The following is a 72,089-nucleotide window of genomic DNA, read 5'->3' as shown; positions in this document are numbered from 1 at the left end:
TTCCGGCTATATCAATCACTTGTTCTCAGTGTGATCGACTACGGACTTAGGCTAACAACACCGTTTCAAAGCAGCGTCTCAAAAATTAGAAAAGAGTTCAAAAATAACTTGCTATGATCGAGGCTGATCCTTGGAACAACAAAAGACACGTTTACGGAAACCATGCGATACCAGCTTGACCTTCCGTCAGTGCAGGCCAGAAACAAGTTAGAACAGGTTAAGGCCTACTTCAGAGAAGTAGAAAACCCTCAAAACCCACTGCATGATGCAGTCAAGGAACCAAAAGGCAGCCGTCTAGGACGAGGAAGATCATGGATAGGGCAAGCAGAAGACACAATCCAGCAAGTATGCTGACTACAAGACCTGTAAGAAACAAAAAAGAATGGGACGGAGGAAAACCCCGAAAACCTCAATCATCTATTCAACACAGCCATTTCACCCACTCTAGGAAGACATTGTCGGGAATGGCCAGAGGGCAAAACTGATGCAGAAGTGAAGCTACTCATAGAAGAAAACAGTAAAGAAGAGGACATCACCACATACACAGATGGCTCAGTTACCAAAGACCAAACCGGTTGGGGATTTACTGCGAAACAAAATGGACAAAAAACAATTAGCGAAGAGAATGCTGCTTACAAAAATGGAAGTTGAAGCTGTGACACATGCTCTCTAGTGGTTATCATCTATCCATATGCCTGGAAACTAACATGCCATGATTCTAACCGACTCAATGAACCTCATACAGAAAATTGAAAGTGGAATGGGAAGCCCAGAGTGGAATGAGGCAATGCGCAATTTTCAGATTCCAAAACTTACATGGTCATACTGCCCGGAACATGCAGGTGTTAAGGGAAATAAGCGAACTGACAGACTTACTGGTAACGCAAAAACAAGTGGCCTACATCTAGGAAAATCGGAAATCCTCAGAAAAGTCAAAGAATACCAAAAAGAACAGATACAAGACCATCACACTGATCGCCTCAAAGAAATAAAGGAAGAGAGAGGGAGCCGCCGTAAGTCTAGCATGAAAGGTAGAGCACGAGGTTTTGCAAATCAAACGATTATTGGCAACATTTCCAAACCAACATTGCACAAATTTCTTCAAAACGGAACAGTATCTGTGGGCTTTTCCAAATACAACAGACTGAGCAACACGCTAGGCGCCATGTTCCTGGCATCATATATCTTTTCCCACCTCTCTTGTGGCCAATCAGTGGCAGCCTCTGTGTGTGTGTGTGTGTGTGTGTGTGTGTGTGTGTGTGTGTGTGTGTGTGTGTGAGAGAGAGAGAGAGAGAGAGAGAGAGAGAGACGTTGCTGCTATTTGTATGTAGGCATGAGCATCTTTCTTCTGAGAGAGAGACGCTTCAGACGCTTTTTATCGACATTGGCCTAACTACAGCCCTTACGTCAAGGGGGTCAATTCTATGTTGCAGCGTCATATGTATTGGATGAAAGAAAACAAACAACAATAATAAAGGCAAATAACGTCAATAAATCAATTAAAAAACCCCCACCAAATTACTTAATGGTACACTTGTGTATGTGCCAATACACTTACGCACACCATAGTAGAAAAGCAACATACAACAGACTAGAAACGTACAATGTGACCATTAAGTGTATACAACTCTGTGTGTGTGTGTGTGTGTGTGTGTGTGTGTGTCGGGGGTCGTGTACGTTTATATGTATTTGTTTGTGCTTTCATATCTGTGGAACTGCATGTTAGTTGCATATCTGTTATGCATGTGTGTGTGTGTGTGTGTGTGTGTGTGTGTGTGTGTGTGTGTTTAACATTTATTTGCTTATTTCTCATCATTATTGTCTTTTTATTTAATTTTTTAAAATTTATTTATTCATTTATTAATTTCTTTCTTTCTTTCTTCTTCTTCGTTCGTGAGCTGCAACTCCCACGTTCATTCGTATGTACACGAGTGGGCTTTTACGTGTATGACCGTTTTTACCCCGCCATGTTGGCAGCCGTACTCCGTTTTTGGGGGTGTGCATGCTGAGTATGTTCTTGTTTCCATATTCCACCGAACGCTCACATGGATTACAGGATCTCTAACGTGCGTATTTGATCTTCTGCTTGCGGATACACACGAAGAGGGTTCAGGCACTAGCAGGTCTGCACATATGTTGACCTGGGAAATCGGATAAAATCTCCACCCTTTACCCACCAGGCGCCGTTACCGTGATTCGAACCCGGGACCCTCAGATTGAAAGTCCAATGCTTTAACCACTCGGCTATTGCGCCCGTCTATTATTATTATTATTATTATCCTTTTTCCACAATGCCTGACTAAGCACGTTGGGTTATGCTGCTGGTCAGGCATCTTCAGATGTGGTGTAGCGTATATGGATTTGCCCGAACGCAGTGACGCCTCCTTGAGCTACTGATACTGACACTGACAGCAGGCACGCATGCTCCAGTCATCCGCTGCGAGGTGAAGGTCGTCGGTCAGCTCCTTGGTATGACAATATTAAAATGAATTCAAAGAAGCAGCAACGCTGTTCAAAGAGATTTTTATCACTGCTAAGAAACATGTCTCTCGCATTGTCCGGCAAGCGAAATCAGCTTGCTATATCATTCAGAACAGTGGTCGTACGTCAGCCAGAAATTGTTATATATTTGTGCCGCGGGAAAGTTGACTGGTGAAGTAAAATCCTCTCCTCTTCCCACTCTGTACCCAATGTATCAGCAACCTCAAGTCTTTCAGACTATCTTTCAATGAAAGTTGTTGACATTAGACAAGACCTTGATCGTATGAGAACTCAGTGCCGCATCATCTGTCATCAGTTGGAATCAAACCACTACTTCACCACTGACTGTTTTTGACCGGCTGCTTCCATCCTGTGACAGAAGATGAACTTAGAAAAATCATTTTAAGGTCAAAACTGACTATATTCCAACTAAATCCCATTCCTACCTCGTTGTCAATCCGTCGAAAACACTGACACTCTCTTGCCTGATTTGACACAAATAGGCCTAGTAAATGAAAGTCTTCAGTCGGGTTCTTTCCCCGATAGTTATAAAGCCGCAGTTGTAAAACCACCACAAAAGATGATAACGTCCTACAAAATTATCCTACCAGTCTCAGACTTATCATGTATGCCTAAGATCATTGAAAAAGTTGTTCTGAGTCAGTTAATCGAATGTCCAAGCTCACATTCTCTGCTGTCATCAGTCCAACCAATCAGCATTCAGACCCTCAATGAAACAGTACTGAGACTGTATTTCTTAAGGTCACTAACGATATTCTCCAGGCAATAGATTAAGGTCACGTTTATGTTCTCTGTTCGATCAGCGTTTTGAGTCCATAGACCATACCGGCGGCACTGCCATTGCACATCCTTCATCACTACTACTGCCCGAGGCTTTCCCTCCCCGCCCAGCAGCCCCAGAAGGGATCTGTGGGCCGGGTTTGGCACAAACGACGTCTCCGCACGGGGCTACAAACCGCCGCGGCACTGACTGGCAATAGGGGTATCCTTGGGTTTCTGTTTGCCAAACACAAACTGGTCGGTCTGGCAAGCTACACTGATCGTTTTCACCTTTCTTTTCAATGTGTCTAGGTACGGTAAGTGCCTGTGGGCAGAGGCTCGTTCCTGACAACAAATTGATTCCTTAGAGAATGGGATCTTTTTCTCTGTCTTTAGTCTTTGTATCTCCTTTTCAGTGACAGAGGTTGGGCAGGTCTTAGAAAAGTATGGGTCGTCACCTCCACACTTCACACAGAGAGCGGGATACACACACATCTTCGTGCACCGTTGTACCACAGACCCGGCTCCTCTTCCCTGGAACGGTCACGCACATGCCCAAATCTATGGCACTTGAAACACCTGAGCGGTTATAAGACTTACAACGACACTCCGCAGACAGCCTTCTCTGATGGCAGCGATGTCAGACACAGCGTCACTGAGAAAGGTGTCCAAGGCCACATGGTCTTGGTCCTTGTGCACAAACACACGGTGCGCCACGGTCACCCCCAGAGAGGCCATCTCTTCTTGACCTAGTTTGATGACACAGTTATAAGTATTGACCATTTCCTGAAAGTGTGCAACTTGCATCTTTCTGCAGTATAAGCACTCTCATATGCAATATCAGTAATATTTGTCATCAGTTTTGACCACTGACTAACCACTACTTGTCACTGTTGACCACTTAATCGTATGATGAAATATAGACCTTGGGGAACATAGACCTGGTGGATTATAGACCTGGGAAACACAGACCTTCCAGAAGTTTTATGGTGGGAGCGTAGACCCGGGGGAAACAAAGACATGCTCCAACTTGATCTCTTCAATAGAATCATGAGCAAGCAATTTACTCCCACGTGGTTTTACTGTCCCTCCTGCCTGAATCAGACCATTGCATGACTGGCTTGTTGAACTCTGGTATTGAAAATCGCCCGGAATAATGCTGAAAAGAACTCACTTAGCCCACCCCAACTTCCACTGACTCACACTAGTGGACACTGTATCGTTTTGTGGGATTACATTCTACTAGGCTGCGCTCTGAGGGTTCACTCAGTGGTGTTCTCACTGTAGGACCTGACCCCACTGAAGTCTGTGGAACTAGAACTAAAAACTCAAACATGAAATGAATGCACACAATACCAAACGAGGTTGCAACTGGAAAATGAATACAAGGGAAGTAGTCTATTGAGTCTTACAGCTGGAGTCAACCAAAGGGTTATTTCCCTTGAACTGATAACGCAAGCGACGGCTTCTTGATTAATTTATCACGAATGATTTTCCAGGTGGTAAGAATTTCTCCCGTCTTTCGTAATATCTTTTTGTTTATTTCAGTGTACCTTATCGGAATTATTCACTTCTCATTTTCACCCGTGTGCGAAATTCTGGCATATCCATTGGTATTCCCCGCCCTCATTCCAGAAGTCCTTTGTATTTTGTATCAGCATGTAAGACAACTCACAGCTCGGTTCACATGAAAACATCATTGCAAGTTTGATTTTTGGCAGATGCCAGACATCCCCATATGCCGACTATTGATAGGCCTTCTCTTCCCTTTTCACTCCGAGCCCTCAACGTTCAGGGCAGTGGGGTTTCTGTTATGTCCCACAACCCCTCCCCCCCCCACCCCCCCAATCAATCCCCACAACCCAACCACCCGCTTGGGTAACTCTGGTAGTTCCAGAAACGTGCTGGGGCACATTTTTTTGTCATAAAGGAGTGGGGAGTGGGGGGTGGGGGGTGGGGGGTGTGTGTGTGTGGGGGGTGGGGGGGGGGGGGGGGGGGGGGGGGGGTCGGCGGGGAGGAGAAGGGGTGGAGGCGAGGGAGTGGAGAATGCTCATTCCAGACATATCAAAATGACACACACACGCGCGCGCGCGCGCGCATACACACACACACACACCCGCACACACACACACACACACACACACACACACACACACACACCGAGGCTACAGAATACCTGTCAAAAGAATGGAATAGACAATTCATAAAAGAACTTTTCAAAAATGATAACTTAAGTATACATATAATTTCATAACTATTTGTTAGTCTTGTTTCACGTATTTCAACATATATAATTAAAGTATGGTTCCATACTTGTGAAAAAGGAAACATTTTTATTTTCACAAACCTTGCAACCATTGCTTCACAAACAAAATGATTTCGACAAATATGTTCATTAGACTCAGAAAAATAACAACAAGAACAAAACAACAAACACAACAACAACAAACAAATACAGGGAGTTCACAAAATGTCACACATTTTGCAGTACAAACTGAAACGCACAAATATCCTTTAAGTTCGAAAGTGATCAGAGAAATAAACTGTTTTTTCGATAGGTAAAAACAAATAAAACTCCACGCAGGGAAAAAAAAAAGAAGAAAAAAAAAAGGGTGGCGCTGTAGTGTAGCGACGCGCTCTCCCTGGGGAGGGCAGCCCAAATTTCACACAAAGAAATCTGTTGTGATAAAAAGAAATACAAATGCAAATACAAATGTTGGTTTAACATAATACAGTCACTAGAAAACACATATGCTATGCTTGTGCATGATGAAATGCTTACAAAGGACAAAGACCAACCAGCGCAGGTAAACATTAAAAAAAGACACTGAAAAGTATTAAACACCTTCACTATGTTCGTCCGTCAGGTTAGCGCTTCACATCTATCTGACCCAGAAAACAAAACTCACTGCAAATCAGCAACAAACAACATGAAAACAAATGTAGGTATAAAGTTCATTATGTACTAGTCCTTGTGATGGGAAAAAGGACATGTTTGTTACATGGGAAGCCGTTTTCCCCTTAAATTCAGTATACTCCATCTTCAAAAATTGTACACGTTTCAATTTTGTAATTGCTGCTCAGGTTCTTTAGGAAAGCGTTTGTCTACATAAGTTAAGTTTTGTTAACCCGGCAATACAATGAAAGGTACCAGTAAAATAATCTAGTATTTTGTCACGGTCTATTTGTGAGTGTTCTTTCTGTCTTCCCCCCAAAGTATTAATTCGATAATGAGTTTGAGCATATGAAACATGACATTTCATCTCAAAATATATGTTCATCCCCCCTTTCCACCCCCACCTCCACAAGGAGTGTGTAAAGTAGCAATGCCATAACTGGTGATCAGTGCTGTCTCTTTAAGTCTTCTCTTCACACGACAAAAATGGTCACTGTTTGTCATTTTCCTTCTTTTTACCTTGTTATTTGTTGAAAGCATTCTGTCACAGATTTTAAGTTGAGACTGTTTCAATTTTATTCCTTTGATAATTGTCATCACTTTCAGTATTCAGGGTTCCAATTAAAAAAAAGCTTTTATATCAAGTATTTCTGTATTTCACACTGCGTATGAGCCTGTGACCCCTGCAGACTTAACGAGCATAATCAAAACCGAAACAAGAACAGGAACAGATAATCTTCGCCCTCTCTTAATCAGTTGAACAGCATCATGATGAAGACACAAATTAGGCGATGAAAATAAGACATTGTCATACCTTAGTTATTCATCTCTCTCTCTCTCTCTCTCTCTCTCTCTCTCGATATATAGGTATAGATATATACTTAGCTATTGATATATATATGTATGTGGTTCATTACGTTAATGCATCTTGATTTTCTTGAATATTCCTCACACTCAAAAGCTAGAAGAAGAAAGACAGATTAAATTGAATATTTGCATATTGTTAACATTGTATTTAGTATAACCTGTACTTTTGGCTCACGTGTCCGTTTACAAAGAACGTGAGTCTGTAATAACACGGTGTGTGTGTGTGTGTGTGTGTGTGTGTGTGTGTGTGTGTGTGTGTGTGTGTGTTGCAAACTTTAACATTTATTTTCTCCGGAGAAACCTAGTTTGTTGACACTAAATTTGACTGAAATCATGAAATAAATAACCTCTCTTCCGTGTATCATAATTAAGACAACGCTCTTCTGTGAAGGACGCAAAATATAAAGAAGTCAAAAACGTTTCCAAGTCAGGTTTAGTGAATAATACTGCATGTTTATTTCTTATTTACACAATTTTTGTTTGATATATGTGATACACTGATGAATGGAAGTCATTCTATCATTTTTAGTTCAAAAGGGAAATACTTCTACTTTGTATGGAAATTACATTATAGCATACATCTGCTATGAGGAGCAGAATTCTACCCAGAGGTGGGAGATCAATCAGAATATAGGGAATATATTTGTCCAAAAACTGACACATCTCAGGATTCAAGATATGACTCAAGACGCTGAAAGACTTGCGTTCTAAACACAGTGTGAAGATCTTACAAAATCTTTCTCCTTAGTGTTCGCTTGTCGATAAAAGTTGTGTTGCAGTGTCTTCCATGCAAATTCACAGACAGATTTTGCATAGCTCGTGCAGTGATGGTAACGTAAGTTCGCGATAATAATATGTTATATAAGTGATAGGAGGCGAAGGAAGCCAGTAGATGTTATTCATATAATGATTTACGCAAAGGCCTCATCACTTACTTCACATCGTTCATGAATAACCATTTGATCAACAAATTTCCTTGCACATCCACACGCGTGAGAGTGTCATGATTCACCGCTAAGTTAACCCGCACTGCGCACGCGTGTCTGTTACCACGACAGTGTCCCCCTCTTTGTTCTCCGGTTTCTGAATAGTTTATATATTGGTGTATGCATGATTTGGATGCGTTTATTTTGGTGGCTTTTTGTATGTGTGTGTGTGTTTAGTTGTTTTTTTCTTTTTGTTTGTTTGCTGTTGTGTGTGTGTGTGTGTGTGTGTGTGTGTGTGTGTGTGTGTGTGCTATGTAACTATATGGCAAGTTATATAAAAGTGTTCCGTTTGTATTCTTCTGAATTTTTATGTTTATTTTTCTGTCTTTTTTTCTTGTATACCTTTTTGTTGCCACTATATTTGTAAAATCTTGAATAAAAAAGTTTTTTAAAAAGTTTATAGATTAAAAATTGTGTGATCAATCAGAAAGAAAACTCGTTTTTGAAATTGAGTGCTCGTGTACATGGATTCCGGCAATCTGAAGATTTTTTTTTCCAGTTCGTGCGAAAGATACAGTGCAAGACGTTTGAACATGCCTGGGTATTACAGTCAGCCAGTGACTTCCGGGATGTGCACAGTGGAAGAGTCACGGAGAAACGAAGACAAGATACGCGTCCGATCGTCTATCTGAAAGTGATTATCATGTATATCATTTGGAGTTTGTGTTATCATTTATCCAAAGCGAAAGTCGTGGTGAAGACAGGGAAATGTCAAAATTTTAAAAGATCTGTATCATGATCGTAAAACAAGGCGACATGATTGATGCGGGCTGCTGAAGATGGAATTGTTCTGCTCCCAGCCAATTGTTTCTGATGGTGAACAAACATCTGATTTGAATACATGAATACTTATTAGCTTATAAGCACTTATAACGTAATCACCTCGATCCCGCAACTGCGCATTCTTTGGTTTTGTTGCTTTACAGCAGGAATGACATGTGGGCCTTGAATGCCTCTTGTCACTGAATATTTCAAGCTAAGGTTGCTGTGGTTTAAGCATTCAAATATTTCAAGGAATTCCGGCTTCACAAAAAAAGCGACAAGTGTGGCTGTTTATAGCCGAAATACCCATTCTGAAACGTGCCATAATTATCTTGAAATGTCCTATCAATGTGATCAACGTATTATTCGCATGAGAGGCACTTTTGAACGAATGATACAATTCAAAAAGTTTGTTTCCTGACACATGCGAATACCAGCACTGCCAATTGATACATTACAGGCGTTTTTTGTTTGTTTGTTTTTAATTCATAAACGAATAATTTCTCTTCACCAACTTCATCATATCCAAACGTAACCGAAACTGTTTGTAAAGAGACGGTTATATATGTGAATAAAGCAGTTTTGTAACATTATTTATGTTTTATGAATCACAAAGCATTTCATACGCCTTTCTGGAATTCCTTAACAATGGCTGCTTATGAAGTGGAAAAGAACACGACTACATCTCACGGAGTTCATAGGTAACTGAAATCGTCCCAGCTCACTGTTTTTCATATCGTTGGGGATAAAAAGTGGGACGTTTGGCAATAAGTTACAAACGTCTAAATGAATCTTTTTAACAGATTATATTTGCTTGAAACTCCATAGCTCCGAGCCACCTAAAAGATAAAGAACAACCAAAGCATCAAGGAGCATGAACAAAATTTTAGGAGAAACATATGTTTTCATAAAGCTTTCAATATTATAAGGGTAGCTTTCTCGGTACGAATGACATGTTGATATCAGGTAGCAATCTGAAAGCTAAGATTCGGTAAAAATTGGACAGCTACATATCGACAAAGTTAACTATTTCTTGTCAGTCTTGACTAGAAACCGGTGTTCTGTCTTTGATAAGTAACCAGCCTTACGAAAAACAATGCCTGGTTTTATCTGGGTTCACTCATGTCAAAGGCTTTACCAGAATACTACTATTACTACTACTGCTGCTGCTGCTGCTGCTCATAATAATAGCAACAAGAAGTACTACTACTACTAATACTACTACACGATGCTGCTGCTGCTGCTGCTCATAATAATAGCAACAAGAAGTACTACTACTAATACTACTACACGATGCTGCTGCTGCTGCTGCTGCTCGTACTACTACAACTAAGTTCATTTATATAGCGCTTAATCAAATGATTTTACTCTGAGCTCTTTGCACTACACTACACTACACTACACTACAATACACTACACTACACTACACTACAAATATCCATCAAAACTTGCAGGTTGATCCAACGCGAACATGACAAACTATGACAATACATTGCATCAGAAGTAAATACAAAGCTCAATGTCCATACATAAAAACATGCATATAAGCCTCCACACACAACAACAACAATACTAATACTAGTGTGCAGATATTCATTTAATGATAATGATGATGATGAAATCGATGATGATGATGATGATGATAACAGAATCCATACATCGCCCCTCTATGCAACTCACGGCCAACTGCACCGCACAACATAAAAATCGAAGTGCAAAACATGCACTCCAAACACAAAAACGACAACTTCATTTTTTTCAACTCCCCACAGACATCAACCCAAACGCCAACAGTAATCTATGCACAATGAAGGACATAGTCACAACTTAAAGGGAGGGAATTGGAGAATGTCTGAATGAAGATATCTTGTTGGAATGAAATTAGTGAAGAGATCAGAAAGACAGGCGAAGAATTTTGTATATATAACCCTTCATCAAAAACAAAAGAAAAGAAACGATTGTTTGAATAAGTGGTAAAAATGAAAATGAGAGAGACATCATCAGTTCGGTGTGCGTCACATTTCTCTATGAACATGAAATCAGCTGACAATACTTTCTTTCTTTGTAGCATATTCTCAATGCCTGACAAAGCGCGTTGGGTTACGCTGCTGGTCAGGCATCTGCTTGGCAGATGTGGTGTAGCGTATATGGATTTGACCGAACGCAGTGACGCCTCCTTGAGCTACTGAAACTGAAACTGTAGCATTGCTTTCTCACAGTTGTGAGCATGTTTACGCATACCCAGATTCAAACATTCTACTTTAGCCGCCGTTTTTTCTCTGTCTCTGGATCTTGCAATTGGAATGAACTTCCTCTTTCACTTCGTCAGGTCTCCGCACTCAGCTCTTTCAAGTCTGGTCTTAAAACCCACCGCTTCCCAAAACAGCCTCCCTTCCTTGTCTTCAGTTTCTCCAGTTTTAGAGTTATACATGCGTGTGAATGACTGGTGTGAAAGCGCTTAGATTTGTCTCTGCACAAGATTCAACGCTATATAATATCATTATTAATATTATTATTATCCAGCACAAATTTGGAGACACCATAGCGCAACAATTAAAGAACAATGATCACCGTCTTACTTAACAGAACATGCAGGCGTTAATAAACACAGCGAAAATTTTAAAGACCAGGAGGCTGCCAGATGTCTAAAACAAACAAACAAACAAACAACCACCCCCCAACCCCCCCCAAAAAAAACAAACCACACCAAAAAACAAACAAACAAACAACCCCCCCCCCAAAAAAAAAAAAACAACAACCAAAAAACAAACAAACAAACAAACAACCACCACCCACCAAAAAAAAGACACACCAAAAAACAAACAAACAAACAAACAACCACCCCCCAAAAAAAACCACACCAAAAAACAAACACCTCCCCCCCCCAAAAAAAAACAACAAAAAAACACACACCAAAAAACAAACAAACAAACAAACAACCACCCCCCCCCCCCCAAAAAAAAAAAAAACAACAAAAAAACACACATCAAAAAACAAACAAACAACCCCCCCCCCAAAAAAAAAACACACACCAAAAAACAAACAAACAAACAACCACCCCCCAAAAAAACCACACCAAAAAACAAACAAACAACCCCCCAAAAAAAACAACAACCAAAAAACAAACAAACAAACAAACAACCCCCCCCCCCAAAAAAAAAAAAACCACCAAAAAACAAACAAACAAACAACCACCCCCCCCAAAAAAAAACATCAAAAAACAAACAAACAAACAACCACCCCAAAAAAAACACACACCAAAAAACAAACAAACACCCCCCCCAAAAAAAACACACCAAAAAACAAACAAACAAACAACCACCACCAAAAAACACACGAAAAAACAAACAACCCCCCCCCCCCCCCCAAAAAAAAAAAAAAACACACCAAAAAACAAACAAACAAACAACCACCCCCCAAAAAACACACACCAAAAAACAAACAAACAAACAACCACCCCGCAAAAAAACACACCAAAAAACAAACAAACAACCACCCCCCAAAAAACACACACCAAAAAAACAAACAAACAAACAACCCCCCCCCCCCCCAAAAAAAAAACCCCACCAAAAAACAAACCCCCCCCCCCCAAAACAAAAAACAAAAAAACAAAAACACACCAAAAAACAAACAAAAAAACAACAAAAAAACCCACACACAAAAAACAACAACAAAAAACCCCAAACACAACATGAAATTGTTACTTTTGGAACTGTGGAAATATTGTACTTGCTTGCTCTAAAGTCTATTCTTTCCAACATTGTTGGTTTTGTCAGGCTGGAAGGCCCGTGTGGGGAGAGAAAAGAACCCCATAAAGAAGGCCCGTGTGGGGAGAGAAAAGAACCCCATAAAGAAGGCCCGTGTGGGTAGAGAAAAGAACCCCATAAAGAAGGCCCGTGTGGGGAGAGAAGCCCCGTGTGGGGAGAGAAAAGAACCCCATAAAGAAGGCCCGTGTGGGGAGAGAAAAGAACCCCATAAAGAAGGCCCGTGTGGGGAGAGAAAAGAACCCCATAAAGAAAGCCCGTGTGGGGAGAGAAAAGAGAAAAGAACCCCATAAAGAAGCCCCGTGTGGGGAGAGAAAAGAACCCCATAAAGAAGGCCCGTGTGGGGAGAGAAAAGAACCCCATAAAGAAGGCCCACCGTGTGGGGAGAGAAAAGAACCCCATAAAGAAGGTCCGTGTGGGGAGAGAAAAGAACCCCATAAAGAAGGCCCGTGTGGGGAGAGAAAAGAACCCCATAAAGAAGGCCCGTGTGGGGAGAGAAAAGAACCCCATAAAGAAGGCCCGTGTGGGGAGAGAAGCCCCGTGTGGGGAGAGAAAAGAACCCCATAAAGAAGGTCTGTGTGGGGAGAGAAAAGAACCCCATAAAGAAGGCCAGTGTGGGGAGAGAAAAGAACCCCATAAAGAAGGCCCGTGTGGGGAGAGAAGCCCCGTGTGGGGAGAGAAAAGAACCCCATAAAGAAGGTCTGTGTGGGGAGAGAAAAGAACCCCATAAAGAAGGCCCGTGTGGGGAGAGAAAAGAACCCCATAAAGAAGGCCCGTGTGGGGAGAGAAAAGAACCCCATAAAGAAGGCCCCGTGTGGGGAGAGAAAAGAACCCCATAAAGAAGTAAACAAATCATATGTAGATGTGACAAGGAAGCAGATCCATATGTTCCGATCAGATGTGAGAATTGTTAACTGAAAAAAAATCAGAACAGAACAAAGATGATGTCGTGAAACCAATTTCAGTATCGATTTTTCACTCGCGAGGACAGATAGAGTTCATCGATATGCAAAGTCAACCATCTGTGTGGAGAGGCCAAGTAGGTTCATGTTCTCCCTTCTCTCTGTCCAGTTCTGTCTTTCATGTCTTCAGCAATCACTCGCCGGTATCGATAGCGCGCGCACATGCACACTACTACTACTACTACACACACATACACACACAAATATATATTCATGTACACACACACACACACACACCCACACACACATATATATATATATGTATATATATATATATATATATATATATATATATATATATATATATATATATATATATATTTCTTACGACGTCATGTCTTATGAGAGACAAGGAACAATTGATGGCGACTTGTACACATGAATAATATGTATATGTAGTTCTTTTTATCACAACAGATTTCTCTGTGTGAAATTCGGGCTGCTCTTCCCAGGGAGAGAGCGTCGCTACACTACAGCGCCACCCATTTTTTGTATTTTTTTCTTGCGTGCAGTTTTATTTGTTTTTCCTATCGAAGTGGATTTTTCTACAGAATTTTGCCAGGAGCAACCCTTTTGTCGCCGTGGGTTCTTCAACGTGCGCTAAGTGCATGCTGCACACGGGACCCCGGTTTATCTTCTCATCCGTCCAGAGCACCACTCAATGTCTAGTGGAGGGGGAGAAAATATCGGCGGCTGAGCCGTGATTCGAACCAGCGCGCTCAGATTCTCTCGCTTCCAAGGCGGACGCGTTACCTCTTGGCCATCACTCCACTCCACACCACTAATGGGTTCAACCATAAATCGTTGCTTAACTGCCTGTTTAAAAAAACAAAACAACAACAACCGAATATGGGATCAAAGCGTGCGGAAGCGAATCTGAATGCCGTGGTGTGAGACAAGCACGAGCCCGTTTAATGCCATTATTGGCAGACGAGTTTGATTCAGATCAAACAAAATCAATCACCTTGTCTCGATACAAGAAATTAACTCGATTGCGTTAAGCGTCCATAGTTATCAGTGACATACGTTTGAGTCTTTTCATGGTCCGAAATAGAAAAATCAACGGAAACGTACCCCACCGTATACAGATCTCCATGAAACTTGCAGGCACGGTGTACGTTACTGTAAGTCCTAAGCTTGCAAATTTCCAGCACTCAAAACTCAGTTTTTGATAGACACAGCGTGCACGTTCCTCCAACTTGAACCATCGCTCACCCTACACACAGAGAGAGAGAGAGAGAGATGTCAGGCCAGGCCAGGCAGACAGACAGAGGATTAGATAATAAAAGACAAAATGGGAACAACTCATGCAGTGCCACATTTTTCTTAGCAGCGATATTTGTTGTTCTTCGCTTTGGGGCACGTCAGTCCTTTCCAGAAAAGTGCCATTCTGTTGACGATCTGGTAACACTCCGGGTTTACATCAGTCATCCGAGCTTTCAGACACTGTGGGTCTTGTTTCCCAGCACTTGTGAGGATCGTCAGGTTCACAGCTGAACTGCCAGTACAGGAGACCAGGAGTCAGTTGCATGGCTCGGACGGAAGAGCCTAGTATGGCCGTAACCCGCTACTAATTGTGTGTAGTATGGAACTGACCAATGGCGTAGTTCGGTCCGCGTAACTGTCAAAAAGTTAGAACCAAGCAATGCTCCAGGAGACCAGGTTAGACGACAACAAAGACAGGTCTGGAGAAAGTGTTGTGAAGTTTGTCAGTTGCTTTTCCATTTCTCATCGCAGTCATCCAGGATGTTCACAAACAGATGTCGCCTGCCTTAGATGTCGCCTGCTTTTCTTGATGATCCCAGATTGGGACTTAGGTGATTCCGCAATGATACAATCACTGCAAGTCTCTCTGCAAGATCTCCCCCCTCTCTCTCTCCACACGCACGCACGCACTCACTCACACACACACACACACACACACACACACACACACACACTGAGAAAGTCAGAAAAGAATGGAGTGGGTAAAAGTAGAGGCACATTGGCCATGTCTGTTCAAGAAGAAAAGTAGCATTCAGTGAAAACATTCCAATTGTTTTGATTTCTGAGATTGTGATTCCGAGTGTTGACCGCCATTTTGATTCAGAGTATTTTTTCAGTCACATTTCAAAGCAGTACATTTAGATTCTTCATACAGCAAAAGTTAACAACATTTTTCGTGTGACCAAGGAGTCTTCTCTGACCACCTCGTATCTCAGTTATCCCTTTCTTTGCCATGTTCACCTTCCTCCCCCAATCCCATAAGGCACCGTGGTGACCTCTTGCACATTGGGAGGTCAGAGGAGGAGGCAGAAGGAAAGACCAAGCAGTGTCTTACTGCATTCATGCACTGTGCCTTTGCGCGCGTAGAGGCCGTGTTACGTAACTGTGGACGCCAACAGTGCACGAGTGAGTGACAGGTTCGTCCGCGCACGCGCTCAAGCACCTGCAGATTGTAACGCGGTGCGCTGCGCCGTGATGGCGACCTAACGGAGCGAGAGACAGAGCCTTTGGAGAGCGTCCAGATGCAAGCTGGAGCGGAAAGATTCTGGTGCAGAAGTGATGATAGACCTGGAGGCCAACTTCTGAAGCCCGTTGCCCTTGTGCTGTCACGTCCGCTGTGATCATTCTGTGGGGGTCAGGTCTTCTGGAATTGGCTGGGCCTTAGATGTCGCCTGCTTTTCTTGATGATCCCAGAAGTGATTCCGCAATGATACAATCACTGCAAGGCTCTCTGCAAAATCTTTTCCCCCTCTTTCTCTTTCTCTCTCCACACACACACGCGTGCACACAAATACACACACACACACACACACACACACAGAGCTCTGTCTATCCAAAGACTGTGCACCAGGTGTAGGGATTATAATGTTATTGGATGGTCACATAAGCTACTGCTGCAATGTTGATGTGTCAGGTGGTGTGGAATATGATTTGTTTGCAGTGTGATGAAAAGGGGCGGGGGTGGGAATTGTGTCCAGCGAATACATGAGGGATATTTTAAGTCAGTGTTTGATGGATATGTCATTGAAAAGTACACAATATATAATGTATTATATTTCACTGATAAAAGATGATTAACGTAGAACAGTATGTGCGCGTGTGAGCGCACACACGCACAAATACACGCACGCGCGCACGCACGCACACACGCACGCACGAACACACACACACTCACATTAAACACAGAGTTTTCTCTCCAATCGTTTCTCTTTCGTTCTTTTTTTCTGAGTTGTCTGCCTTTACTCCCGAATGAAATGCCTCGGTGGTGTAATAAGCGAGTCTTCCACGAGAACGCCAACCACAAATGCGCATTCGGCATGCCCCGGCGCGCGCGCAGACACCTGAAACAGACCTGTAAACAGGGCCGACATGTTCCTGTGTCCCCTCTCCCCCTCTTTCAACCCGCACCCCTGACCTGCCAAGAGCCGGCATGAAGGGGAAGACAATCAGGGCCACAGAGACTACACAAGCGGAAAAAGTCGGACGTGACGTCTGATATTAATGTAAACAACGAATCGAACGCAAGGCTGATTGCGAATGCGGTCAGGGGTGAAGATAATTCCGCCAAGCCCTGGCGAAAAGCCGCCTCGACCCTCCCGAACCCTCCGATGCCTCCCCCGGCGACCCCTGAGCTCACTAATAAGTCCTGAGTGAGGGACCCGGGGCTCTCTCTGGGCAACTTCTTTCGGCCCATCGCCTTGCATTTTCCGCCCGTCTCACCGCCATAAACGAAACGTCAGGCGGGGGCCCGTGGCTGCAGTGGTTGCCTTGGTCACGTGGGGTTTTGTGTCATTGCATCCTTGACTCCACTGACGGCTTGTCCTCTGCCCCTTGACAGCCCTGCTAGTAACCTCAGCCCTTGACAGCCCTGCTAGTAACCTCAGCCCTTGACAGCCCTGCTAGTAACCTCACAGCCCTTGACAGCCCTACTAGTAACCTCAGCCCTTGACAGCCCTACTAGTAACCTCACAGCCCTTGACAGCCCTTGACAGCCCTGCTAGTAACCTCAGCCCTTGACAGCCCTACTAATAACCTCAGCCCTTGACAGCCCTGCTAGTAACCTCAGCCCTTGACAGCCCTTGACAGCCCTACTAGTAACCTCAGCCCTTGACAGCCCTTGACATCCCTACTAGTAACCTCAGCCCTTGACAGCCCTGCTAGCAACCTCAGCCCTTGACAGCCCTACTAGCAACCTCAGCCCTTGGCAGCCCTACTAGCAACCCCAGCCCTTGACAGCCCTACTAGTAACCTGAGCCCTTGACAGCCCTGCTAGCAACCTGAGCCCTTGACAGCCCTACTAGTAACCTCAGCCCTTGACAGCCCTGCTAGCAACCTCAGCCCTTGACAGCCCTACTAGTAACCTCAGCCCTTGACAGCCCTGCTAGCAACCTCAGCCCTTGACAGCCCTGCTAGCAACCTCAGCCCTTGACCGCCCTACTAGCAACCTCAGCCCTTGACAGCCCTACTAGTAACCTCAGCCCTTGACAGCCCTGCTAGCAACCTCAGCCCTGCTAGGAACCTCAGCCCTTGACAGCCCTGCTAGCAACCTCAGCCCTGCTAGGAACCTCAGCCCTTGACAGCCCTACTAGCAACCTCAGCCCTTCTAGGAACCTCAGCCCTTGACAGCCCTGCTAGCAACCTCAGCCCTGCTAGGAACCTCAGCCCTTGACAGCCCTACTAGCAACCTCAGCCCTTGACAGCCCTACTAGCAACCTCAGCCCTTGGCAGCCCTACTAGCAACCTCAGCCCTTGACAGCCCTACTAGCAACCTCAGCCCTGCTAGGAACCTCAGCCCTTGACAGCCCTGCTAGCAACTTCAGTCCTAACGAGGTCTTTGCGGTCGGCTGGGCTATAAACAACATGAATTGAAAAAGTTCTCTCTCTCTCTCTCTCTCTCTCTCTCTCTCTGTGTGTGTGTGTGTGTGTGTGTGTGTGTGTGTGTGTGTGTGTGTGTGTGTGTGTGTGCCAACCGCATCAGGAATCAAGTGGCAATGACAAGTTTGGAGGAAATTTTGAGTGTTCAAAACTTCCTTACCAGCTTGATTGAATTCGCTTCTTGTTTTATTTCACGCCCGTTAAAAAGCAGTTAAAATACGATGCCCAAGTCCTAAACTTGTTGTTTTGCAGCTGATTGCAGCAACCCACCCAGCCTTTCTCCCAGCCCACCTAGTCCACCCAGCCTTTCTCCCAGCCCACCTAGTCCACCCAGCCTTTCTCCCAGCCCACCTAGTCCAGCCTTTCTCCCAGCCCACCTAGTCCACCCAGCCTTTCTCCCAGCCCACCTAGTCCAGCCTTTCTCCCAGCCCACCTAGTCCACCCAGCCTTTCTCCCAGCCCACCTAGTCCAGCCTTTCTCCCAGCCCACCTAGTCCACCCAACCTTTCTCCCAGCCCACCTAGTCCACCTAGCCTTTCTCCCAGCCCACCTAGTCCACCCAACCTTTCTCCCAGCCCACCTAGTCCACCTAGCCTTTCTCCCAGCCCACCTAGTCCACCTAGCCTTTCTCCCAGCCCACCTAGTCCACCCAGCCTTTCTCCCAGCCCACCTAGTCCAGCCTTTCTCCCAGCCCACCTAGTCCACCTAGCCTTTCTCCCAGCCCACCTAGTCCACCTAGCCTTTCTCCCAGCCCACCTAGTCCACCCAACCTTTCTCCCAGCCCACCTAGTCCACCTAGCCTTTCTCCCAGCCCACCTAGTCCACCTAGCCTTTCTCCCAGCCCACCTAGTCCACCCAACCTTTCTCCCAGCCCACCTAGTCCACCTAGCCTTTCTCCCCTTCCTTTTGTGCAGTCATTACCCCTCCCCTCCTCCCCCCTCCTCCTCCCGTGTGCATGCGCCAGGAAGTAAGTGCGGGGTGAGTTGTTAGTGCAGGTAGCTGTTAGCAGTAAAGCTGTCTGAAGGGTGGAGTCATTTCTGTCTGATCTTGGACCTTCACAGAGAAATAAAGATTTACAATGTTTATTATGGTCGAGTCACAAGAGGTCTCAGAATAGAAACAAATCAAAATTAACTAAAAAATACAAAAAGACAACAACAACGACAATAAAAATTAAAAAAGCAACAAAAACAACAACCCCCCAAACCCCCAAACGAATGTATGAATAAACAAACTGATGAATAACCAAACTGATGAATAACCAAACTGGTGAATAAACAAATAAGAATAATCACTGAACATAAAACACACATTTTCAGCATGTGACACAGTAGATGTACATATAACATGATCATATTACACTTTATGATTGAGAATACTGCTGCATATAATTGCACGCGTGCCATTATTTTTGGCATTGCGGTGCAGTCCCATGTAATGGCTTTTGGTTTGCATTGTATTGTATCATGAACTATCGTCTGTTTTCTCTTGCATATAAAGCGCTGGCTTCTCTGCCTCGACAAACACACAGTCACTGATTTATCTTATTTTCTATTTTGTATCTTTATTTCCCTTTTCTAACAAAGGAAACTCTGCTGCGCCTGTGTGTGTTTGATAAAGGGTTTACAATTAAACTTGTGCATGATGTCAGCCACCACGAACAGGAACGAATTCCTATTCCATCTGCATGTGCTGTGGTTCATCTTCCTGATTCACCAGGCCTCTCAGGTCGCATCAAGCTAGAGACCCTAAGCCTACATTGTTCTACCCTCGAGAAGAACCGTTAGAAATTCCAGCCCTATCAATTCTCCACCTCCCAGTCATCGATAGAAAAAACTGTCTACGGGATGCTGACCTTCAAAACACATACTGAAAGCCCTGTTCTTCTTCTTCTTCTGCATTCGTGGGCTGCAACTCCCACGTTCACTCGTATGTACACGAGTGGGCTTTTACGTGTATGACCGTTTTTACTCCGCCATGTAGGCAGCCATACTCCGTTTTCGGGAGTGTGCATGCTGGGTATGTTCTTGTTTCCATAACCCACCGAACGCTGACATGGATTACAGGATCTTTAACGTGCGTATTTGATCTTCTGCTTGCGTATACACACGAAGGGGGTTCAGGCACTAGCAGGTCTGCACATATGTTGACCTGGGAGATCGGAAAAATCTCCACCCTTTACACACCAGGCTCCGTTACCGAGATTCGAACCCGGGACCCTCAGATTGAAAGTCCAACGCTTTAACCACTCGGCTATTGCGCCCGTCGAAAGCCCTGTTCTAAAATGCCAAAAAAGTGTCTTTTAGTCATAAAGGCAATGTCAGTCAAAGGCATTGAACAACGCCACCTCTTCCAGTTATGTTACATCATTCACTCGTTCTCATTGTCATCGACTGGGGGAAACAACACTGTCTTAAAGTAGCCTCCTAAACTTGAAAAGAATTCAAAATAAAGTTAGGCTGATCCTCAGTACAACACACACACCCCCCAGTACAACACCCCAGTACAACACCCCATCCGAGACCATGTGGTATCTGCTTGACCTTCCTTCATTGCAGGCCAGAAGCAATTTAGAACAGGTTAAGGCCTATTTCAGAGTATTAGAAAACCCTCGAAATCCACAACATGGTGCAGCTGAGGAACCAAAAGGCAGCCGTCTAGGATGCGGAAGATCATGGATGGGACAGGTAGAAGACACAATCCAGCTAGTATGTCAGCTAAAATACCTGAAAGAAACAAAAGAATGGGAGGAAACCCCCCCAAACCTCAAACATCTCTTCAACACAATCATTTCACCCACTCTGGGAAGACATTGTCGGGAATGGCCAGGGGGCAGAGCTGATGCAGAGGTGATACTATTCATCAAAGAAGGCAGTAAAGAAGAGGGTATGATCGTTTACACAGATGGTTCAGTCACCAAAGGCCAATCCAGTTGAGGATTCACTGCGAAGCAAAATGAAAACAAAAACAAAAACAAAACAAAAAAGAAACAAACAAACAAAAAACCTATTAGGGAAGAGAATGCCGCGTACAAAATGGCAACCTGCAGCCTGACAATCTAAGTTGAGGCTGTGACACATACTGTCATCTATTCCAGCGCCTGGAAATCAACATGCCATGATTCAGACTGACACAACCAACCTCCCACGAAAAACTGAAAATGGAATGGGGAGCCCAGAGTGGCATGAGGCAATGCGAAACGTTCAGATGCAAAAGCGGACATAGATATATTGCCCTGGACATGCAGGAGTTGGCGGAATTATCTTCAACCTTAACCGCATTCGCAATGTATGTCCAGAGCGATATATCCATGTACGCTTTTGGATCTGAACGTTTCGCATTAAAAGAAATTAGCGAGCTGACTGGCTTGCTGGTAGGGCAAGAACAACGAGCTGTCTTCATCCCAGAAAATCTGAAGTCATAAGGAAAGTAAAAGAGTTCCTAAAAAAATCAGATACAAGTCCACTGATCACCTCACAGAAAAAAAAATAGTGAAAGGGAGCAGACGTGAGTTTCGCATGAAAATAAGAGCACGATCCTTTGCCAATCAAACGAATCTTGCCATCGTTACCAAATCAACAATGTGCAGATTACTCAAAAGTGGAACAGAGTCTCTCTGGGCTTCCCCAAATACGAGGGTCACTCATTATTTTGAAACCTAGGTTTTCATTAACATTTACAACCAGTCTGTCTACTCCATCAGCCTGCACACAATTTGCCATCCTCTCAAACCAGCTGTCCATGACACCGACACGCTGACTGGGGTAGATCCAAAATGACTCCCTCGAAGAAAGCTCGGGCACCTTCGGCGCTTGGAAACTGCTGTCCCTTCAACCGCCTCTTGACGGAAGGGAACAAAAACGAGTCACAGGGGGCTAAGTCAGGGGAACATGGTGGGTGAGTGACCAGCTGAACATCCAGAAAATCCAGACCTGCAGACGCTGTGTGCGTGCTGGCATTGTCATGAAGGAGCAGTAGACCACGGTCACCAGTTCGGAGACACCATTTGCACCATGCCCGGAAGGAAAACCTTACATGGCAAACAGTGGTAAATATAGCAGTGGTAAAGATATCAGTGATAAAGATACCAGTCAGCCGTGACCGTCTTTCCGTCCTCACACGGGATGGTGGCAATCTGTCCAGATTTGGAAAAGAAACACACTGCAATGTCATTTCTTTGAAAGCACTTTTGTTTCTTTCCAATATTCACATGAGGGTTCTCATCTGGGAAGACCTACACTACTAACTGTTGCTTCGTCTGGGGGTCGTATTGATATACCCAGGTTTCTCAGACGCAAGTAGACCGTCAAACGTCAAATTTTCTTAACATGTAGGTGCACCAGTCCCTCCTACCCTGCTTCTGGTCTTCACTCAGGTCATGGGTCACCCAACGGGCACAGCGGTTCCTTAAGCCAAGGCAGTCGTGAAGAATGCGAGTGAGACTTCCCGGTGAAATCTTCATGATCTCCTGAACTTCATCGTATGTGAATATTTGGTCCTTCTTAATCTAGGACTCGATCCCAGAGACGTTTTCTGGGGGTAACGGTCGTTGCCATTCGACCACAACGGTCATCGTTTTCCAACGTTGTCTGGCGAGACATGAACTGTCTGAACCACATGAAAACAGTGGCTTTGGACAGAGAATGATCCACAAAACAGAGTTTTATATTTTGAAAGCACTATTGAAAAGATGTTCCCTTGCAGTTGTCATCAGACATCATAGCTCGAAAATCCCTTCGTGAAAGGTCAGCACTGCTGGCAGAAGATCCATCACCTTTGCCGGACCTTTTTATCACAAGGAATGAAAATGGTTGTACGGAATCAAGCAACACTTTTTTGTTTTTCTAAACGAGTATTACGAAATTGATCTACGATGTAATGTAAACAGCAAAGTGGCAACGACATAACTTCGCCCAGTTGCAAAACATAATGAGTTCCCCTCGTACATTAAACTCAGCAACACGTCAGACGCCGCGTTTACAGCATTAGAGATCATTTCCCACCCCTCTTGCGGCAAATCGGTGGCAGTATGCGTCTGTGTGCGTCTGTGTCACGAGAGCTCTGTGTGTGTGTGTGTGTGTGTGTGTGTGTGTGTGTGTGTGTGTGTGTGTGTGTGCGTGCGTGCGCGAGTGTGAGTGTGTTGGGGTTTCATGGTGCGTAGTGTGTGTGTGCGCATGCTAGTTTGTGTGTGCGTGCGTGTGTGTGTGTGTGTGTGTGTGTGTGTGTGGGGGGTGGTGGTGGTGGTGGTGGTGGTCGGGGTGGGGGTGGGGGGTAATATGGTGGAGATGGGGAATATAGACCCCCCCCCCCCCCCGCGCGCGCGCGCTTGTGTGTGTATATGTGTGTGTGTGTGTGTGTGTGTGTGTTTGTGTGTGTGCGTGTGTGTGTGTGTGTGTGTGTGTGTGTGAGAGAGAGAGAGAGAGAGAGAGAGAGAGTTTATGTGTGAGTTTATGTGTTTTGACTCATTAACTTTTATGTGTGTTATTTGGCCTGTGTACATTTGTTTGTGGTTTTTATATATGAGAGACTGCAAATATGTGTTGCATATCTGTTGTGCATGTGTGTGCATATATATATATATATATGTGTGTGTGTGTGTGTGTGTGTGTGTGTGTGTGTGTGTGTGCATGTGTGTTTATGAATAGATGTACATGTAGATGTGTAGATATTGTACACCTCGCATTAATTAATCTTGCCTGTCATGTGGTGAACGAAATCATGTAATATTACCCTTTTTTGCTTTAAAAAGATTGAAAATTATAATGATTTTAAAAATTTATTAGGGTTATGTTAGGGTTAGGGTTAAGTCTTCTTTGTAAATAGACGCCTTTTTAAAGTGCCGTGGTTAGTTATGTCTTTAAAACAGAAGGATAAAAATGGATGTAAATACCCCAGCCTATAAGTCTTGACCTCAAAAGTTGAAGCTGGCAAAGAGCATTGTTAGCTCATGTAAAAATCTTTTCTCGTTTATTGGGAAATTATTGATAACTGAAGGAGATGCGTTGCCAATTACTTTTTTGTGCATTAAAACAGCCTGTCTATATTCAAGGTTTTGCTGAAGTGGAAGTTATTCTTCGAAGTTAATCAGACTTTTATGATGAAGTTCATACACATGATGGGTACGATACAATTAGTATTCATGTTCCTTAAATAAAATCCATAAAAAGCTTTTTTTGTTTTAGAAAAAAAAGTGCATTGCATTATTCAGAATTGAGAAAATTATAATCTAAAAAGTACTCCAAGAGAAACACATTCGTATTACATATCAATTGGAAAGCCGACATTACTAAATGCTTGTAAAAATGTTGATTTGTTAAAATTGAAGGACACATTTCCTTTTAAACAAAAACGATCCAAGAGGTAGAATTGAAATTATTTCAAACTAAAATTGATTATCGTGTTCCTGAGACAACTTTATTTCAGTGACTTTTGGAGTGCTCTCAAATAACAAGGTTATATTTGTAAAGATGAAAACGACACAATCCTACATTATCTTTGATCAGAGTGTAATCACGTACACACGTTTTGGAGAGTTTGTAAGATCAGCCTACTTAAACGAAAATGTTTCATTTGTGATAGATTCGCTCTCAACTATGCTTAAAAGAAAATGTTTCATTTGTGATAGATTCGCTCTCAACTATGCTTAAACGAAAATGTTTCATTTGTGATAGATTCGCTCTCAACTATGCTGAAAAGAAAATGTTTCATTTGTGATAGATTCGCTCTCAACTATGCTTAAACGAAAATGTTTCATTTGTGATAGATTCGCTCTCAACTATGCTTAAACGAAAATGTTTCATTTGTGATGGATTCGCTCTCAACTATGCTTAAACGAAAATGTTTCATTTGTGATAGATTCGCTCTCAACTATGCTTAAACGAAAATGTTTCATTTGTGATAGATTCGCTCTCAACTATGCTTAAAAGAAAATGTTTCATTTGTGATAGATTCGCTCTCAACTATGTTTAAACGAAAATGTTTCATTTGTGATAGATTCGCTCTCAACTATGCTTAAACGAAAATGTTTCATTTGTGATAGATTCGCTCTCAACTATGCTTAAACGAAAATGTTTCATCTGTGATAGTTTCGCTCTCAACTATGCTTAAACGAAAATGTTTCATTTGTGATAGATTCGCTCTCAGCTATGCTTAAACGAAAATGTTTCATTTGTGATAGATTCGCTCTCAACTATGCTTAAACGAAAATGTTTCATCTGTGATAGTTTCGCTCTCAACTATGCTTAAACGAAAATGTTTCATCTGTGATAGTTTCGCTCTCAACTATGCTTAAACGAAAATGTTTCATATGTGATAGTTTCGCTCTCAACTATGCTTAAACGAAAATGTTTCAGACGCATCGCTCTCAAGCATGCTTTCTTGCTTTCTGGATATAACAACCAACCACCACCACCACCACAACAACAACGGCATCAGCAACAACAAACTGATGGCTGCTTTTCGCATATTCAATTGATAGGCAAGTTCTATGTATATATATAAATATAGAATTTACCAAGTGAATCAAATACTGTAAATGTTCATAACAGATATGAAACAAGCATATGAAGTGGACAAGTATGTGTATAGAATAAATATGGAATTCTAGATAAAAACTTTTGCAGAAATGGGGAATATATTATGCTTTGTACGGACTAAACTTTGAACCAGTATTGAAATACAACATCGAATCAATGTGTTTATGAATACTTATTATCGACTATATTGGTCTGTTGTTGAAGGGTCAACATTCAGAGTATTGTTCTGTTGTTGTTGTTTGTTGTTTTTATATATATATATATATATATATATATATATTTTTTTTTTTTTTTAAAATATAGATATTTTTTTTAATAAAGATTGATCCTCGTCATTGTGTTGTGTTGTTGTCACAACAGATTTTTCAGTGTGAAATGTGGGCAGCTTTCTCGAGGAGACCGTGTCATCGGCATCCATCGTCACCATTATATTTCTTTTGTTTTTATATCTGCATTCATTTATGTTAACGTGCATGTTAACCTATCAAAATGATTTTTTTTCTAGTCATTCCATTCTGAATCACTTCTTTTTTCTCTTTTTTTTCAGTTATACCTTTTGTTTGAAATTAAAGACCAAACTCAAGCCTGACAGATGTCCGTCGTGGCAATTATCGCACTGAACAAAGCCCGGATCTGATCAGATCTGCACACGTATCTCTCAGCTTCAGGCACGAAACTTCTCTTCTGACAATGTGAAACGGTGTTACTAGGAGAATAGCCCCGTTACTTCAAATCCACGGGTAGATTTCGGTTGATACCAGAGAGAGAGAGAGAGAGAGAGAGAGAGAGAGAGAGGGAGTCACACTGTTTGTCATGTCATTGTTTTCAGACCAAACGATAAAATCATTGAAAGGCTTGTCGGGTTAAGTTTGAAACATTCTGTACTGAAGCCCTTTCTTGGTTATTCTTTGAATTCACCCACTTCCCAATTTCAGGAGAAGGATGGCCTAACTGTAGCAACACATCACAATGATGACTATGTTAGCAAGGGGGTGAGGAGAAATTCCCAGATAAATGAAACTGTATACCGTGCTTTGACTTTTCTGTTGAAATGACACCCCTGTTACTGATTTATGCCTCTTCCAACCTTTCTTTCGTCCCTCATCTCTCTCTCTCTCTCTCTGTTCCTTTCCCCCATCTCCCTCTATACTCGCCCCCCCTCTACCTCTCACTCCAGCCCATACTCTCTCTGTCTGTCTGTCTGTCAGATTTTGATGCTTTGTCCTAACCCTGTCTGTTCTAAAGACTTCAAATATCACCAATAAATGTGACGCAGAGCTTTTGGGTGCATGCAGCTTCGAGGTTGTCTGGAAATAAATTACAACTAAATGACACGACTGAAGCACGGTCGAATGTGACAAACACGGATAATATTTCAAATTTACCATTGGTAAAAGAGATTTTGTTTTTCAGAATCCTTCCGTAACTGGTGTCATGTTTGACAACAAGCTTTTTGTGATCGTGTTGGTAAAATAAAAACAACCTGAAAAGAATCAGTACAATTCGTCATTTTCTCACTGTCGGGCCACCTAAACTTTTCGCCAAATGTCTCCTGGTTGATATCCCTCACAAACTCCTTCAAATTTCCACAAACAGGCTAATATCCTGTTCAAAACATCCAGACAAACCCACATTAACTCCTCACAGAATATATTTCAAACCAGCCACCATGTGTTTAATGTCATAAACCAGACTGCACCCACATGCCTTTGTCACTGACTTTCGATCTTTTTGGCTGCTGATTCCAAAGTGTTGACACTTCCTTGAAGAAACAAAAAATCCAAAAGACCAGTGCTCTTTCTCCTTTCTCTGCCCAGTCGTGTGAAACAGACTGACATTCTCAGTCCCTCACGGGGATTCCCCGTTACAGATATAAGAATTCTCTCACAACACACCTTCTTTTCTGCCTTTCGCCAGCTGGTAAACGTCCTTCTTAAACTTTTACTAGTTGTGTGTGTGTGTGTGTGTGCGCGCGCGCGCGCGCGCGTGTGTGTGTGTGTGTGTGTGTGCGCGCGCGAGCGCGCGTACGTGTGTGTGTGTTTATGTACACGCTTATTTGCGTGTGGTGTGTCGTACGTAAATGCATGCGTACTTACATATAAATACATTTCATTGTAGACGTAAGGTGTGAGCGTGGGTCTCCTTCCTTCCTCTTCATTCTCCTCCCCCCTTCTTCTTTCTATCTTCCTTCTTCCCCATTCTTTCCTCTTCCTTTTTCTTCTTCCTTCCTCCCTCTTCCTCCTTTCTTCCTCCCTCTTCCTCCCCCTCCTTCTTCTTTTCTCCCTCTCCCTTTCTCCTCCTTCCCCACTCTTCCTCCAATCCTTCCTCCCTCCCACTCCTGCTTCCCTCTTCCTCCTTCCTTCCTTCTCCTCTCTCTTCCTCCTTCCTCTTCCTTCCTTCCTATCTCTCTTCCTCCTTCTCCTTCCTCCTCCCTCCTTCTTCTCTTCCTCCTTCCTCTCTCTCTTCTTTCTTCCTTCTTCCTCTTTCCTTCTCATCCCTCCTTACATCCTTCTCCTTCCTCCCTCCTCCCATCCTCCTCGTCCTTTTCTTCTCCCCTCTCCTTCCTTGCTTTTCATTCCTTCCTCCCATTGGTTCATTCCTCCTTTCCTTCCTTCCTCGTCCACCCTCCTCCTTCTTATTTCAGTACAGAACACAACGTCACGTTGTGCGATCTGTCCACAACACGAGAGGTGAAAAATGGTGGGTGTGTTCCAGTGCACAACACCGCCACCCACGTGCCAGCGGGGGGCAGAAGACCAGAAGGACGCGGGGCTGGCACTGTGCTGGGTGGGCAGGACCACGGGGCTTGAGGCACAGGGCGGCGGTGGAGTTATGACAGACTCATTATCTGCCCCCCATCATTATCTCCCCATCTTTGAGAACGACCTCTACTCCATGGTCACCACCAGCCTGTCACCCTTCTGCCTGCACTGTCTGCTGCCTCGTCTTTCAGGTCTTCTCTTTCCTGTCTGTCTGTCTGTCTGTCGGTCTTTCTCCACTCTATCCATCTTTTCTACACTCTGTCTAGCTATCGCTATCTAAATATCTATACAAAGAAACAAAGAAAACAAAGAAATCATGAATGAATGAATGAAGAAACAAAGAACCAGCATCATTAATGAATGAACAAATGAATGAAAGAATGAAAAGAAAGAATGTAAAAATAAAAAAAAGAATAAAAGAACGAATGAAAAAGATAACAAAAAGCAAACACAGGAAGAGAGAAAGATTGACAGACACACCCGGGGAATTGAAGTGAAGAGAGAGAGAGAGACAGAGGGTGAGAGAGAGAGAGAGAACACTGAACACTGAAATGTTTAACGTTATTAGCTGAAAAGCACTGGTGACATAGTAAGTACTAATCAGAACAAAATGGTGCAACATACATAAACTGGAATAGAAAGGGGGAAAAAAAAAGAATTGAAACAACATAAACTAATAAGAGATTTGCGACACTTTGGCACATTGTCATTAACTTAAAGTACATGTGACACGGGGGTAATGTGCCTTTTTTCAGTCGTTCGTCTCCAAGGTTTGGACAGTACACAGAAAACAAAGTACAGATAAATCATATAATAAATATTGACGCATGTAACATCGACACACATCATATCAATACAAACACATAATAAAGAGAGAGAGAGAGAGAGAGGGGAGAGAGAGGGGTGTGAGAGAAATCAGAGGTTAGGGGGTGGGGGAAAGGATTCATTCAGTTGACCATCGCCCTGCATGAAAGGAAACAGATAAGCCATGTTATAGCCAAGACAAAATATATCTTAATGTAAATATAACCCATTTTCAAGATGAAATTATTAAGCTGACACTTTACAATGTTTCGAAACCTAAATGATGTATATAAGAAGAGTTACAGATTTCGAATATCATTATCTCTTCGACATTACATTACAAACATTATTTCAAAGCACATGAAACAAACCTTTGTTTGATATCGTTAACAGTTCTGCAAAAACAAGACAAAAAGTTGACACTTCTCAGATATGTGAAGTCGGTGACGTGAAGTGCAGGAGCTCAGTCTCCTTTTTGTAACTGGGAATACTTTGACAACAGCCCCAAAGCACCCACAATAATTTGCCTCTGATGGGAATGGAACCAACTTCAGCCCAGTCGTCAGTCCGTGATACTAACCACATCACCATGGTGATTGTATGTGTGTGGAGTTAAGTTTGATGGTATATCTGTTCATGGGCACAGACCATCGGATGACATGGATTACTTTGGTGTTGATGCATCGGGAACTGTGAAGTGGCAGCGTTTCACACCCTGGTGCAGGTCGTCCATTTGTTTAGCTGTGACTCCAACGCATCCAGTAACTTGCTCTTGGATATTCTTGGATGCTCTCTCTGTCTCTCTCTGTGTCTGTCTGTCTCTCTCTCTCTCTCATACACGCACACACACACACTCACTCACACATATTCATATTAGTAACAGATTTGTTTTATCTCTCTCTCTCTCTCTATATATATTTTTTTTAATTTTATACATATACATATATGTATCTATATATATTTCTGTAGTGTCCCGGATATAAATCTTATCTGCTGCTAGATGTAGATAGGCATTTGAAATGTGTAACATGGAGATTAGTTTAGGGATGTCAGAATTGACAATGCATCACTGTAGATATAAAACTTTTAGAGTAGTGATATAATCTGTCATTTGTGTCATGAAACCTAATAAAATGAGGCATATTCTGGTTTTTTTTAATTTTCTAGCACGAAGAAATATACGTGAAATATTTATAAAAGCTAAATACTAGAAACATCCGGCTCAGTTTAGATTAAGTCTGCTTTAAGTCTTTTTTTTTTTTCTTCTTGATTTTGTATAAGGCATTAAGATTGAATGAAATCGCTACTTGGTGAAATGAATTTAATTGATGCTCAATAACATATGTTTATGTTTGTTTGTTATGTTGTTTCACTGAGTTTCATCCTGTTCATGTGAACCCTTTCACTTGGTGCTGAGGCCTAAATGTGGATAAACCATTCCGATTCTCTCGGTCTGTCCGTCTCTCTCTCTCTCTCTGTCTCTCTCTGGTACCAACCGAAATCTATCCGTGGATTTGAAGCAACGAGTAGCACCTAGTAGCACCGTATCACATTGTCCGGAGAGAAGTTTCGTGCCTGAAGCTGAGAGATACTTGTGCAGATCTGATCAGATCCGGGCTTTGTTCAGTGCGATAATTGCCACGGACATCTGTCAGGCTTGAGTTTGGTCTTTGGTTAAAAACAACAACAAAAAACAAAAAAACACAACAACAAACAAACCCCCAAAACCCCAAAACGCACATATGTTGTTCATATATATATATATATATATACACGAGAGTATATATATATATATATATATATATATATATATATATATGTGTGTGTGTTGTGTGTGTGTGTGTGTGTGTGTGTGTGTGTGTGTGTGTGTGTGTGTGTGTGCGCGCGCGCGCGCACGCGCCGTCTTCTTACCTGTCTGCCTGCAAAAACACTTAAGTTCAATTTCCCATTTTTTCTCGCTACTGTTCTTATTACTTGCCGTCAGGTAGGCTTAATGCCCAGCCGACCGCGCAGATCAATGTTTAGTGGCCATGAAATAAATGACGCAAACACATTCATGCCGAACTGGACGTGCAGACAGAGTGTGTTCCATTCTTTCTTTCATTGTCTCTCCGATTAACAGCCCACAGGTTAAGCCAAACTTCTTTCCACAAACAAAATAGCCTCCAAACCGATCTGATGCCATTCTGGTATCCCAGAGGAAGAAAAAGGGCGATGCTCGGGTACCTCCCCCACCAATGACGTATCAACGGGGTGTAAACCCTCGCGCAAAGTTGGTTCAGCAAAGCGGAGTGTGTGGCTTCACGCCCCCCAGTCTCTTGGCTTCCATGTGATCTCAACTCTTAATGACACTTCATTGTCCCCTGCCCACAGGGGGCGGCAGGCGCTCGCTCCCCAATTAAGTCGTCTTCTGCAATTAAAAGGCGCGATTTTTGTAATGAGCGTGTGTTTGTTTAATTTGGAACATGGAGGGAGCTGTCCAAACACGGCTCATCCTCATCTTCCGAGCCAGCAGTCTGCGAAGGGTGAGGGGGCGGAGAGGGGAGGGGGAGGGGGTTATATCTGACAGATTCCCGCGACCGTCTTGAAGCGTGGTTCGAGGCAGAAGACAGAATTGGACGTTTTGGGAAGGGACAGTGATGGGATGTAGCGGAGTGACGTTCTCCTGTACTGTGTTGTTGCTGTAAACACCAACGGGATGCTCTTTGTCAGGGGTGATCATTAAAAAAAAAAAAAAAAAAAAAAATCATTGCCGGTTGCGAGTCGGAAAAATTCAATCCATTACGGAAGTAATCACAGACAAAAGCATGGCTTTTCAACAAAAAACCGACCTGTCGCATCCTCCCTCCCTTCCTCCCTCACACTTCTTTCGTTTCGTCTCTGTGTCTGTCTCTCAAGGATCCAAAGTTGCCGTGGAAAGCAGATACAATCAAATATGGATGCCAGGGCAAGACAAACTGGGTGTCGCAGGAAAGGATTATGACATGAAATGTGATTCGGTTACATTTGTTTAAAATAGGATATAAATCAATATGTTCGCACATTACACACAAGACTTGAAAGGAGCGGCGTGGGAGTAATGCCACTGAAACAGTGCAGATGATGGGGTAGCAAAAACAAAATAAAACATTTGATCCTACTGTTTCCTTGAAGCAGCGCTCATCCAATATCTGCAAAGCAGCCTGTTGGGAAATCAGAAAAAAATCAGTTCCATTCAACATTTACTTTCCACTGAGGGTAGAAGAACCATGGTCTGTTCATGGGTCTTGTCTAGGCATGATTATTGTAACAGTCTCCAGGCTGGTTCACCATAGTACCTTCTTGAAAATCTCCAAAAAGTCCAGAACTGTGTCGCCCGCTTGGTCTGCAAGCCACCAAGATGGGAACATGTTACACCTCTCAAACAGTCTTCACTGACTACCTGACCAATACAGAATCAACTACAAACTTGTATCTATCAGTTTCTCATCTATTACTGGCACTACCTTCAGCTATCTTGCAGATGTCATCTACATATACATCCCATCCAGTAAGCTCCGTTCTTCCGATACTCGTCTGCTTCGCATCCCCACCGCCAGCACAAAGTCCTTCTGACAGCGTTCTTTCTCTGTTCACGGCCCAGCTCCCAGTGCAGATCAGGAACTCTGTCACCCCAGTCAGGTCTGAACTCTGTCACCTCAGTCAGGTCTGAACTCTGTCACCCCAGTCAGGTCTGAACTCTGTCACCCCAGTCAGGTCTGAACTCTGTCACCCCAGTCAGGTCTGAACTCTGTCACCTCAGTCAGGTCTGAACTCTGTCACCCCAGTCAGGTCTGAACTCTGTCACCTCAGTCAGGTCTGAACTCTGTCACCTCAGTCAGGTCTGAACTCTGTCACCCCAGTCAGGTCTGAACTCTGTCACCCCAGTCAGGTCTGAACTCTGTCACCCCAGTCAGGTCTGAACTCTGTCACCCCAGTCAGGTCTGAACTCTGTCACCCCAGTCGAGTCTTCCTTGAAAGCTCACTTCATTAACTCATGTAGAAATCACCGTCACACCCCATTGTTATCATTATGTACATTTGTGTGTGTGTGTGTGTGTGTGTGTGTGTGTGTGTGTGTGTGTGTGTGTGTGTAACCGTTTTTGGAAAGCGCTTAGAACCCTATCTAGAGACTAGGGGCTATATAAATTCACATTATTATCATAATCATCAATGTACGTGTATATAAAAGTGTGTCTTAACTGTACCAAAATTATTTAATCAATCTTTTCCATGTCCGAGATGTATGTTTGTTTTCTAAATACATGTATTAGATATAAGTGATTATTTCACTGAGTATCTTATAAGTGAGGTACACATCATAATTCATCATATCTTTATTTTTCTTTTATCTATTTAAAAAAGAAAAATTCTATTAATCTATTTATTTTCAGTTTCGATATTTACACAATATTGATCACTGGGCTTAGGATGATATTATACTTTTCGAGCCGCAAACATACTTAATAATGAATCTGCATGTTTACTGAAACGCGGACGCATAAACGTTGTAGTGGTCTGCATATGAAATGACTATGCCTTTTCAAAAGGTCGCTTACTTATCAGCAAACTTGACAATTCATCCCGGACAATTTATCTCTTGGAGATAATGAAGTATTCTTGTATATTGTATCTAGTAACACATAACGACCACAGCAGCTCATCCCTTTGTTTACAACATAATTTTGGTGTCTGCACAGCAAGCACCTCACAAAGAGAGAGCTGGAAAAAAATCTTTTAGCGCAGAATTTCGACAAGGCGAGAATACTATTTGTAACCATATCCGTTTGGCATCCAAACAGGGGCCAGCACTGGGCATTCGTCAATACGCAGACATGAAGACCAAGCAATGCTCACAGGAAGCAAACAAAACATGTCTTCTGTCACTACTGACTCAGTCAAACTTGACATTTTTTATGACATCCCCTTTCCCAGCTCCGTCAAGAAACGGGGTGTTGTCATTGACAACACACTGTCCATACAGACATTTATCAGTCAGCTCTTTCAATCGTGCAACTGTCAAGTACGGCGCATCAGTTCTATTCAGAACTATCTGTTCACCGATCATTATCTGCACTCGCCACTTCTCTTATCACTTCTGTAAATCACAATCGTCTGGTTTGCCTGCTTCAGCATTTCAGTCCCTTCAGTGCGATCAAAACTGTGCCGCCCGACTTGTCCTCATAAAGAAAAGGTGTGAGCATAATTCTCCTCTCTTGCAGTCTCTCAGTTAGTTCCATGTCTCACAAAACAAGGTACAAGATTTGCACTGTCTGTCATATATAAATCTTCCCCATCCTTTCGATGTGACTGCCATCATCTGTACACCCCATCTCGCTCTCTGATATCACCTTCAGATCCACTCTCTTTCTGCGTTCGCAGATTCAAACACACCACAATAGGCCGCCGCTCTTTCTGTCTCTGTGCAATAGGAATGAACTCTATCTGTCTCTGTGCGCTTGGAATGATCTCCCTCTTTCTGTCTCTGTGCGCTTGGAATGATCTCCCTCTTTCTGTCTCTGTGCAATATGAATGATCTCCCTCTATCTGTCTCTGTGCAATATGAATGATCTCCCTCTTCCTGTCTCTGTGCAATAGGAATGATCTCCCTCTATCTGTCTCTGTGCAATATGAATGATCTCCCTCTATCTGTCTCTGTGCGCTTGGAATGATCTCCCTCTTTCTGTCTCTGTGCAATATGAATGATCTCCCTCTATCTGTCTCTGTGCAATATGAATGATCTCCCTCTTTCTGTCTCTGTGTAATTGGAATGATCTCTCTCTATCTGTCTCTGTGCAATATGAATGATCTCCCTCTATCTGTCTCTGTGCAATATGAATGATCTCCCTCTTTCTGTCTCTGTGCAATAGGAATTATCTCCCTCTATCTGTCTCTGTGCAATAGGAATGATCTCTCTCTATCTGTCTCTGTGCAATAGGAATGATCTCCCTCTATCTGTCTCTGTGCAATAGGAATGATCTCCCTCTATCTGTCTCTGTGCGCTTGGAATGATCTCCCTCTTCCTGTCTCTGTGTACTTGGAATGATCTCTCTCTTTCTGTCTCTGTGCGCTTGGAATGATCTCCCTCTGTCTCTGTGCACTTGGAATGATCTCCCTCTATCTGTCTTTGTGCGCTTGGAATGATCTCCCTCTTTCTGTCTCTGTGCAATTGGAATGATCTCCCTCTTTTTGTCTCTGTGCAATTGGAATGATCTCCCTCTTTCTGTCTCTGTGCACTTGGAATGATCTCCCTCTTTCTGTCTCTGTGCACTTGGAATGATCTCCCTCTGTCTCTGTGCACTTGGAATGATCTCCCTCTCTGTCTCTGTGCACTTGGAATGATCTCTCTCTCTGTCTCTGTGCACTTGGAATGATCTCCCTCTGTCTCTGTGCACTTGGAATGATCTCTCTCTGTCTCTGTGCACTTGGAATGATCTCTCTCTGTCTCTGTGCACTTGGAATGATCTCCTCTCTGTCTCTGTGCACTTGGAATGATCTCTCTCTGTCTCTGTGCACTTGGAATGATCTCCCTCTTTCTGTCTCTGTGCACTTGGAATGATCTCCCTCTCTGTGTCTCTGTGTACTTGGAATGATCTCTCTCTGTCTCTGTGCACTTGGAATGATCTCCCTCTGTCTCTGTGCACTTGGAATGATCACCCTCTCTGTCTCTGTGTACTTGGAATGATCTCTCTCTGTCTCTGTGCACTTGGAATGATCTCTCTCTGTCTCTGTGCACTTGGAATGATCTCCCTCTGTCTCTGTGCACGTGGAATGATGTCCCTCTGTCTCTGTGTACTTGGAATGATCTCTCTCTCTGTCTCTGTGCACTTGGAATGATGTCCCTCTGTCTCTGTGTACTTGGAATGATCTCTCTCTGTCTCTGTGTACTTGGAATGATCTCTCTCTGTCTCTGTGTACTTGGAATGATCTCCCTCTGTCTCTGTGTACTTGGAATGATCTCCCTCTGTCTCTGTGTATTTGGAATGATCTCCCTCTCTGTCTCTGTGTACTTGGAATGATCTCTCTCTGTCTCTGTGCACTTGGAATGATCTCCCTCTGTCTCTGTGCACTTGGAATGATCTCCCTCTGTCTCTGTGTACTTGGAATGATCTCTCTCTGTCTCTGTGTACTTGGAATGATCTCCCTCTGTCTGTCTCTGTGAAGTTGGAATGATCTCCCTCTTTCGCTTCGTCAAATCCCCTACTTGCGCTTTGATTATTTTTCCGTACAGGATTGGGCGCTGAATAAATACATCCATTATCTATTATTATTATGACAATGATTATTATTATAATCATAATCATCTTGGGTACTTTTTAACTTCCTTAAATCCAGTCTTTTCCAGTGGAGTGGGGGAGGGATATCGAAGTGCCTCTGAGCACACTGGAGGGCCATGAGAAAAAGTGTACAGCATGCTCATAGCACACGTAGAAGAACCCATTCCTGCAAGAGTTTTCCCTGGAAAGATTCTGTTGCAAAATCCACACGGACAGACAAAACGTTATGCAGGCAGGAATGGTAAGTGGGTCGGATTATCGCGATATCCCAAATTCACGCAACGCAACACAACACAACACAGTGCAACACAACTCTTGACAACACAACGCAATGTATAGCAAACTTCTGGCATGATTTATTTTGCATTGTTACACACACACACACACACACATACACACACGCACACACACACACACTTTAACTAAACACGACGCGACACTTCGCAACGATGTTTACTTGATTGCAATAGTTCTTCTCCCTGTGCCATTAACGAAAACGAAGGATTATATTTTGTTGATCTGTTTTCACATGGTTAGCATAATATAAACATTTCAGTATCTGCAAATGAGAAAACAAAAAGTCTGCAACGTGTAGGTAATTGCTTTGCTGGGTTATTTATTTTTATGTTGAGCCTGTGACAGGGACCTGTTACATTCAATCCAGTCTTTGTAACAGATTGTCCGATGATACAGACACCAATACGGACAGTGTAGTTGGGACTATTCAGACCATAGGAACAGAAGCATTCGGGCAATATATTTACCTATCCACAAAAAAAAACGCGTTTTTTATCTGACATGCTCGTGATAACAAAATACGATTTGATAATGACCAAAAACATAAACTTGGCACTTCAGCACAACACTGAGACTGTTGCTTGTTTATTCTTGGAAGAACATTCCGAGAGCAGCAGTGAACGGCTTGGTGTGCTCGATGGCCTCGCAGGATTCAGGACGTTATTGGTGCCAATCGGCCACACCTGTCACTGATCTGCCATGTAGCTAACTGCCAAGAAACTTTTGTTGGTGACTGTCCCTTCTGAAAGTCTGCCTGTGTGCCACTATGTGGCAGTGAATTTCAATGTCATTGTGATTTGATGACAAAAAAATGGAATGTGTTTAAACCAACTAAATTAAACGTAAACGAAAAATCGCATTTCTTTTGTGGATGAGTATATTTGATTTAGGCACCGTAGCATGTATTTCATTAACTTCTTGGCTGCTAAACCTTGATGAAAGGAGATCATCGTGGCATCAGTTTTAATTGCATTTCCTACTTCTTGGGTGAACTTCAATCATGTGAGTCATTTTGTTGAACAAAGATAATTCCAAGAGGAAGGAAAGAAAAAAAAGAGAAAAAAAAGAAAAGAATGGTGACTGTAATTTTAGTCGATCTCAGTGAGGTTATATCACTTTTCTGACGACATACTTACCACCAGCAGACAGCAATGTGTGGGAATGGTAGTGTTGTTCGCGCGAGTGCATGTGTGTGGGTGGGTGGTGGTGGTGGGAGCTGGGGTATTTTGTGCTTTTTATGTGATTATTCATATCTGCAGTTTGTGTTGATGTACATATATTTTGTTTTTCACTTCTATGTCCTCATGTGCTATCGTGTGATGTACGCACTATTGTAAATGTACTGATTCGTGTGAGGTGCTTAGCTTTATGCGAGGCGCTTATAATGATGTGGAGAGTTTGTGCCATACAAGTACAATATTATTATGATTATTGTTGCGAACGACTGGTTTGAGACCAAATCATCAGAGATGACTCCCAGTATTGAGGCCAAACGCGCTGCACTCACCGAGTATAAACGGTCACCCAGTGAGAAGAACCTGCAAATCCTCAGGGCCACCAGGTTTAAGGTTCAGCTTAACGCCAGGCGATATGCAGATGAGTACTGGACAGAGCTCAGTGAAGAGATACAGAATGCTGCTGAAAGAGGCAACATCCAAGGGATGTATGATGGTATCAAGAAGGCACTGGGACCAACACAGAGCAAGACTGCCCCCCTCAAATCCTCCACACGGGGAGTAATCAACGATCCTAGCCAGCAGATGGAGAGATGGGTGGAACACTACTCCGACCTCTACTCCACAGAAAACATGGTGTCCAACTCAGCCCTCGATGCCATCAAGTGCATGCCAGTCATGGAAGAACCTGACGCAGAGCCAACTGAGGACGAACTCAGCAAGGCCATTAACAGCCTGACATCAGGCAAGGCACCTGGCAGTGACGGAATTCCCCCAGATCTCATTAAACACTGCAAGACTACTCTTCTGCATCCTCTGCACACAGTCCTCTGTCAGTGCTGGAATGAGAACTGTACCGCAGGACATGAGGGACGCCAAGATCATCACCCTGTACAAAAACAAGAGCGAAAGGAGCGACTGCAACAACTACAGAGGCATCTCGCTTCTCAGCATTGTAGGCAAAGTCTGCGCTCGGATCCTCCTAATTCGCCTGCAGAAACTGGCAGAACGCGTTTATCCGGAATCACAGTGCGGTTTCCGAGCAGAGAGATCTACGGTAGACATGATCTTCTCCCTTCGCCAAATCCAGGAAAAGTGCAGAGAGCAGAGGATGCCCCTGTATGTCGCATTCATAGACCTCACCAAGGCCTTTGACCTAGTCAGCAGAGACGGCCTTTTCAGGGCTCTTCGAAAGATCGGCTGCCCCCCCCCCTCCCCCCCCCACCCCCGCTCCCAAACTGCACAGCTTGATTGAGTCCTTCCACTCCAACATGAAAGGGACGGTGCAGTTTAATGGTAAGCTCTCCAAACCTTTCGACGAACGCAGCGGTGTCAAACAAGGCTGTGTCTTCGCCCCCACCCTATTCGGCATCTTCTTTGCTCTTCTTCTGAGGCATGCGTTCAGCACAGCGCAAGAAGGAATCTACCTGCGGACCAGTTCAGATGGCAGGCTCTTTAATCTCGCCCGCCTCAGAGCAAGGACAAAAGTCCGCGAAGCCCTCATCACAGACATGCTCTTTGCCGACGATGCCGCAGTTGTGACCCGCACCCAGCGGGACTTGAGGTCACTAATGGACCGCTTCTCCCAGGCCTGAAAAGATTACGGTCTGACCATCAGTCTCGAGAAGACAAACGTCCAAGGCCAAGACACGCCATTTCCACCAGCCATCACCATTGATGACTACGAGCCTGAAGCCATCCATCAATTCACTTACCTTGGGTCCACCATCACCGACAACCTCTCCCTTGACACCGAGATCGACAAGACGATCGGGAAGGCAGCCACAACGCTAGCCCGCCTCACACAAAGAGTGTGGACAAATCCCAAATTGACCACGAAGACAAAGATGGCTGTATACAACGCCTGCGTCCTCAGCACCTTGCTGTATGGCAGTGAGGCGTGGACCACACATACTCGTCAGGAGAAAAGGCTCAATACCTTCCACCTGAGAAGCCTACGGCACATACTCGGCATCTCCTGGCAAGACAAGGTGACAAACACCGAAGTCCTGACTCGCGCTGGCCTCCCGACCATGTATACCATGCTGAGACAGCGTCGGCTGCGCTGGCTGGGCCACGTTCGCCGCATGGAAGATGGTCGCATCCCAAAAGACATCCTTTATGGAGAGCTCGCCACGGGGCAGAGAAGCATCGGCCGCCCACAACTGAGATACAAAGACGTTTGCAAGCGTGACATGAAGGCGCTTGGGAGGACCTTGCAGATGACCGCAACAGATGGAGAAGCACTCTCAAGAATTAGCTACGTATTGGTGAGGACAAACTGTCAGCTGCTGCAACAGAAAACCGAGCTCGCAGAAAGGGACGGCAGCCAACAGACCAGCATCAGCATGTGACCGCTGCGACAGAGATCGTCTCTCTCGCATCGGTCTCTCAGTCACAGGCGACGCTGCTTGGTCCAAGCAGACTGCCTAATTAGACATTAGGTCGGATATGTGGTTCGTCCGTCGGGATCTGTGGGTGCGCAGATGACTGGTCAGGCCAGTCTGCGCCCGGAAGGTTCTGACGCAGTGTGGACAGGGGATGGTGGCGGCTGTTGGGGACTTGCTGGCCTGTCTGCGTTGCTCTGCTGCAGCGATTCTGTTGGCCTCACAGGATTTGGCGCCTTTGTGGACAGCTGAACGCCACTTTGGTCTGTCCATTGCATTCAGCTCCCACGTGTCGTGGCTCATGTTGAAGGCCTTCAGAGAAGCTTTCAGAGTGTCTTTGAAGCGCTTCTTTTGGCCATGGGAGCGCTTGCCATGTTGGAGTTCGCCGTACGGCAGTTTCTTGGGGACCCGGTGGTCTTGCATGCGAACTACATGGCCTGCCCAGCGCAACGGAGCCTGCATCAACATGGTGTAGATGCTGGGCAAGTTTGCACGAGTGAACACCTCTGTGTCAGGGATCTTCTCTTGCCACTTTATGCTGAGAAGTTTTCTGAGGCTGGTGGTGTGGAAGTGGTTCAGCTTTTTGGCGTGGCGTTTGTAGACCGTCCATAATTCACATCCATAGAGCAGTGTGGTGAGAACTATGGCCTTGTATACTTTGAGCTTCGTCTCCAAGGTGATGCCTCTCCTGTTCCAAACGTTCTTATGGAGTCTGCCGGAGGCAGCGCTGGCTTTGGCGAGTCTGGCATTCACCTCGTCGTCGATGACAACTGTGCGAGAGAGTGTACTGCCCAGGTATGTGAACTTGTCCACCGCGTTCAGTCGTTGTCCGTTGATGAAGATGTTTCGTTCAACGTGAGGCTTTCCTGGAGCTGGCTGGTGCATCACCTCAGTCTTCTTTGTGCTGATTGTGAGGCCAAAGTTGTCACAGGCAGCAGAGAACTTGTCGACACTGTGTTGCATGTCAGCTTCGGAGGTAGCGTTGAGAGCGCAGTCATTAGCAAACAGGAAGTCGTTGACGGTGTCTGTCCTCACCTTGGTTTTTGCTTGAAGCCTCCTGAGGTTGAACAGTGAGCCATCTGTGCGGTACCTGATGCCAATGCCTACGTCAGCGTCTCTGAAGGCATCTGTCAGCATGGCTGAAAACATGAGACTGAACAGGGTGGGGGCAAGAACACACCCTTGCTTGACTCCGCTGGAGACAGGGAATGGTTCTGAAGTCTCTTCGTTGTCTTTGACTCGGGCCAGCATCTCATCGTGTAGTTGCCGTATGATGGTGATGAACTTTCTGGGACATCCGTACTTCGCCATGATTCTCCAAAGGCCATCTCTGCTAACAGTATCGAAGGCCTTGGTCAGATCGACATAGGTGGAGTAAAGGTCGGCGTTCTGTTCCTGACACTTCTCCTGGAGCTGCCTGGCAGCAAACACCATGTCGATAGTTCCGCGTTCTTTCCGGAAGCCACACTGGCTCTCTGGTAGGAGACCTTGCTCAAGGTGCGCCATGAGACGGTTGAGTAGCACTCTGGCCAGAGTCTTGCCTGCGACGGACAGCAGGGATATTCCACGATGGTTGTCACAGGCCTGGCGATTTCCTTTGTGCTTGTACAGGTGTATGATGGAAGCGTCTTTGAAGTCCTGTTATTATTATTATTACCATCATCATCATTATTATCGTTATTATTATTATTATTATTATCAGTGGTGGTGGTGGCGTTGGTAGTGTTGGGGGGTAACAGCATATACATATATCAATCAAAAGAATATGTTTGCTTATTTTGTATTTGTATTTCTTTTTATCACAACAGATTTCTCTGTGTGAAATTCGGGCTGCTCTCCCCAGGGAGAGCGCGTCGCTACACTACAGTGCCACCCATTTTTTGGTAATTTTTCCTGCTTGCAGTTTTTTATTTTTGTTTTTCCTATCGAAGTGGATTTTTCTACAGAATTTTGCCAGGAACAACCCTTTTGTTGCCGTGGGTTCTTTTACGTGCGCTATGTGCATGCTGCACACAGGACCTCGGTTTATCGTCTCACCCGAATGACTAGCGTCCAGATCACCACTCAAGGTCTAGTGGAGGGGGAGAAAATATCGGCGGCTGAGCCGTGATTCGAACCAGGGCGCTCAGATTCTCTCGCTTCCTAGTCGGACGCGTTACCTCTAGGCCATCACTCCACTTATTATTATTATTATCATTATTATTATTATTATCATTGGTGGTGGCGACGTTGATGGTGTTGGGGGGTAACAGCATATACATATACCAATCAAAAGAATAGTTTTGCTTACCATCTGAAAGGAGTATTTGTCGAAACAAAATTTGTGTGCTGGAAACGTAACAATTCTGAAGTCTTAATTAAGCAATCCACATCGATCCGCAATTCATAGATTTACGATTATGATACAGATCTGTCAAAGTCTCAAACTTTCCCTGTCAGTCTTCATGGAGACTTTCCTGATTCTTTTCATCGCAATAAATTCGCCAAAACATTTTCGGACACTTTATACACGATAATAACTCCAGACAAGTACAGTTCTTTGGAAAGAATCAAGATTGGAGGATCTGTTGCGCTGTTTCACTCCCAGCATTTCCATCATGATGTCGTCATCTCTGTGACTCAAGTCAGGTGTGTACACTTACATAGGAAGTTACTGACCGTAATATCCGGGGGGTACCCGTTATGCCGCCGTCCCGCTATGCCGCCGTCCCGCCGCCGACCCGCTATGCCGCTATCCCGCTTTATTCCCTTTCGCTTTTCATCACATGCGCGTGAAAAGTGATATATGACAGTAGCAGTTTTCACAATGACGTATATTATGATGTAAACACTGAATGACACTAAAACTCGCCATTTAGAGGCGGGCTCGTGCAAATGCAAACTAAATGATAAAGAAATATGTATTCAGGACAAATGTAATACTTTCAATTTTCTACATTTTTAATGAGAAACAAAACCAATAACAAGCAAAAAGAAAAAAAGTGTGCTAGAAACGAATTTTAAAGGAAAGTTTCTTGTACAGATCATTTCTCCACTAGTATCTATAGCCCAAAACAAGGAAATGGCGGAAACAATCTTCCAATGTACTGCAAATGTAAAATGCCCTGGTACCGAAAGGGAATAAAATCATATTACCGCAGACCCATTGTCAAACAATCTCTCTCTCTCTCTCTCTCTCTCTCTCTCTCTCTCTCTCTCTCTCACACACACATACACACACACAGACACATACCCAATCACACTCAAAAAGAAATAAAAGATCATAACAACCAATGTTTGTCCCAAACAAACTTTTTTGTGACGTAACTTGCATTTTGTCACGAAAAAAAAGGGGTCCAAATTTCTCTCCCAAATGTTGTGATTAATAGTACCTATGATGAACTAAACAAAAGAAAAGTTTTACTGTTAGCAGCGTAGTAGTATACACCGGTGTATATGTTGAGAAACCAAGCATTGAAAGAAATAACTAACGGGCTTTATTCATTTATAGAAATGACTGATTCATTCATTCAGTCATTTGTGACTGAATCCCGTCAGTCATATCCGTTAATGTCTGGTTTCCAAGCATGCTTATCTCTCTCTCTTTCTCCCCCCCCCTCTCTCTCCCTATCAATCTCTCTCTCTCTCTCTCTTTCTCTCTATCTCTCTCTCTCATATCCCAAATGAAATGCACACACAAGAAAAATAAATAAAAGGCCATTACTAGGCAATGTTTGTCCAGTCCAAAAAAAAAAAAAAAAGAGTAAAGGATAACTTGTTTCTTAACCCTCAAATATGTCAAAAAATCATTGGCTTAGTCAGATGTTGTTAACACATAATGTATTAGCTTTTCAACAAAATGTTAACACTATTGGTCTCAGAGATAAACATACAAATTTCTTGCAAAGCACACATGACAGAAATCGGCGGCTCCTGCGCTGACTCGGCTGAAGGAAGCGCAGCGCAGTTGCGGCTCACGGGAACGGCACCAGGTAGCTGATTGCAGACCAGAACTGGTCAAGGTTTCTTGCTCCTGTACATATAACGCCGCATTTCATGTTTACTGTCACAATGCAAAACTTTGATGGGGTTACAGTGGACGCTGGCTATATGAAATTGGCGGAGATCAACTATACTTCAAGTGCTTCTTCTAACAAGCTTCTTAGAAACACAAACATTGAATGTGAAAAAAGTTCCAGAACTTCTCATTGGCGATGATTGCATTTTATTGCAGCCAAGGCTGTTTTGGAAAACTTTTAGGAGACACAGAGAGAGACCATGCTGTTTCGTGCTGTTACGTAATGGATAATAATTTATCGCTCAGTGTCCAATAAAATACTGACGGTGCACTCACCAGAACTCACATTCTGTGCCAAGTTCAGAACTTGGGAGTTTTGAAAAAAAAAGTAATTCCAGTTGTTACCTGTGTTGTACTGGCGCTTGAGCTCCTGGAGACGTTCTTCCAGATTGCACCACTTCTTTCGCCGTCTCGGTGGTAGCTCACCTCTTCTAACCGCTTCAAACGTATTCTCCGACAATGCTTGCTGGTCTTTCAGTACTCGAATGAAGACCCAGATGTTGGGTCTCCTGACGGCAACGGCAGTTGCAAATGTCTTGTGAAACGCTGAAAATTGAAATTGTAAAAAATGTGAAAAAGAAATGTACATCAATTATACATAATACAGTTGAGACCGGAAAATTCTAAGTAATAACAAAGAGTAGATGCTGCCGGGATCACCCCAGCACCTTTCATACAACCAGTTTTTCATATATCCGGAGTTTCTAACATCAGATCTATACCGTACCGCGTTTTGTGAAAATGTAAAAAGCTTTTAGATTTTGCTGTGGATTTGCTTGACAATAGAAACAAAACTAGCCACTTTCAATGCTCATCCAAAAGCCAGGCGGGATAGCCACTAGACTGCCGATTTCAAAGTCTTTAGAACGGTTCGGCCATGGATCAAACCCACAATCTCTCACTCACAAGGCAGAAAATTAACCCATGAGGCCACAGTAGTGCGGTGTCAGAGAGAGAGAGAGAAATTTGAAATCACTGCACCTTACAAACTAGAACAAGAATGTGTGACAAAAACTAAGTTTCGTGATGTTAATAAACTAATGTTTATGATGTTAGTTTTAAGCTAACAGATATCGCTAGAGATTATGGTACTTTTGCATTGGCCTATTGGCCAATAAGGAAATGGGGGGGGGGGGGGGGGGGGGGGACAAAAAGAAGAGAGAGAGAAAAGAAAGACTGATTGACTGACCTTCTGCATGGTTGTTAGTTCGTTGATCCATGTCGCGGTCTGAGACGCACCACATCGGCGGAGGAAAGGTCGCTTGGGGCCCGATGTATGTCCGCCTCAAGTACTCAGTGAAGTTTTGCACCTCGGGGAAGCGTCTGATCACACGTCTGGATTCCCTTTGGACAACCAGTTGGTCAAAGTTCATGGCGAGAACTGCAAGTGGCAGATATCCAATCGCCATCACTTTCCGTATAAACTTTGCCAATCTCCTGCTGTGCCTGTAGTGATGCGCCAGCCCCAAGTCCTGAACTTTGCGCCAGAGGCTTTGGGTGAAATGAAAGTAGCAGGCTTGTAACTGCGCTCTGGGTAGCTCCGTTTCGATGCTTGTCATCAAGGCCCGCTCAAAATCGCAGATTATGCGACGTGGTCGCCAGTTGTGACCAGTGACATTTCGAACAGCCTCTTTGAGCCTACTCAGCACTTGCCTGTAATGGCCGACTGTTCGTTGACTCATCAAGATGTACGCTAGCGGAACCACAAAACCCTGTACTTTTCCCAAAATGTTGAAAAACTGATGATAGGGTCGTGGACAGGAGCGAAATGTCGCATCCATGTACAATGTGGCGCATGCTTGAAGCTTGATTAAGTTCTCATCGCTTGCAAAAATTGCAATTCCCCAGTTGTCATCAAGGTGCAACAAAAACCGATCTTGCTCCCAAGTTTCCGCCCAGGGACCGTTAATGTCCACTTCGTCTACAGTTCCAGGAACTGGCGGGACGACTGTTGCTCTTGCTCGCTGCATCGAAGACCTGAACGAGTGAAACAATAAGGCCTCTCTGTCACCTCCACCTTGTCGAGCTCGAGCTAACTGGGCCACTTCAGCATCGAACGTCCTCTTAGTGGTTCTCGTGGGGTCATTCATCGTGGCAGCCTTTAAGCGTTCTCTAGTCTCCGTTCGGCCGATGATGACGTCATCGGCAGGATGGTTGTGATGTGCCGCGCCTTCATCCCCCATCACTCTGATGTTGGGTGTTTGCTCGTTTAAATCAAACAACCTTGTTCGGATCCTTGCTTTGCACGTGCGTCGTCGCCAGCACCTCCACGAGAGGTGATCAGCACAGGCCTTATCTTTATGATATTTGAAGCCACCAACAACAAGTACTTTACCACCTCGATCACCTGCAACCAGTTTGGCGGCCATGTTTCACGCCTAGCTTGAGGGAGTGACCGAGATCCAAAAGCAAAAACTCCGCAGCCTGGTTTCTTGTCCTCTCATCGAAGTGTCCACTGAAATATCTCCGTGGAATGTCTCATTTTATAATTTGCATAGCTAAGTGTTCTTATCTTTTTTTTAATCTCCCTTTTTTAACAAAAAAGGGAGATTAATTGATTTCGCGAGAGGGGGAAATGTTCGTCTGTCCGTCTGTGCGTCTGTAGACAAAATGTGTCAGCAAGGTTTTCTCAGCTGTTTATGAATCGATCTTTACAAAATTTGAACCGAAGGTCGGGACCTATGAGGACTCGCGAATGCGTAAGTTTGGACCCAATTGCGCCATTTGTGACGTCACAATCGCGCAAATTGTCAAAATCTTTGAACATTAATAACTCAGCTGTTTACCAAATTTCGTTTACGTGTTCACTGTGACAAATGCTATCAATGGTGTAAGTACTAATTATGTTAATTGATTTGATGACGTAAAGCGTGTTCTATTTTTAGAACGCGCTTTTCGATGATTTTTGAACAAGCTTTTCTCGGCTGTTTATGAACCAATCTTAGTAAAATTTGGATCAAAGCTCGGGGGCTATGATGTCTACCGAATGTATGAGTTGAGACCCATTTGCGCCATTTGTGACGTCACAGTGGCGCAAATTGCCAAAATCTTTGATCACTAATATCTCCGCTGTTTATCAACGGATTTCCTCCAAAATTTCAGTTACGTGTTCATTATACTAGGGACTATAAACGGTTTAAGCAATAAGCTCACGATGACGTAAATCATGTTCTATTTTTAGAATGCGCAGTTCTCTACGCAAACAAGCTTTTCTCAGCTGTTTATGAACCGATCTTTACGAAATTTGAAACAAAGGTCGTAGCCTATGAGGATTCGCGAATGCATACGTTTGGACCCAGTTGCGCCATTTGTGACGTTACTATTACCCAAATGTCAAATAAAAAGGGAGATTATTAGTATGGCTTGCCCATCTTGTTTTGTCTTTTTTGTGACAAAAGACAATCCGTAAACGGGTCGGCACAACGGGTCGGCGGCACAACGATACGCTCCCTAACAAATGGATCGTAAGTCAAGCAGATTTAGATTTAGATGCTAATTTAGATAGTCGTTCGTAGACAATTATGTACAACACATGATCTGAATAAAATCTAGTAACATGACTGTAGAGACATTTTGGTATCATTACATTTTTTTCTGCACTTCCTAGAATTAAATGTTTGGAAAGAATTGATTGTACCCTATTTGTATTTGCATTACCCTTTTTGTCACAACAGATTTCTCTGTGTGAAATTCGGACTGCTCTCCCTAGTGAGAGCGCGTCGTTACACTAACAGCGCCACCCTTTTTTGTATTTTTTTTTTCCTGCTCACAGTTTTATTTGTTTTCCTATCAAAGCGGATTTTACTACAGAAAACTTACAGGGACAACCTTTTTGTTGCCTTGGGTTCTTTTACGTGCGCTAAACGCATGCTGCACACGGGACCTCGGTTTATCGTCTCATTCAAATGACTAGCGTCCAGACCACCACTCAAGGTCTAGTAGAAGGGGAGAAAATACTGGCAACTGCCGGTGTTATTCGAAGCAGTGCGATCAGATTCTCTCGCTTCCTATGCGGACGCGTTACCTATACGCCAGCACTCCACACTCAAGCCAAAATAAAAGTCGAAAGACAAACTGATAAAAAAAGAAGAATTTATTCAAGTTTAACACACACACACACACACTAACAACAAACAAACAAACAACACAACAAGTATTATAACTTGGACTCACAGCATGTGTGAACAAACACATGAGCCAAAAACTTAATGAATTTTCAACTCAATTCCCTTAGGAGAAACCAAATTCGTTTTCAGTAATTAGACGTAATATCCAAGCGGATATTGAAGTAAACAAATTTGATAAACAGACACCGCGAAAACATGATGTGCAAACTATCACAGCTGGGCAGGAGATAGCCATTCATTGCTCGACAACTGCACTACTTTTTTGTGTCAGAAGACATGCTGCATTTGTTGCGTAGTTTGCCGCAACTTCTGGCCTGTTTGCACTTCCGAAAGTGGTAGACATACAACTTATTGCTAGTCATTTCGCACGTGGCCATGGGTGCTGGAAATTATCAACACCTATTTTTTTATTTTTTATTTATTTTTATTTTTGCTGCCCCCATCATCTGCACCGTTTCAGTGGCATTACTCCCACGCCGCTCATTTTAGATTCCCCCATACACAGCCACACCCGGGTTTGTCCGTCGCAGTTCCAGCTTCGGCAGTCCACAGGGAACCATCGATGTTAGGTCGCCAGGAGGCCACACACCAGAGGAGACCCTGCAGTTTCAGTTTCAGTAGCTCAAGGAGGCGTCACTGCGTTCGGACAAATCCATATACGCTACACCACATCTGCCAAGCAGATGCCAGATCAGCAGCGTAACCCAACGCGCTTAGTCAGGCCTTGAGAAAAAAAAAAAAAAAAAAGATAAGCGTACATACATAAATAAATAAATAATAATTATGATATAAAAAAAAAGATAGTAGTAATGAAAATAATGATAAAATAATAATAATAATAAATAAATAATTAAATAAATAAGACAACAATGATGATAAATAAGCAAATAAATATAAAACATGAAGACACACATTCACACATACACCCACACATGCATAACAGATATGCCCCCAAAACGCAGTTTCACAGATATGAAAGCACAGTCAAATACATATAAACGTACATGAGCTCCAACACACACACACACACACACACACACACACCACAAATTTCCCTGCACCTCCTCTACCCCCTCCTCCACACACTCATTTCTAGTCTATGTATCGCAGCTTCCACGGCACACACACACACACACACACAAACAAACACGCACACGCACACGCACACTCGAACGCTTACTTGTACAAGCACACACACACACGCCCATATCTCCCACCCCCAACCCCACACACATATATACAAAGATATATATATATAATATATACGTTCCAATATCCTGTTGCTCCCACAGTGTAGGCATGCATACACTCACATACCTCATCCTCTACCTCACCTCCTCCCTGCACCCCCACCTCCCCCTCACACACACACACACAACACACACACAGAACTCTCCCGACACTTGTGTACACTTGCACTCTCACGCATGCACAAACGCACTCAAAAACACAGGCCCACACATACACACAAACACACACACGCACAGAGGCTGCCACTGATTGGCCGCAGGAGGGATGGGAAAAGATCTCTGATGCCAAGAACGTGGCGTCTAGTGTGTTGCTCAGTCTATTGTATTTGGAAAAGCCCACAGAGACTCTGTTCCGTTTTGAAGAAATTTGCGCAATGTTGGTTTGGAAATGATGCCGATATTTGTTTGATTTGCAAAGCATCGTGCTCTACCTTTCATGTTAGACTTACGGCCGCTCCCTCTCTCTGCTTTTATTTCTTTGAGGCGATCGATTGTGTGATGGCCTTGTACCTGTTCTTTTTGATATTCTTTGACTTTTCTGAGGATTTCCGATTTTCCTAGATGTAGGCCGCTCGTTGGTGTTGCGTTACCAGCAAGTCTATCAGCTCGCTCATTTCCCGTAACTCCTGCATGTCCCGGGCAGTATGACCATGTGAGGTTTTTTATCTGAAAGTTGCGCATTGCCTTATGCCACTCTGGGCTTCCCATTCCGTTTTCAATTTTCTGTGTGAGGTTCATTGAATCTGTTAGAATCATGGCATGTTGGTTTCCGGGCGTATGGATGGACGATAGCCACTGGAGGGCATGTGTCACAGCTTCAACTTCCATCGTTAGGCTGGAGGTTGTGACTTTGTAGGCAGCATTCTCTTCCCTAACTGTTTTTCCATTTTGTTTCGCAGTGAATCCCCAACCGGATTGGTCTTTGGTGACTCAGCCATCTGTGTATATGATGATGTCCTCTTCTTTACTGTTTTCTTCTATGAGTAGCTTCACTTCCGCATCAGTTTTGCCCTCTGGCCATTCCTGACAATGTCTTCCTAGAGTGGGTGAAATGGCTGTGTTGAATAGATGGATGAGGTTTTCGGGGGTTTTCTCCCATTCTTTTGTTTCTTTCAGGTCTTGTAGTCGGCATACTAGCTGGATTGTGTCTTCTGCTTGCCCCATCCATGATCTTCCTCGTCCTAGACGGCTGCCTTTTGGTTGTTTGACTGCGTCATGCAGTGGGTTTTGAGGGTTTTCTAATGCTTTGAAGTAGGTCTTGACCTGTTCTAACTTGTTTCTGGCCTGCACTGAAGGAAGGTCAAGCAGGTATCGCATGGTTTCCGTGGGCGTGTCTTTTGTTGTTCCAAGGATCAGCTTCATAGCTTCATTTTGAACTCTTTCTAATTTTAAGAGGTTGCTTTGAGACGGTGTTGTTAGCCCAAGTCCGTAGTCGATCACACTGAGGACGAGTGATTGGTATAGCAGGAAGAGGTGGCGTTGTTCAATACCTTTGGTTGCCATTGCCTTTAAGACTGAAAGGCCTTTTTTGCATTTGAGAACAGTATTTTCCGTATGTTTTCTGAAGGTCAGCATCCTGTCGAAGTGTATTCCTAGGTAGCGTAGGCATTCAGTTTTCTCGATCTGAATCTCATCGAATGACACAGAAGATGATGATTTGCTCGCGGTTCTGTTGTTGAGGGTGCACAGCAACGTTTGGGCTTTCGCTGGATTGATGGAAGATCCTGTGTCTTTGCACCATTGAGCAATATTGTTTAGTTGTTTCTGGACGGCTTTGGTTCTTTCCTGAGCATCTTTCGAAGTTTTGAAGACCAGGCCATCATCCGCAAGAGTAAGCACCCGAGCTATTCCATTGTTGTTTAAGTCTGCAAGGCCCTTTGTGTAGACATTGCAGAGGACAGAAGAGAGCGGAGACCCTTGTGGCAGTCCCATGGATAGACCCTGCACTGCTGCTGAGTCACTTCAGTGGTGTTCAGTGGTGCCTGTTCTGTTTTAACGTTCTTAGGACACCACCTACTAAGCCCCCTACTAACGACAATAATGGCTTAGTCGCGGAGCGAGACTGAGTGAGCGTCCCTCCCAGAGTGGAGACCGCCACCACGTCCCTCAAACAACAGCCCCCCATGAATCTGCCGACACTGACGACATTGACAGGACTCACCCCAAACACGGAAGTGGAGGGGCATCGAAACTGAGGTCACCATGAGAGCAGGGCATGAAAGGCCACAGACTTTGAGACTATTTTGTTTATATTCATGACGATGAAGGAGGAGGATGACAATGATGATGACGATGTTGCTATGGAAGTCCATTTTGGTTTGGGACTTCGTGACAAGGCTGTACTCTACGCTTCCTGTCATAATGATATCCCGGCGTTAACCAGGCCCGAGAGATACAGACACTTGCAGTGTTGGTCAGGTAATTAGAGCAACACACCCAAAGACGCATCCTTGAAGTGGATGACACTCGACTGTGTGGTCCCAGTCTCCCCATTTAAGCCCACAGCACACTCAACCCTGGGTAGGAGCCGGCCACGGGCCGAAAAACCCACCTCCGCTGGGATTCGAACCCGCGTCCTCCCAGCCGTCAGTCCGCGATGCTAACCACTTCGCCACGGCGGCTGGTATCAGCATCTATTTAAAGAACCAAATGTTTCACCCCCAAAATAATGAGCTTCTTAACAGAGTACTCTGTGCAAAATGTAATCGTTACCAACACAAGATGGAAAGTGTCACACCAGAGTTTATTATTTTTTAGACAGTATCTGAAACAATTATGTTATAATGGGTATGTATCCAAGATAAAATATGCATCGTATCAACTTTCAGCTTAAGTGTGTTTCTGCAAGACCTTGCTCTGTATCTAAAACACACTGGATACACAATACTGTTTCCAGCACCGCCACCAATAGTTGAGTTAAATCATACTGATTATTTCCATCACCCTCAACCAGCTGTACCTCTGGGGAATTAAAAAAAAGTATTTCTAAGAACAGAGATGTCTACTGTGGTCAGCGTACCATTCAGTTTCATTCTTGACTTTTTGTTTATTTGTATAGTTTATCTAAGTTGCTAACTTCACAGAATTCCACATTTGTTGATATTGTGATATGGGCAGATATAACTTTCATCCATTCAGCACGTGGTCATGATGGTCATGTCCACAGCTGTACGAGTAAACGATTTAACGTTATCGCAAGCGTTGGCACGTTGATGTGTGTGTGGTAATGTGTGTGTGTGTATGTGGGAGGGTGGGCCGGGGGGGGGGAGGGTGAGGGGGGGTCGTGGGGGGAGGTGTTACCACAACATTACTATCATGTCAATTAAAAATGTTAACGCTATGAGTAATATTCATCGCCTGTGTGCTTTGCGTTATATACAAATGAACTTGTGGAAATGACACAATACAACCTACATGGCCTTAAGAGGGAAAACTGATCATTAAGCTACCATACCCCAGACCAACATACATAGAATGCTTCAAATGGCTTGAATAACCCACGTGTGTACTCTCGCACCAATCAAAGTGCACAAGTAAAGAATACTTCCCAACATGTTTTCTTAAAATAAAGATGTCAAGCAGACAAAGCCTGTTAAAACACAGGGGTTACCAAGACGCTTAAACACACACATAGACACACACACGAGCGCGCGCGCGCGCACATGCACGCGCGCACGCACGCGCACGAGTACACAATTTTTATCGTGTTCATTGAGCGTTTGTCAGGCTGAATTAATGGCCCGCGTATTTTCCAGTTCGCGCATTCGGTGTCTCAGATGTTCCCCTCGTCCTGTCGTGCGATGGAAGAAACCCACATCAATATGGTGGATGTCTTTGTGTTGTCGTTTACCCCCTGTGACTACAGCCATGAAGACTGAAGCCGAGCTCAGTATCCCGCTGATCTGTCCCCGAGTCAATGGCGGCAGTCTATAGAAACCACCCCAAGCCAAACACTCGCTTCAACAAAACTGTCGCAGAACAGTCGCCAGAACTTCAAGATGTCCTTCTGTTCCTCCCCTGCCCGCTCCTTTTCCTCTTTTCTTCCCCATTCTCCCTTTCCCCTTCTTCCCACCACGAAGGGTCCGCCCTTTTGGGCGAAAACAAGCGTCAAACGACGGTTGCAGTTAAGGGCCTGAGGGGTCGAACTGCATAATTACCCCAATTTGGCCAATCGTCTTCGTTTCTCGACGCACGTGGCCTCCGCGCGGGCGCTGTCACTGGCACTTCAAACAGCACGTGCAGTCAGTGTCAGCTAGGCGTGGAGTGCGCACAGTCGCTGAGCTCAGCGGGAGCACGGGGGTAATTGCAGCCACCACAAAGCAGTGACGACAACGCAGGCATACGAGCTGGGGTATGGCACAGGAGGAAGGGGCTGGTGAGGCTGCACGGGAACCCTTGGTTAGGTACAATGCCGTCATCTGGAGCGAGTCACTTCACTTCATGCCTAACCATCCGTTGAGGCTATATGAAGGATGAAACAAATAAATGAATATGTATATGATGATGATGTTGATGATAATAATAATGACAATGATAATAATAAAAATAAGGCAATCTGCATGATACACATTCTGTTGCATTGTATTGTCTTACTCTTTTGTCATAACAAATTTATCTGTGGAATTCGGGCTGCTCACTGAGAGCGCAACTAATTTTTTTTTCTCATTCTTTTCAGCATGCAATTAAAAAAGATACTTTCACAGTGGATTTTTCTAAAGAATATTACCAGGGACAACCCTTTTGTTGCCATGGGTTCTTTCACATGCGCTAAGCACATGCTGCACGCGGTCCTCGGTTTATCGTCTTACCCAATTATATATATACACACACACACGTGTGTGTGTGTGTGTGTGTGTGTGTGTGTGTGTGTGTGTGTGTGGATACATATAATTATATGTCTCTGTGTGTCTGTGTGTATGTGTGTGTGCACCCCACGCACGTACAAGTACGCTGAAAATGAAAAGATGTTAAAAAAACAGAAGGATAAACACACACACACACACACACACACACACACACACACACACACACACACACACACACACACACACACAGAGAGAGAGAGAGAGAGAGATTAAAGAAAGACCACAAATGCGCGCACGACATCATGGCCATTAGCGTATAAACATGATGTCGTGACAGGGAAGGGTCAACGGGTTCCTAATCACCAATTATCATCATCGTATCTTCGTCACTGTCGTCGTTACCATTGCCAAAGCCGTCCCCGCGATCATCATCTTCATAATAATATGTGAAATCTTTGTGAAGCCAGTTGATGAAATCACACCGCTGGACCATGGAGTCAGGCCACAAGGATGCAGAGATGGAACAAGACAGCCTATAGATGTCATTTGCATCCTTTGAGATACAAATTACACCTCTTGCCATTAACTGATGAGGGTATCATTTCCGAAGTCCACGAAGTCTTAAATGAAAAGAATATAGATCCACTTCTCTCTCTCTCTCTCTCTCTCTCTCTCTCTCTCTCTCTCTCCACACACACACACACACACACACACACACACACACACACACACACGAACTCACATTCTCTCCAATAGTGGCGACAGAACATTTGACCACTCGGCATCCTAAACATCAGATTTCCCAATTTCGATACTAAAAACGGCCACGACCTGCTCCATGGAAACCTGCTATCAGTCTCAATGGGTGACGTGTCGCTCAAACTGCAACTAGCATTTATCTGTTCACTCAGCGTAAAACGACATTAACTTGTTCTTGGCAGAAGCAGAGGGTTTTTTTTTTTTTTTTGTTTTTTAAAGCTAACCAACCAGCTATGCACAGACGACCATTGTAATGGCTACCAAGCCAGTCATCATTGTCAAAAGTCCTTGCGTCATTACTGCTTTTTTACATTCTGACAGGGAGGGGCTGGGTGAGGAAGGGAAAGACTCCTTTTGGGTCGGGAAATGGGTCCAACTGTCAGAAAATCTGCCTGGCCCCACACTATCATTCTCTTTCTCATTAAAGGCTGTGCACGCGCGCAAACGCGCTCAAGCATGCAGTACAAGCATACATGCAGGCACACGCACTGGCGCACTCACGCGCAAATACGCACGCGTTCGGGTAAGGAGGGGGACAGAAAATGAAAATTAAGGCCGAAGCCAGGGGAGAGGACTCTTGCTTCGCTGCGTCTCTGACGTCACGTGTCAATCAAGAGCGACAGCATTGGTAGAAGTCAATTTCAACCCCTCATTTTTCATCCAATTATAGCTGAAATCCGATTCGAGGCCAGCGCGTGATTTGCAACACTGCAACCGTCATTCCCAGAGGTTTGGAAAATGTCTATTTTTTCCCCAAGTAGGTGCGGACAGACAGGGAAAGGGGCTTCACAGAAATGCGTGTGGAATGAACTGTTTCTTTGAGGAAGATTTCACTCCTTCCCCATTCTCCAGCCATTTCGTTGTCCTTTTTTTCTTGTCTATCTTTTTGCTTTTCTCTTCTTCCAACAGACCAATTAAGTGGAATGCGTGTGGCTAAATGTCAAACATTCAGTTTTACCGCTCTCTTTTGTCATTTATCTGTACAGAAATCATACAGCTCGCTATCCTTGGTATGATGATTTTGTACAAATGATGGACTATGTATGAGATATAAACAGGATGTCGTTCTTCTTGGAGATGTCAACATTAATCTATTGAAGCTGCACCTTTCCTGGGACTCGACTACCACTCTCTTTGTGATGTTCATAGTGCAGCCAGAATCACGAAGACGCCATCCACACAACCTGCGCTACAATAGGGGATAACTAACATCTCAGACCGGTGTTATCAGAATCACATTGAATTTAACTCACGTTTAGACAAAAACTATGGAACTAACATCAAGGCAAGAACGCCGACGCAAATTTTAAACTTCGAGGTAAACAACGATTCAGTAGAGTATTCTGGAAGCTATCATGAATGAATTATTGATTCATACAAATCCAGGTTTGATTCTTTTCTTTAAAATGCTCTTCCTTCGTTCATCAGAACGTGCGAATCGTCATGGTACTTCAAATCAAACCTTCTCCAAAAACTTCTACTCTGACTTCTACAGGCGCCATAGCCGAGTCGTCAAAGCTTTGGACTTTCAGTCTGAGAGACCCGGGTTCGAATCTCGGTAACAGCGTTTGGTGGGTAAAGGGTGGAGATTTTTCCGATCTCCCAGGCCAACATACATGCAGACCTGCAAATGCCTGAACCCCTTCGTGTGTATACGCACGCAGAAGATCAAATATGCACATTAAAGATACTGTTATCCACGTCAGCGTGCCGTGTGTTATGGAAACAAGAACATACCCAGCATGCACACCCCCGAAAACGGAGTATGGCTGCCTACATGGCCGGGTAAATAAACGAAACGGTCATGCACGTAAAATGTTTCATGTCTGAGTGTGTATGTGTGCATGCCTGAAATCTGATTGAATGACACTGAAAACGAATGATGAGCGCTCAGTGGCAGCCGTCAGTCGGCTCTACCCAGGTAGACAGCCTGTTGTGCAAATGATCCCGAGTTTGTAAAGCGCTTAAAGCTTGGTCTCCGACGGAGGATAGGCGCTATATAAGTATCCATATCAAATGAAATGAATACCTGATAGGCCCAATAAGGCAATATAAACAATGGCTTTAACGCACACAAAAAAGTCGTTTATTATAATACCTGTATAGGAAAAATGACACATCACTACTTTGCATGATTATGTTGTCTCTAATCCTATATATATCGCAATGTGTATTTTCTCTATTTGTTGATTGTATCTAAAATGACATATCACTACTTACCATAACTATGTTGTCTCTAATTTGTATGTCAAAATGTGTATAACCTCTATTTGTTGATTGTATTTCTGTTTTATCAGGCTTGAATATTTGTATATTTATTGATTCATTTTATCAGTTGATATATTATATTAATCTTTCCTCAATCGTTTTTGTTTGTATCATGATTGTCATCATGATCATCGAGAACATTGTGATTATGATCATCATTATTGTATATGCAAAAATGGAGAACGTTGATGAAACATTGTTGACAAAAAAACAAAGAAACAAAAAACAACAAAAAAAACAAACAAAAAAAACAACACCCCCCAAAAACAACAACAACACCAACAACAACAACAACAAAAAACAAAGAAACAAACAAAACAACAACAACAAAAAACAAAAAAACAACAACTAAAGTTTATAAAAACCTTTCTGGTGGTAGATGAATCCTCTTTGTTTAGTGGTATCCCACTAAACAAAGAGGATTCATCTACCACCAGTATCCCACTAAACAAAGAGGATTCATCTACCACCAGTATCCCACTAAACAAAGAGGATTCATCTACCACCAGTATCCCACTAAACATAGAGGATTCATCTACCACCAAAAAGGTTTTCTTTGTTTTTATAAACTTTAGTTTTTTGTTTTGAAGAATTCTGCAGTCAGTTTAGTCTTCTTCTTCCCTGGAAACATTGTTGGTTGTAATACACGTATGAGACTTTTCAGAAGTGTCAGATTGTAGATATTCGTCGCTTTATCTGCACCTTGGACAGTGATGTGAGGTATTGGAAGACTTCCAAAGGTCGGTGAATCCTTCGATGAATTCGGCATGGGTAAGCAAGGAACGCGACATCACCAAGAAGACCAAGACAGCACTCTACGAGGAGTTGTTCAGATGCAAGACGTGAACACTGCAGAGAAAACAACTGAAGACGCCAGATAGTTTGCTTCACCCCCGCTGTCTCTTTAACAACATCGAATCCCCAGCACAGACACCCACAAAAAAGGCCCAGTTGATAGGGCTGGATATGTATTTCGGACGAACGATATGTGATAACCAAAATAATCTCTTCTTGGAGCTGATACACCTTTTCTGACTCTGCAAGATCTTTGAGCGTATGAGAAACTGTAAGCCTTGTAGAAAGATAGATTCCAATATATTTATACAGGTCGACTATCTGTTATTCCTCGTTTCCAAATGACCGTCTCTTTGCTGAGGATTTATACCCACCGTTTCTGAAAACTACGTTCAATTTTTCTAGATTAACAAAAAGGTCAAGTTGATTTACTGCCCCGAATCATATATTTAGCTGATTCTGTAGACCAGTAACCTCCCCTCACCTTCACCTAACCTATAACCTAGGGGCAGTCGTCGGGGCACCGCAGATGATTTCCAGACCAGTTCTCTCCATCAGTTCCTGTCTCTCGCAGCTCTCTGGGAATCCTGGAAATTCATGTCTGTTCATTCTTTGATGTTGTCCTGCCACATTTTCTTTTGCCTCGCTGTCTTCCTACTTCCTGGTACGGTGCCCTGAAGAACGGTCTTTGAGAGCCTGTCGGATCTTGTGACGTATCCGTACCATTTGAACTTCCTCCTCATGATGACGGTTAGGAGGTCATTTGGGGTCCAATGGCTTGGGTGATCTGTCGGACCTCAGTGTTCGTGACGCGCTCAGTGTAGGAGATGCCTAGTAAGTTTCGGAAGCATCTCATTTCCGTGGCTTGGATCTTCTTCTGGAGGTCAGCAGTGAGAGTCCACGTTTCGCAAGCCTAGACAAACGTTGATTGAACCAGTGAGCGCATAAGTTTCACTTAGATCTGAGTGTGGTATTTTTGTCTCTCCAAATGGGCTTCAATCGAGTGAGCGCTGCTGTAGTCTGCGCTATCCAGGACATGACTTCTGGTTTGGAACTTTCATCTGTGACAATTGCACCCAGGTACTCGAACCTAGATACAGATTCCAAAGACAGCCAGTTGACTTTGATATCAGTGCTGATGCCGTTGGTGTCATTCGTCATGGTCTTTGTCTTTTCTGCACTGATTTCCATTCCGTATGCCTGGAGGTGATGTCATGCATTTCTACCAGGCTGGAGAGTTCGGTCTCATTTCCTGCTCAGCCATCAATGTCACTGGTGAACCAACGGTTTGTAACAGTTCTGCCCCCGACAGTGACGGTGTCCTCATGGTCTTCCAATGCATCCGACATGATACGTTCCAGGAATATGATAAATAGTGTAGGGAATAATAGACCACCCAGTCTGACTGCAATTGTTATCCTGAACCAGTTTCCGAGGGACTGTGTCCAGTTGGTGGACCATTCTTCCTGTCTTCCAGATTCTGTTACAAAGGGTTGTGAGTAAGTTGATTGTGTCCTCTGCTCCTGCCCAGATGTACGTTGTTGATTCAAGCTGATTTTTCTTTCCTCAATGATTTTACTGCTGCCTCAGCCTCTTCGCGAAGAATTGTTGGTTCTTCCTCCTCGGTTGCTTGAAGCCAACTGAGTACTACTGGGTCACCGATGGTTCTGTTATTGTAAAGTTCTGAACAGTACTATGTTTCCATCTGTCAATGATCTCTTTCTCTGCGGTGAGACATTTTCCAGCCTTGATTTGAATAGCGGAGACCTCGGAATCTTTAACTCATTATTGATACTGGTACCTCCGACCACAGAGATGTTTCAGTGTGATCTGCCTTCTGTTCATCATGTGACGGACACACACACACACACACACGCACGCACACACACACACACACACACACACACACACACACACACACACACACAGACACACACACACACACACACACACACACACACACACACACACACACACACACACACACACACAGAGGACACTGACACCGAAATATTTTAATGACTAGTACAAGACAGATCTGAAAGTAAATTCAAATAGAAATTATTTGATATGGATGGTGAAGATCCAACCACTACCCTCACACTCCCCCCTCACCCCCCTAAGTTTTTAGCTCCTCTCGTTTCACTGGTCTTATCCTGTGCCTTTGGCATGTCCTCAGTAAGCTTTTCATCTTGGGTCATGTACATGCAGAAATCAAATGCTGTTTACCGATAGTACAACACTTGCCATCCACGTGCAAGAAGATCTCAACGCCTGCAGGACAGGTCATCAGCATCAGACAGAGATCATGGGTCATTACATCAACACGCCACACTCCATATCAGTGAACGGTTCCATGTTTAGACTGCTGGCAGCAAGGAGAGTGCCGAAGAACAAGAACCTCACATGAATTTTATCGAATTGCGTGTCTTGGCCAACATATTCCAGAAAGGAGAAGGTAAAAAGGTTCCATCTCGCCGTTGCCTCAAACACCCCATGACAGCAAGATCAGATTGTGAACAACCAGGCACTGGGGTCTGTGGTGACCCAGGCCATGTCTGGAAGATTGCAACAGCCGAGTGGTTAAAGCGTTGGACTTTCAATCTAAAGGTCCCGGGTTTGAATCTCGGTGGCGCCTGGTGGGTAAAGGGTGGAAATTTTTCCGATCTCCCAGGTCAACATATGTGCTGACCTGCCAGTTCCTGAACCCCCTTCGTGTGTATACACACGCAGAAGATCAAACACGCACGTTAAAGATCCTGTAATCCATGTCAGCGTTCGGTGGGTCATGGAAACACGAAAATACCCAGCATTCACATCACCGAAAACGGAGTATGGCTGCCTACATGCGGGGTAAATAAACAAAACGGTCATACACCGAAAATGTTAAATGTTACATGTTTGTCTGAGTGTGTATGTGTGCGTGCCTGAAATCTGATAGAATGACACAAGAAACGAATGATGAGCGCCCAATGGCAGCCGACAGTCGGCTCTACCCAGGCTGTTGTGCAAATGACCCTGTGTTTGTAAAGCGCTTAGAGCTTGGTCTCCGACGGAGAATAGGCGCTATATAAGTATCCATATCAATCAATCAGTCAGTTAAAGATTGAGAATGGACGAACCACAAAAGGCTGGATCTAGAACTGTTTGACATATGTGCCTGCAGTGAAGAAGGGCATGAGAGATTTGATTCATACAGCCTTTTAGAGAAAACATGCCGATGACTGTGTTCGTCGGACTGTGGAGTGGATCAAGCAAGCTGAGAAGAAGCGAACGAAACAGCTGGCATGTCATGTGAAAAGGTGCACAGAAAGGCGCATGCTGCTGCCGATCCAACCTCATCAGCCTTCCCATGGGAGACTCCACCAAATTTCCAATATACCCTGGACACGTCCTCAGAGATGACAACGGCTTGCTTCAAGCCGTTGATGCTTGGCCCTTCTCATCGGGTTGCACGACGTTGAATAAGGCACACAGAGAAGCAAACCAGATCGTTTGTCTTTCTTAAAAGAGCTAGATTTACTGTATCATTTCGTTGTTTAACTCACTCAGTACGGCCAGTCCTCTCTTCTCCTCTACACAGACCCCTCGGATGTCCAGTGGGTGTCTGAATGACCCAACCTTTAGCTTCCGTCGTCAGAATCGTGGTATTCTTTGTCAACATTCACGTCTTCAGTATAAGAGCCTTCCGCTTGCAATATTTTGATGATGGTAATTGGGGTAAAACGCTGTTAACGTCGTCTCTTTCGCCGTTCGTATGGAAAGAGTTAACACTTAAATCACTTTGTCTCATTCTATTAATATTCCTTTATCAGGTAATTGAATCATTCTACACTGGAATATGAGTGTATAAGATTTGAGCTTGATAGTAATGAAACAGTTTCAGATTCAATTTCAAGAAAGTGTTAAAACGTGGGGACTGATCCATATACGCTGTACCACATCTGCTTGAAAAAGAAAAACCCCAAAGAGATGAAGCAAAATGTACTCCTCTGTCCTCCGTGTATAAAGCAAGAGAAAGAGAACACGAAAAAAAGCCATGCACGAGCTAATGGCTGCACACAAGAGAGCACGAGGACAATGCAGGCAATACCAGTAGCGAAAGCTAATAAAGACAGACCGGCACAAGCTCACAGACACACCCAGAATGCCTGAGGTCACGGACTGCACGCGCGAAAAAGAAAAAAAGAAGAGGAAGAAGAAGAAGAAAAAAAGATGGTGGCAGAAAGAGGACACTGTGTCAGTGTGTTCGACGATGGAATAGCTGTCACCAACCTATGTGTTATCTAGAACTGAACTGAACAGATGTGTTCTTCATAGGAAAATGCCAGACCTTGTAAATCAATGGACCGACCTACACAGAACATTATGCGTGTCACCAGAAATGGCTACTGATGGCCATTCAGTGTTTTGTGTTGTACTTAGCCACCATTGGTCACTTGTGCGCTCAGACTGGGAAAAGAAAGAGAAAATAATATGGAGCTGTTCAAGCGCAAGAACATAATTTCAACAGTCTGACACTTGAAATGAAGACAAAGCGACGAACAAAAACTGAGTACTTTAGTTTATTGTTTTGAGAGTACTTTAGTTTATTTTTGGAAATGTTAACAGCAAACAAAAACAGGAGGAAATTCAGGCAGTAAGGAGATAACTGCGAAATAAAACTAGGTGTAAAGTCTGGTCTAAACAAGATTTGTCGACAAAAACTGTTCTTTTCTTTATGTGATCATAACAACACAGAACGTCTTGATTTCCACATGAATGGCAAGTCTAACATTCCCCCAACACCCCAGCCCTTCACAACACACACAGTTATACTTAAGCATGCCGAACATTCAGTTAGTTGAATGTCAAGTTTGCACATGGAGACACGAATAAATCATCTAAACAAAAATCACACACCAAAGTCGATTGACAGTGTTGTTCGTACAAGCATACATAAGGCATCGAAGTGTTCCGGTGTACAACTCAGTTTACAGTTCTGTTTTCAGTATTAAACATATCTTTGTACAAAGCCCACTGCTTCCTGAATACTAGGTAATCTAAATGTTTTATTTTTTTAGTTTGAAGATGTATATTTTCGCCAGAAGTAAATCAAGATCCCATGTCACATCAGTTTTTATATTTTTTGTCGAATTCATAACGTCCAGCAGTTTCCGGAAACATTTGTCTGGGATTGCATTTTAAGTGATCAATTAATTTATCTAGTTTAAAAAGAAGAAGATAATACTGAGGTTAAAAAAAAGAAGTCCAAACTGTTTTGAGGAACAAAAAAGTAGCCTTCTGAAAGTGTGTGCGCGCGCGCGCGCCAGTGAGAGAGAGAGAGAGAGAGAGAGGGGAAGAAAGAGAGGAAGAAAGACAGACAGACAGACAGAGACAGAAAAACGAAACGAAATGAAAAGAAGATATTATTTTTATATACCGGGATAATGAGATAAGCAAAATACTTCCGATTTTCCATCCAGAGGGAAAATAAATATGTAAAACAACACACACAGACAAACAGAAACATACAGACTCTCTGTCTGTCTGTCTGTCTGTCTGTCTCTCTCACATACACACGCGCGCGTGCGCACACATCACACACACACACACACACACACACACACACACACACACACACACACACACACACACACAGAGAACATTCAATATTTAATTTGCTTTCACCCATTTTCAGGTATGGAGGAGTACAAACAAAAAAACAAACAAACAAGCAAGAGAAACAACAAATGACTAAACTGCATTTACAGCACTTATGTGGTAAATAAAACATAATGTCAGATACTCAAAACGGATACAATAACAACCTATGAAATTGCTTAGGAATATTTCGAAGACAGTAACGATAAAACAACTCCTTAGTCTTACATTGTTATACTGATCAAAACAGTTCTAATACATACGCATGCACGCACACACACACACACACACACACACACGCACGCACGCACGCACGCACGCACGCACGCACGCACACACACACACACATACACACACACACAGACGTCCACTATGATGACGACGAGAGTGCAATCAATGGTTGGTTCTCTGGCGAAGACCCCAAGTTGCTGGGAACAGACGGATGATAAAGGGATAGGGGATGGGGCCAGCAGGCATGTTCCACACAGCGTGATCATTGCCCACTGGGGAAGTGAGCTTCACGCCCGATTGGGGCTGAGGAGACCATCACCCTCGCCATATAAAAGACTTTTAAAAAAAAGAAAAGAAAAAAAAAAAAAAAAAAAAAGGAGGAGGAGGAGGAGAAGAAGAAAGGAGGATGAAGCGAGAGTGACATGACCTGCCACAGCAGAGGCAGAAAAAAAGGTGTGGACATTCTCTCTCTTTGTCTTTGAAGCAAACCAGAAAAAAGCACCCAGAAACACACACACACACACACACACACACACACACACACACACACACACACACACACACAGAGAACGATAAAACAGAAGAAAGGTTTATGTTTCAGGCACCTAAAATCCAAGAAATCAAAAAAGTTCCAGTGAAAGACAACAGTTTCAGTTTCAGTTTCAGTGGCTCAAGGAGGCGTCACTGCGTTCGGACAATTCCATATACACTACACCACATCTGCCAAGCAGATGCCTGACCAGCAGCGTAACCCAACGCACTTAGTCAGGCCTTGAGAGAGAAAAAAAGGTGAATAAATAATAGATAAATACATAAAAACATAACTACTACCACTGCTAATAATATGTATAAAGTGCAAAAAACGTGATGAAGTCAACTATAAGCGTACATAAATAAATAATAATTATAATATAAAAAAGTAGTAGTAGTAGTAATAATAATAATATAATAATAAAGAAATAAATAAAGGAAGTGAGACAACTGTGAACAAAAGGAAAACATAACTAATGAGCACACAACAGACACCGCCATACAAACTTCAACGATGAAACATTCACATGATGAAAAAAACAAAACCTCTGGTACACACCACCACCATGAACACTTCAACGATGAAACATTCACATGATGAAAAAAACAAAACCTCTGGTACACACCACCACCATGAACACTTCAACGATGAAACATTCACATGATGAAAAAAACAAAACTTCTGGTACACACCACCACCATGAACATTTCAACGATGAAACATTCACATGATGAAAAAAACAAAACTTCTGGTACACACCACCACCATGAACATTTCAACGATGAAACATTCACATGATGAAAAAAAACAAAACTTCTGGTACACACCACCACCATGAACACTTCAACGATGAAACATTCACATGATGAAAAAAACAAAACTTCTGGTACACACCACCACCATGAACACTTCAACGATGAAACATTCACATGATGAAAAAAACAAAACTTCTGGTACACACCACCACCATGAACACTTCAACGATGAAACATTCACATGATGAAAAAAACAAAACCTCTGGTACACACCACCACCATGAACACTTCAACGATGAAACATTCACATGATGAAAAAAACAAAACCTCTGGTACACACCACCACCATGAACACTTCAACGATGAAACATTCACATGATGAAAAAAACAAAACCTCTGGTACACACCACCACCATGAACATTTCAACGATGAAACATTCACATGATGAAAAAAACAAAACCTCTGGTACACACCACCACCATGAACACTTCAACGATGACATATTCACATGATGAAAAAAAACAACAACAAAAAAACACCACCATAAATACTTCAACGATGACATATTCACATGATTTAAAAAAAACAAAAAAAACAAACCAAAACAACAACAACAAAACACCACCATAAATACTTCAACGATGACATATTCACATGATAAAAAAATACTTTGGTTAACAACAGATCATGGTCATATCACATTGTTCATGTACATGCACTCATGTCAATACTGACAGTTGAGATCAACACCTTTTTCACCACAGCAATGTTCCTTTTGAAAACTTCATCCTTCCATTCAAAACATTTTCACCCTGGAAAGCTGACGTCCACAAAAAAACTAGTGACATGTCAGGAGATTTTGTTTGTGTTTGTGGAAATATCAAAAACAGAAGGGAATAAACAATTTCTCAAAAGAGGAAATATTATCAAAGGAGCAGATTTTATCTCAGGGTAAATTGCAAACCACGAAAATGTCAGAGGGAAACAATAGTTTTATTTTCAGAAAAAAGTAAAGGTCAAATGTTGGTATCTAAAATATATCTTTTAAAGCTCTCTCACACACATAGACAAAAGACATTTACAGAAGCCAAGAATTCCTCTTTCAAAAGCCGAAACTTTTAAAATGGAGTCCTTCGTACACCAACAGTGGCATGTTCGAAATAACTGACTTCTTCCCCCCTTCCCCATTTAGAAAAAAATAAGCCAGAATAATTCCAAAATAGGTCCAAAATGGATTCATATAATAAAAGAGAAGATACACAACACAGATTGAAAAAAAGAAATCCCGCTCACCCCATGACAGGCAAGGTGAAAGCGAGAAGTATATCATTTTATGTGTGTATATGTGAACGAGTACAAATGTACATTATACATTTTACTTATCATCTTAATAATCTGCCTTCATTTGTAACATTATATTTCAGTAATTCTTACGTGGCTGTTTGTCTCACTCTCTGTCTGGCTGTCAGTATATCTGTCCGTGGGTGTATGGGTGGGTGGGTGGGTGTATGCACGTGTGCGTGTGTGCTTGCGAGCATATATATATATATATATATATATATATATATATATATATATATATATATATATATGTGTGTGTGTGTGTGTGTGTGTGTGTGTGTGTGTGTGTGGAGGAGGAAAGGCGGTTGATCCGTATCTGGATTATGAGGAAAACTGATTCACAAATTGTTGGAAAATTCAATATTTTTTTCGTCCTGTACTAAATGGGTCACGAGGGAAGTTGAAAGCTGGAAATTATGAAGAAAGGATTGCAGTGACATACAACAGTCTTCTATTTTATTGTGTGGTGATTTTTAGGTATCGTTTCTTTCGTTTTAATCTCCCTGGACACTTAAAAAGCATGTGTGTGCTTTGTTTTGTCTTGATTTTTGTTTTGTTGAATTTTGCCATTTTCCTGTCAGATAAAACCATTCAAATTCAAAATCACATACGTATTCGTTTGCAGAAGGGATGACGTAAACAATATTTCCTGGTATGTATCTGCCATCATTTAATGACAGACAAATTAGGAAGGATAAAAATTAGCGGTTGTTTTCCAGTGTGTGTTTTGTAAGCACGTCTTAGGTAAGGATGCATATCTGAACTGTGAACATGCTGCGAGTCTTCAGGCTGTGACAGACATTAATCTGAGTCCTGCTTAGGAAATTGGAATATTCAGACCCTATCATGTTCTATGCACCAACATTATTTAGTAACAAACCAATGCTAACCTCACAGGCTAGCATCTAACTAAGCTCCGAAACTGGCGAGGCTATATATATAACATAATAACAAGAAGTGATTCACCATGATTGAAGAGCAACATAAAAACAAAAGGTACAAGGACAGAAGGCTTTGCATGCAGAAGTACAGCAGCAGACATTCCCATCGATCTGTCCCTTGTCCATCTCCCGCCTCTTCACCACCACAGCCCCAGGAGACAGCCTTGCACCAGCTTTCATGCCACACGGTCTTTCTCGCTCCCACTCTTTCCCCTCTTGTCTGTCTCCACACGTGAGTAGGAGAACTCTTCAGTGTCTGGAGGCGCGAAGAGACAGGCGTCATGGCCGCCTCGCATCTTGTTGAATTTTCATGGGGATGTAGGCAGCAAAATGACGCAGAAAATTCCTTTTTTGGCAGGCGAGAAAAGGCTTGGAGAGAGGGCTGGCGGCCTGCAGGCTGTACCAAAAGGCGAAAATGGCGCCAGCCAAGCGAACTGGAGAGGCGAGGAGCAGACGAGAGTGAAGCGGCCGCTGCCAGGGGCGTACAATCAAGTGTGAGAAATGAGGTTCTTCCCTTGTCCCCGGCACTTGCTATGCTGTCCCCTTAAAGCGCCCCTCCCATCATAGCCCCCGTAATAAGTCTGCCTTTTGGGACTTCAACACGGGGATGAGTAACGAGGAAAAGGGGAAGTCCATTACTTTTGTGTCTGTGTGGGTCTTTCCTGCCCTCACACGACTTGAAAGTTTTCCCTCTCCTAAGTGTCCAGGAAATGGCCATGGCACGGGTCAGGTCCAGGGGGACGTAATGCCTTGTCAACCACGAAGACTGTGTTAAGATTTTGTTATTTCAAGGCAGGTTCATTTTTACACATCCACTACAAAGCCGGGAGACAACCAGAGAGAGAGAGAGAGAGAGAGAAGGTGGCGAAAAGCCGGAAGATGGAAAGACTGGAAGGCTGACACATGAATGAACTGAACGAACGAAGCCAACTGCAAAATGAATAAGACGAACTTTATAATTATGCCATATTTAACAGATCAATTAGAATAATGATGATATTGGAATGCTATGCAACAATGACTATATATTAATGAAATGACAGAATCTATTGCTGGCAACCAACTGCAGTGGGAGTGAAAAAGAGTGATGTGTACATAGACAATTGAAGGAATATTTAGAACATGATAACTTTACGTAGTAGAAGACGTTCGTGTAAAGTCAGAAAGATGACGTAAAAATAGCATTACGTCACATGTTGTAAGTATGGTCTGTGACCAGGCTTCCGGGTGGCAGCGAAAATTCCGATTTTATTTTTTTGTTTAACAAAATAGGTGTTAGTTTTCAACTTTGTTGTTTTTATTATATATATATATATATATATATATATATATATATATATGTATGTATGTATATATATATTGCTGACGCTGTGACTCTTCTGCGATGTGTTCAGGGAGGTGAGAACCAACAGCTTCTCAGCCACTCAGTGACGTCATTAAGAGTTTGGTGTGTTGGGTATTTTTTACTTAGACACTGGCACAGAAGCCACCTCAGTTATCAGTTGAGGTCTCAATACGGAAACCTCCTGAAATGTTCAGTGGCGGGTAAATAAACAAAACGGTCATGCACTTAAATGTTTTATGTCTGTATGAGTATATGTGTGCGTGACTGAATCCTGATTGAATGAAACAGGAAACGAATGACGAGCGCCTGAATAGCAGCTGTCAATCGGCTCAACTAAGGTAGACAGCCTGTTGTGGAAATGACCTCGAGTTTGCAAAGTGCTTAGAGCTTGGTCTCCTACTGAGGACAAGCGCTTTTTAAGTATCCATATCATCATCATCAAGTTTTAACACAGAAACCCTATGAAATGTTCCGTTCAGGAAACCCATTGAAATGTTCGAACTCGGGAAGGCCTAAGAATACAGGCTGTGCCATTTATAGGTTTCATAAGTGGTGTGGAGAACGGCCCTTTTGTGGGACAAAATGTCACTCAGCTCGACAGCAGTAAATGGGCATGAACGCATCACATCTAAAATAAAATATAGGAACGGTTCACTGATCTTAATAAAAATGCGATACAGACACAGTGTAAACGGAAGTTACTATTATGTATGTGGACGGACTGCAACAACATGGTGGTGGTCGTGATATGTTCACGTGTGTGATCATTAAAAGATACTGTGCGGGCACAGCTGTGACTGACAGTGCCATAGCACTGTGAATATTATTTCAGCAAATAGTTATTGTGATATAATTTCATGCAACAATGAAGACTTTACCACCTTTGTGCCTGAGTACATTTGAGATGAATCACTTTGAAACTAGACCACTAGACCAACGCAACCTTTCGGACCGCAATGACTACACTCCAATGATTTAAAACTGGAACTGACGAAGTAATTAGAAGACAAAAAACTAAAGTTTATAAAACCTTTTTGGTGGTAGGTGAATCCTCTTTGTTTAGTGGGTTACAACGTTTCGAACCATAGGCCCGTTGTCAAGTGATGAGAAGAGGACAGTGTGGATAGGAAAGCCTATGTGAGAAATGGGTGATGACATCACACTACTTTCTGTTTTGATGGACCATGCACACTAAAACACTTGCTGATTACCATTCAGTGCAACACACACACACACACACACACACACACAAACACACACACACACACACACACGCACACAGGCTTTCCTATTCACACTGTCCTCTTCTCATCACTTGATAACGGGCCTAAGGTTCGAAACGTCGTAACCCACTAAACAAAGAGGATTCATCTACCACCAAAAAGGTTTTTATAAACTTTATTTTTTTGACGAAGTAATTGATTTGATAATACTTCTTGCAAAGTTTATTGTTATTTATATATGCAAATTTCAAGGCATGCACGTGATGTCCATTTCTGCACCAGTCAAGGCACACATAACAATTTGTAGAGCTTTTTTTTTTTTTTTTTTTTAATTAAGGGAAAAGAAATACAGAGAATTCGAACACCTTGGTACTCTTACAAATCTCTGTTTTCTGAAAATGAACAATGATGCAATGAAATGGCACATCTTTGTTTTTTTCTTTTTTTTTATAATGAAAATCTACAAAATTTTGTAGAAGCGAGCTTAGCATAAAAAAAAGAAAATGAAAAGAGCCCCGGCACGGATGGGTTTGGAGCTGATTTATATATATATATATTTTTTTTTTTTAAGAAACTAGGCCATTTTGTATTTCGTGCTTTAAATCAGCCAACTAAAGATGGAGAAATTTCTTTCAGCCACTCAGAGAAAGGGAATCATAACTTGTATCCCCAATCCAGACAAACCGAAAGAATTAAAAAAAAGAAAAAAGAAAAAAGGAGACCTATATGACTACTGAACGTGCTGTATAAAATAGGGTCAGCATGCATTGCTAATAGAATAAAAAAAAGGTTCTTCCAAAATTAGTGGGAGATCAGACCGGCTTTGTTGCAAACAGGTATCTTGGAGATAAAACGAGACTAATTTACGACTTATTCACTTAGAATTACGACATTACTTGATCTTTTACTATGCATAGACTTTGGAATAGATGTTGACTCTCAGGACTGAAATTTCTTGCTTAAAACTTTGAGAGCATATGGTTTTGGTGATTGTATATGTGGATGGATACAAATGTTTTATAAAAAAATATATAATCGACTGCAATTGTCAAATGTCAAACTACAGAATGGTTTCCAAGAGAAAGGGGCTTTAGACAAGGCGATCCACTTTCTCCATATCTGTTTATATTATGCGTAGAAATATCAGCAGTTATGATAAGGGAAAATAAAGAAATAAAAGGTATTAACATTGATAATAAAGAACATAAAATATCTGAGTTTGCTGATGATGCACAGTTGATGAATACTGGGGATGTCATATCTTTTGAAAGATCTATTCATCGAGTTGAAAAATTTGGCATGTTTTCAGGTCTTTTCATGAATGCACAAGAAACACAAGATACGTTGCTAGGAAGTAGAAAAAAAAACATATGCAGCATTCAGACATCTAATGGAATCCAGAAA

Source organism: Babylonia areolata, chromosome 27 (genome assembly GCF_041734735.1).
Source record: "Babylonia areolata isolate BAREFJ2019XMU chromosome 27, ASM4173473v1, whole genome shotgun sequence".
NCBI lineage: Eukaryota > Metazoa > Mollusca > Gastropoda > Neogastropoda > Buccinidae > Babylonia > Babylonia areolata.
The sequence above is the reverse complement of the archived record's forward strand: the minus strand, read 5'-3'. Positions refer to the sequence as shown.